The 72089-nt window shown below is 36.0% G+C and overlaps 1 protein-coding gene and 4 long non-coding RNA genes across 6 annotated transcripts in view; 2 read left to right on the top strand and 3 right to left on the bottom strand.

Moving 5' to 3' along the window:
* Positions 1-14693: 14693 nt before the first annotated feature.
* On the bottom strand, positions 14694-15796 carry LOC137404466 (uncharacterized). Its single transcript, XR_010979688.1, has 2 exons — positions 15761-15796; positions 14694-15463 (listed from the first exon to the last, which is right to left on the bottom strand). It is a non-coding gene; the product is annotated as an uncharacterized lncRNA (long non-coding RNA).
* An 8-nt stretch (positions 15797-15804) lies between these two features.
* LOC137404465 (uncharacterized) lies at positions 15805-28576 on the bottom strand. The gene is made up of 3 exons (XR_010979687.1): positions 28421-28576; positions 21501-21591; positions 15805-15903 (listed from the first exon to the last, which is right to left on the bottom strand). It is a non-coding gene; the product is annotated as an uncharacterized lncRNA (long non-coding RNA).
* A 1780-nt stretch (positions 28577-30356) lies between these two features.
* On the top strand, positions 30357-31136 carry LOC137404387 (uncharacterized). The gene is made up of 3 exons (XR_010979675.1): positions 30357-30489; positions 30742-30915; positions 31069-31136. It is a non-coding gene; the product is annotated as an uncharacterized lncRNA (long non-coding RNA).
* A 6079-nt stretch (positions 31137-37215) lies between these two features.
* Positions 37216-41210, top strand: LOC137404128 (uncharacterized). Of its 2 annotated transcripts, XR_010979653.1 has the most exons (4): positions 37216-37270; positions 38254-38414; positions 39314-39448; positions 40860-41210. It is a non-coding gene; the product is annotated as an uncharacterized lncRNA (long non-coding RNA). The 2 variants fall into 2 exon arrangements; XR_010979652.1 differs by lacking the exon at positions 37216-37270 and having other exon boundaries at positions 37283-38414.
* Positions 41211-65405: 24195 nt separating this feature from the next.
* LOC137405328 (baculoviral IAP repeat-containing protein 7-like) overlaps positions 65406-72089 on the bottom strand; it is a 15740-nt gene continuing 9056 nt past the window's right edge. Inside the window, exons 6-13 of the mRNA XM_068091557.1 lie at positions 71712-72053; positions 70963-71156; positions 70553-70666; positions 69801-70128; positions 69055-69153; positions 67087-67213; positions 66130-66448; positions 65406-65826 (exon numbers count right to left, since the gene is read on the bottom strand). Coding sequence (XP_067947658.1) covers positions 67119-67213; positions 69055-69153; positions 69801-70128; positions 70553-70666; positions 70963-71156; positions 71712-72053 — 1172 coding nt within the window. The 3' untranslated portion in view covers positions 65406-65826; positions 66130-66448; positions 67087-67118. The remainder of the gene's footprint in view (positions 65827-66129; positions 66449-67086; positions 67214-69054; positions 69154-69800; positions 70129-70552; positions 70667-70962; positions 71157-71711; positions 72054-72089) is intronic.

Here is a 72089-nt window from a genome sequence, read left to right as displayed (position 1 = left end):
AATATGTATTTGGACGATGTATCTAATAGTATGCAACAAGCTATAGCTTTTTTTAACTCTGAATGACACTCGTATTGCTTAACTTGCATTTTTGTACCATTTACAATCTCTGTTTGTGAGAAATGTACCTTTTGTTCCAAATCCTGTTCGGCCTGTCATAGCTGTTTTTTGCAGTCACCATTCAATTTTCGGGATTAACGGGGACCAGGGTCTTTTGTGGACAGTGAAAACCCACAAAATAAAAAGTAATGTTTTTAAGTATATACATTAATAAGCCAAACTTTAAGGCCAAAACACTTGCATTGTTTCATAAGCATAATGTATTTGTTTCCTATGTGAAAAGTAAACTTAAGTTCCTTTCATTGACTTTTAGGTCATATTCTAACTTAAATCCAAGTATTTTAACTCAAATTATGAATTTTTTGTAGTATGGGCATAGGTCAGATTTTTATCTGGTTGGAATAGCTGTACAGCAAATTTTGCTATAATGTACATGTATACCTATTATAACGCAAATTCTTCTCAATGTAAATAATTTATGTAAAGCTTTTGTTTGACCAACATAAGTAATGCCATATAGGGTAAAGTGTCAAGTTGGTGAAAGTTCCCAAAATTATTAACAAAATTTTCATAGTTGTCCTTAAAAATATCGCTTACATTCTTGCCAAACTTGAGCAATGATGAGATGCATAGGGTTCGCTGTTATAGATACCAATACATTGTTAAACTAGTTTGTCATTAGAGATTGTCATTTTTGTCAAAAATATGTAAAATGATTCGCCTCGCAAGAAATCAGAAATATTTGAAGGGGATCTATCAGTGAAAGCTTTGGAGTGTTAATACAGACGGTTTCCTACTTACGAACATTCGAGTTACACACAACGGTACATACGAACAGGTCTGCGCGTATATTCATCGATAATACCGACGGTATTACCGACTTATTAGCGGCAGAAAGAGGCGCTACATAGAAGCATCACCCAGCATCCACCTTCCTCTGCCCAGTTCGTTGCAGGGCATTAGTGTGTGAACGTATCTCCAGTGCGTAAAGAACTTTTTTATTTTTCCTGTATGTATTGTAAAGGAGTTTGCCGACCTTTACTTGGCACGATCTAGACTAATAAATAAAAAGAAGAGAGTGTGTGTAGTTTCATTCAGCTTTTTTACTAGCAAAGGAAATTTCACTATTCGAGGAGCGTACATCTATCTGCTCTGCTCAAATAAATGAGAGCGCTCCGTTATATTCAGTAATATCAACTGTTCCGTCCTAACGGCAAACGGTGAGAACACCGGCTAACAAGGTGAATAAATAGGATCGCTAGCGAGTTGGTATGACAACAATAAAAGTGACGATAAATGATAGTGTTATAACATGATATCAGATATAACAATAGCATAACGAGTGAAACAACGGTATAATAAAAGGACGACACATAAAAAAGGACAACAAAAATAAGTTCTAGCATAACGATTAAAACAAGGATATAATAAAAAAGGACAACACATACGATCAATAAGAAATGCTGTGTCATGGCCCGGCGTCCACCACAGTATTCTCTCCATTTTATTAAAAAGTTTTTTCAGTACAAACCAATTTACAGGTTACTTATACAAGCCTTAAACATACTAATATAAACCTTCAATATACTTATATACATGTAGGCCTTAAGCATAAGGTATAATACAAAATATAGCACTGAAGCAACTTACGACCAAATTCACTGTACAAACAATTGTTCGGAACGTAACTCGTTCGTAGGTTGGAGACCGTCTGTATACCAAGCTGAATGTCCGATATCTAGTCTCATCAAAATCTATCTTGCTCCCAAGCTCTTCCCGACGATGGATAAATGATAAGTCATACAGACACTGATTTTACTTTGTTAGCTAGCCGCAACAAGTATCAGCCTGTCTTTTGTGGCTTTTATTCACCTCACCTTCTGTTTGATCTCCAAATTCATGTTTACTACCTTCAAAACTGAATGTTTTTTAATTGTCAAATCAGTTGATATGAGCATCAGAATTAAATTTTTTGCTGACCTAGAATTTATTTTGGTCATCTCAAATAGTCTACGAAGATGAACTGTTATAAACGAGTGCATTTGCACAGACATGCTAATGGCAAAGAGTAGCTTTATCATATAAGCAGAGACTAAATGGTGTAAACAAAAGCTGAAAATCTGTTTTAATAGAAACTTCTAAACTATTTAAAGAATTTCAATAATGTCTATATAATTAATGATTAATGTATAATCCTAAATATTTAGGATTTGTTTGGAGTGCACGAGAGGACAACTCTGCTTTGCAGAGTAACCTGGCAGTAACCCTATGCTTAATTTGTACATGTATGCATTGCAGTGAAAGGCATATTCATACACACCAACCTTACAGTGTTAAAGGCCAACTGAATGAAAAGGGACTTTTATACAATTCATAGTCAATCTGTGCATGGAAAAAATTGACCGTGTAGACAGTTAGGAATTTTACTCAGCTCAAGATTTTGAATCAACTTGGCTTGTACCAACAAATACCCTGGCAGTGTAGAGTGCTGTAAAAGATTATCAGTTGCAATAATTATGCATTCAAATATTGCAAATTATTACAAGGTTAATTAGCATAGTTTTTGTAGTGTCAGTCTAGCAAAGTAAATGTTGCAAGTTCAAATCCAGCGGGATGCAATATTTTTCCATTATCCAACGGTGGCTTTATATGGACAGACACGGTTCTCATCACAGTACAGGCTGAATGTGTAAAATTTTGTAGATTTTGGTGCATTTTGCTTAAAAATAAGAGGAATTGTAACGCTGTAATTATTAGTTTGTAAAATAAAGCTTTTCTTAACCCAACTATTCATTACATTTTATATTTAAAAGATACCATTCTTACCTAATAGTTTGACAAAAAAGCTTTAGCTTAAAAGAAAGCATTAATGATAATTTTTGTTGTTTTTTACTTTTATTGAGTTAACTTGTGTTAACAACATCGAAACAAGAATTTTTTAAGGCTTACTAGGTTAAATTTTTTTTAGGCATAACATCAACATAGTGAGAACTGCAATCTCTTTAGGGCAAACATAATTATGCAGAGTTTCAGTAGGAAAGCATCTTCTGTGTGACCTACATTTAGTACAGCCACCAATATAGCTAGCTGCAAAAGCCTACTCTTCAAGTTTCTGGCCAATCTCCTAAGCGTTCTAAAACAACATGATGGAGCACACTTTTTAGTCAGTATTGTTTTAAAGCTGGTTTGATATCTTGGGAAAGTCTGTAAAATGAGTAGTGTTCAACATTCTCCTAATTTTTAACTATACTAACAGGTTAATAACTGGTTTCTTTGCAGGTAGAGCAGCATATTTACCAGTGGAGGCAAAGTGGTCTAGATTACCTAACCTTCAAACAACAAGTTGATGTTCAATTTCCAAAAAGGCATCAAGTGACTGGAATGACATCCAACCTTAAAGTTCTTTCTGTAGCTGGGCGTGTCTACAATCAACAAAGTTCTCTTGCGAATCGCTTCTAAGATCTCTAGCTAAAATCATATTTTAAACGTTGTGCAGAGCCATTAGTTACAGCTACCACAACTTCACACATTATACTCGAGGTGCCAGGAGATGGTCGCACAATTTGCAAGACAATTATAGAGCTCAGTGTTTTGAAGCTCTACAGCTTTATTTGACAGAAATAAAATAGTCCACTTTTGTTGATAAATGTTTTATGGTATTCTTGTGAATGCTTTGATTTTTAATCTTTTGGTAATGTAACAGCTGTTTGGCCTGCTTTTGATAGGTTGCTCCATTTGCACTAAAGACTTTTAGATTTATACAAACTCATTGTGTTTTAAGAATATTTTATTTGTCACCGTTGCACTCACTTGAGCAATTTGTTTGACGTACTTATATTGAGCTTTCCTTTTCTGTAAACTCAACTCCTTGACGGGGTTGCTTAAAGAGTCAATTTTTTTCCTTTTGAGTAAGTTTGGGCTTTTTTAAAGAAATATGCTGACCAATGTTGATAAATGCGAGTTAGATATACATGCATGCAATCTGCACAGTGTGTTCAATGTTACTGCATGGTTTCATCGAAAGCTCTCATCTGAAACCTTTTATAATCCAAAGGGCCCCACATATGCTATATTTCCCAGCTTTGCCTCAGTAGCAATGAATTGACTAAATCAAATTTTATAAGTAATAAATGTGGCCACAGGTATGCAAATCTCCCATGTTTGACATTTATGTTTTAAAAATTGGGTGTCTCTGACTCTACCAGGCATATTTGGCAGCATGAATATATGCACTGTTTTAATTAATATACGTTTTAAAAGTTTTCTATTTGACAACTAGGATGGTTTCAATACCAATTACTTGATGTCAATACCATCCTAGCGTTTATTGCAACTTATTACAACTTTTTTTAAATGGACAAAGTGCTTGTTTTTGCCATGCATGCCCACTAACAAGGTATTAAGGGAAAGCATAAGTTTTCAATTTTATGAATAATACGTATGATAAACTTTAGATCAAAGCACACACAGATGTGCCTGCAAATCGGTTTTCTTAGGTTCTGTTGGCAAAATCCCTGAAATGGGGTTTCAGGGATTAGTTTGCCTTTTTAACCAATTGATAGAAAATTAAATGATGCAATAAAGGTTCATTACAAGTAAAAAGAACCAAACTAAATATCATAGTTAGCTAAATTTATATAAAAAGAAGAAGTAGAGCTTGGAACTAGGACTATCTAATTCAAGATATAAAAACATAATAGGAGGCCCTGAATTTAATGAGAAGATAACTTCTCTTGCAAAAGAGAAGACAACTCAGAATTTTGTATAAAAATTTTCAAATTTTACGCTAATGGGAGGTCCTCCATTTCAAACTACAGAGCCTCCTAACCTGCAAAATTTTCCAAAATGTTGAACTCTCCGGCAAAATTTATGCAAAATGCAAAATAGATACGTATGCGATCAGCATGACGAGTAGAGTTGTTTAAGCATGTTTCTAGCGAAGCCTCCTATCAGAAGCCTCCTATTATCCGAAAGCCCTATATCGTGGATATATTTTTCAAAGTGGCCTCCTATTCAATCTAATTTGACTATATATATATATATATATATATATATATATATATATATATATATATATATATATATATATATATATATATATATATATATATATATATATATATATATATATATATATGTATATATGTATGTATATATATATGTATATATATATATAAACATACATAAATAGATATATAAATAGATACATATATAGATATATAAATATCTCCCTTTCTGGAGAAGAAATTGAAAAATGCTGGAATGTAAGAACAACTGTAATCCCAGTAGTCATTGGGGCACTGGGCGCAATAACACCGGCGCATAAAATGTGGCTTGCCCAAATACCAACAGCAATCAACTATCCGGGTGTGGAAACAATTTTTTTTATATATATATCGTGGAGGACTAGACAAATGTATTAACTATGCTCTTATCCTTAGATATCAATGTTCTGTATTACAACCTTATGTGTGCTTTTCTATTATACCCTATTATGTAACACTGCATATCTAGGCCTGCCTTACAGGCCTGCCGCAACGTAATTAGGTGTTATGTAATCATTATGTAAGTGGGCGACGCTGTGCAACATGTATTCATGATTATATATAATAAATAGGCTAAATTCACTCACACCGACTGATCACGTTTATGCCTGCCTGGGTGGCTCAGTCAGGACCATTCTACCAAAACTGATCTAGCTTCAAGTAAGGACTGCTTGGGAGATACCTAAGGAAGGCTAAGGGTTGGCTACGCTACAACAGGACCTGATCAGAAATGCCATAGCATTAGAGATCAGGCCCTACAGTAAGCTAGCCCGGAACCTAGACTAGCCTAGATAGGGTCTCAGAGAGCAGGCTGTGTTAGCGTTCCAAGTGAGCCTGAGATTGGGGCAACCAGCCGTGGCCTGATCAGACCACTAGGTGTGTCAGGCAGGCCGACGAGGGGAAGGCCCAGAGTTCAGGCTGCACCGGCTTGTTAGGATAGTAAGGCTGGCTCAGCTACCGGGCCAAGCCATTACAATATATATATATATATATATATATATATATGTATATATATATATATATAGCAGCACATATATATATATATATATATATATATATATATATATATATATATATATATATATATATATATATATATATATATATATACTCATGCTACAGACAGTACTGTTTCGGCTATTGAAGCCTCATCAGTGCAGCTCAGAGCTTAGGCAAGGGACACAAATCCCATTACCAATGAGAGTTGACTTCCTGCCACGAAACAACTAAGTTGCCTCGCAGACTTTAAGAAAGTCAATGTGCTGGCACCAGAGTGCTCAAATCACAAAAGTGATGAGCTTTGCACAAAGGCTAATAGTGCCGCACCTCTCACAGAGTGCTCAACCAAACCGAAGTAAGGGAGCATATACTCATGCTATATATATATTTATATATATATATATATATATATATATATATAAATCTGTGTCTAAGTGTAGTCCTGTTATAGCAATGATAATAATTACCATCTAGCTTCAGGGCTCATAGCCTCACTAGCTGAATGCCTGGCATTGCAGGGGTAATAAAACAACTTATAAACAGTTGCAGATAATGTACTGTAATTGTAATGTAGTAGGTAATGTAGTGTTTATAAGCAGTTCTATTACCCTTGCAACGCAGGGCATTCACCTAGTAATAAATGAAGCGTTGTGCATGTCTTGACAATGTTCTAATGAACTGGAATGTTTTGCAGAGATAAATTAATCATATTAGCAATGAGCATATTAGTCTTATTAGCAATGAACAAGATGAATGTTTGAAATATGTGACATATTATCTGAAAACCTACCTCAAAGAAGAATAATGGCTAATTTTGTGAATACTTTTTACAGAAGCAGCGGACCATTTTAACCTTAGCTCAAGTGTTGTTTTTGTAGGCCCAAATTTATTTTGGCTTAGTTTAACTTTAACTTAAGTGACCTCATAACACCTTTCAGAGGTACATGTATATGGTTTCATTTGATACCATGCCTTCAAAGTTTGCTCCATAATCAAATTAAGGGCAAGTCAGTTAATGTCAACTCATGCATACCTCAGATGTTTAGATTTGTCACTCTGTAGCTTTTAAATGAAGTAGACGTATTGAAAGTGATTGTTAAGTATCCCTACCATAACTTTGCTAGTAGATGAACTAGGAAGCCTCATACTAAGTCATACACTGTGAAAAGAAGAAAAGCGATGAGACATGATCAAAGTCAACTAGCATTTGCAATGATTGGTGAAACATGTTTATTCATATAGAAGAGCAATAAAGGTGAAAAATTCAAACAGCAAGCAGTAAGCGCTGTAAAATAGTCAGCTTGTCTGAGGTTGGGTGAACAAAATCCTCCATAACATGACAAAAGCAATCACAAAGATTCTGTTATAAATTCTGCTGATGTTCCAAGCTTTAGCTGCGGGTAACAACATCTGTAAGGGCAAAAGCTTACAAAGATGTTTGATGTCAAAGATAGTCAATGACTCCGCCCAATGCACTCGTGCAACTGCATCAAGCTTCGAAAATATAAATTCTAACTGTTTACATGTTTCAAAAAACAAATAAGTCTGGTAAATCTAAAATTTTACTGTGCAATCATCGGTGGAGTTGTAGGAAGTTGCAGCTATGTGATTGCAGCCAATTTCATGTGCAACTAAAATTGATTGTAGTTGCTGCAGTGTAAACACACCGTAAGACATTTCCACTGTAAGCCTATTGAGTGATGTCATAGCGAAGAAGCAAACTGGTAAACATGACTAAAATAGTAAACTTTTGATTGATTACTGTTCATGCAGTCATAGAGCTTACTCCATGAATAATACCTACTTTGGGACAGCCATAGCATTGCTCAATGAGCGAATGATGGAGATGCGATGCACATGAGACTGGTGGGTTTAAATATACCATAGTCATCTATTTTGGCAGCACAACTAAATGTCTGGCCAGGTGTTTAGTTGTTAAATGTTGACTTGCAACAAAATTCACATTACCGTTATTTGATATGAAAATATTCACTATGTCTTACTCTGTTGTGTTGTAGGTGCAAAAGATGTGGAAATGTGATTACAAGCTCTTAAAAGCTCAAAAACGAACATAAAATCGCAGCCCCACGAGACCGCCGTAGTTTGGATTCCCTTTCCAAAACGGCTCAAACGTGATGTAGTTGTGAGAGATGGATTCTGTTTACACTTTCATGCAATCTTATTCGTCAAAATGTTTTCACAAATATACTTCACGCATTCAATCAAACTATGTCTATTGTTCTTACGCGTCAGTTTTATCATCATTGTAATGCTGTCACTTTTAGCACTGATATCTTATAACTTATCGCAAAAGTTCATTAAATATTTTAACCTTACCCCGAAGGAGTACATATCATTGTCTGATAATCATGACGAGCCTGTTGGTCACCTTTGATGATCGAAAAGCGCTGCAAAATTTATTTGCGAAGTGTTGGGTCACATTATCAGATTATGACTTGCCAATTAGACCAGGCCGAAGCAAAACTGTAAAGTAGTGAGCATCTATATTTGATATGCGGTCTTTGGTAAAACCCAAAGTGTTTGTCATAAACTAATACTACGATAAGTTTTATATTGAGCTTTGTATTGGCCTTTCAATTCGCGTGAGAACATTCGTGGCAAGACAATAACCAAACTTCATGGTTACGTCATCGAAATAAAGTGATTCTAAGCTATGGCGGCTTTTCGTTTTTGAGCTTTTAAGAGCTTGTAATCCCTTTTCACATATTTTGCACCTACAACATAACAGAGTAAGACAAGGTGAATCTTTTAATACCAAATAACTGTAATGTGAATTTTATTGCAAGCCAACCTTTGACACAGCTGCAACTATAATGGAAGACAGCTTCAAAACAGTGCCATTATATGTTGTAGCCACAATAAGTATCAAAATGATTAATAAAAATTTGTGTGTATTTCTATTTTCAGAATGGCTGTAACATATATGCAACATTCCAAAACATTATGGTTAGGATGATGGCCCATGCGTCGCACGGTGAGATGGCATAGATAGTCAACGCATAGATAGTCAACGGACTGAGCTCGTGTTAGCAGACAGACATCCTCAGCCTGTGTAACAGTCCTTGACAGTGAGACCGTCTACTGTAGTGCTATTTGAAGGATGTGATTAATTCGCTCATCTCTTAGAGCTCAACTAGAGAAGAGTTCAACATGCTAGAGAATTAACAGACAATAGCTGCGTTTCCATGACGCTCATAATTTGCAAACTGAGCCAATCCACAAGTTATCTGCGTCATAGAAACGGCATAAATCCGCAAGCTAATCGAGTTTTGCGATCTACAAAACATTATCGAATTCATTGTTCTTGCCAATTATGGAAACGGCACTAGTGTTATTAATGTGCATTAGAATATCGATGACAATCACATTAAAAACATTTTCACGATTCAGTCGTTTTTATTTCCATTTCAGCAGTCTCAATGTGCCAACCTTCCGAATCATTGCTGCTAAGCTTAGCGGGGACAAGATTGCTTGGCTATTTATTGAGTCATCAATTAGGCTAGTACTTGACCTATGAGGTCAAGCCTGGTGTTAAATCCACATCAGCAAGTGTTTATTGAAACGCTCGATTGCAGAGTACAGTGTGTACATAGCACAATGCTTAATTATTCATATTCTCTGATTGTAACGCGCAGTCACTCGTACTAATTCCTCATCGAAGTTGAGAGCACTTTTGCAGGATTTTATTACATTCAATTTACTCTTTTCTACATTTCAAGTGAACTTAGGTACAATACACCAACATTTTACTCAATCGAGGCCTGCATTTGTTTCACCTATGTTGTCATTTAAGTTCCTTCTATTTTATTGTTTGCATGCAAAACTTTAGCACAGAATAGAAAACCATTTTAATATTTAACAATGCTCTTTAAAACACAAACAAAATTATTATTAATGAAGTATCCTTATTCAGCTTTAGTCTTGCTTCATGCAATGAAAACAACTTCTCTACAAGATATCACTGTTTTCTGCAACAATGCTTTATTCAGTTGCAGAATTAAAAAAAAACTTTAGATAGGTTATTTTAAAATCTAAGCAAAAATCTTTAGCTGTTTTATGGTTATAAAATACCTGCAAATTTTCCAAATGTATAAAAGGAAACCTTATTGCAAATATCGTTCACAATAAACGAGCTGCTCTGTTTAAAGATCGGTCTATTGTTAGGGCAATGTTAAAAGGACTATAACTATGTTTCCATGGTGCGCAGTACTGCGATGCAGCCCCCTCCGAAGTCGAAAGGATTGACACGTTACCATGCTTCGCAACGGTTTTCAGCAAATTAGCCAGAGAAGAGACATTGTATAAATCGAATCGCCTGATGGAGAAATTGAATCGATCATGGATACCGAACATCAGAAAAGGTCTTTTTATGCTTCTGTCATCATTATACTTTTATTTACAATACACAATCACAATGTTTTACAAAACTTAACACAATTTTTACAAAGTAATATATTTTTAATAAGAATTTTTTAAGCAATATATTATTTAAACGTTATTTAGGACGTGCCTCCTGTTTCTCGAAAGGTGTTGGCATCGATAACAAAGTCTGGGAAAGTAATCACCTCATCCTTGTGGGCGCAGACCATAATTAAATATAGGTGAAAGAAAATCAGATTAGAAAAAAACAAGATTAGCAGGATAGCTTTTGTACTATTTCATGGCCCTCGAAGAATCCGTTTTCATGGCATGGGAGATATGTGCAGCCACTGCGCAGTTGCTGTTTCCTTGTTGCAAATTTGCACAGACTCCGCACTGATCAGTGCGCAGTGATTTCAGTGCGAAGACGCCGTTTCCATGATTCGGAAAGGGCGCAACTCCGAAGCACTGCCCATCATGGGAAAATAGTGTATGTCAAAAACCCTCGTAAGAAGGTTGAACTGGCTAATTTTGAGCACCTAATATTACTGCTGCAATATTTGGGTAGCCCTTTTGCTAGATTAATTAAACGCTCATGCTCTAATATTGTTCGATTCATTTTGGTTCAGTAAATGTTTGTTCCAGCTGTCTCAAGCCATTTTTAGTCCTAATAGTCAAAATAGTCCTATAAAACCACGGGTATGGGTACGCTGTAAGCCTCATAAGGACACAACAGAGAGCATTTAAATCCAAATTGCTGATTACAGCTGATGTCTGATCAGAACTTTATAGGATAAAAATAAACTAACTTGAATTGCATAAAATTTGCAAAGTTCTCACAATTGTATTCACATAGTTAAACAGCTGCAAAATGGCTGAAGACTGTTTTGCCATAGATATGTTGGAGATTATGTTCATGACCAGGGGAGTGTCCTACTACATGACTGACCCTGACACTATATTGAACTCATAAGTGATGTTACCACTTATACCCCATACAGAGTGAAGTAGCAGGGATAGCTCAATATGTATGTGTGCCTGTGTGTGTTGGTCTGCGTACTGCTACTCATGTTTAATTCTCAGCTTGACCTTTGGTGTATTTTAAATGCCAATGCGCTGGCTGAAGCTCACTACCCTTTCTTGAAGGTGACATTTACGAGCCTATTTAAGACCTATTAGCTATAGGAGACTGGGCAATGCAAAGCCGTGATGTCCTATATAAATAGCCGCATGCTTTGTGACAGAAGGGCAATGCCATAGATATAGTAAACCCTAGATTGGCGAATAGCTATCAATACAATGGAGCAAAAGTGAGGCCTATAATTGGCTGTTGTTTTCACGACGTTACGTCGTAGTGATGTGCATCACAGCATCAAAGCCTTCAATTGAGCAATAAGTTTAGTAGTGGAACCACGCTTGGTATGCTAGTTTTTAAGTCATAAACATAACAATAAGACCAAATTCTTAGTGAAATGTCATCAGAAGAGACCACAACACCCCAGGTATATCCTGAATTGCCCATAACATAATAGAACTTCAACTCAAAACAAGAAGTTCTCAACAATATCATAAGCTATCTATGCCGATTAAGGACACCAAGCTGAAAGCTGCTAGTGGAAAATAATAGGAAAATCATCATCATTTCGTCATTGGTTTTGAGTCAGCAGCCAAATCTGTACATGACATTACTCAATATCTTTTCAGCAACTACCCTTACATCAACTACTTCCTAACCTTCAAGATCAACCAGGATCACATTGAGATTCTGTTTTCCACAATACGATCTAAGGGTGGCTATAACAATAACCCGGATGTGCAGTGCTTTAGATCTGCACTTCGAGCACCATTCATAAAAGCAGATATCACACCAAGTTCCAATGTTAACTGTATTGATCTGGATGTGAGCAGGGCTAAAAAAACTGGCCAGCTCCTGCTACATTCTCTGGCTAGAAAGAAAAAGAAAGAAGAGACAAAAGCTGAGGAAGGTGAAGATGAGGAGTTCGGTGATGAGGATTTTTTTCTAACTCAAATGTGATGAGCGTATCAAGTTCTTGACCGATGTCGAAGTAGTGGGAAGTAGAAATAGTGATGACATAACCCTAATCTCAGTTAAAAACAGAGGAGGATTGGTGACCAGATTGATAGGCCGAATATGAATTGCTGCAGAAAAGTGCCTACGTTCACACATGGAGAGCTGTGGTATCACACAGAAAGCTTTTAAACAAGTAACATCACAGACAGTAACATATATGTCTTATTACATAACCTCCATCAAGGTTTTACATGTACAGTGCATGCCAACAGTCTACTCAAAACTATAGTAAATCGCTATACTAAAATCAGAAAACACTATGCCGCTTCAAAGCAGGAATCTAGTTCAACCAACCTTAGACAAAAACTATCTCGTCTAGTTATTTTCAGTCATGTCTAATGGGTGTTTAATACAGTGGTCCAGCGTAACTCCTTCCAAACCTCATTTGATTCATTAGTTTGTTATTAGTTTAATTTCTATTTGGTCACTCTTTGTATTATCAATAATATAAAAGCTTCTAAATCATTGGTATTATTCATTACCATGTGTGTAAGATTCTTGCCTTTCTCATCCAAAGTCATTACAGTCATACTTCGACTTACGAGCTTAATGCGTTCAGAGACTGAGCTCGTAGGTCAATTTACTCGCATGTTGGTGCAATTTATTTATATATAGAACAATTAAATATATATTGATAGGTTTTCATACTCTGAAAATGCAAATAAAACACTCAAAACAATATATTGTAACAGAAAGAACATGTTGGTTGTTGTCCTAACTTACCACATGCTTTCAAAAAGCAACAAATAAAAATAATGCAAGGAAATGTGATTAATTAAAATGTAAAATTAAATACATACAATAGCGGCTAACGCTAGCATTTGCCAGAGAGGGAGAGATAAGTTATCCTCCATTACAACAGTTGACTTTGATAAATTTAGATTTTATCCAAGTCTTAAAAGACAAAATTAAAAGCAAATTTAAAAGCAAACTTTCATCTTTAACTTAACGTAATTAAAATTTCTTCGGCGTTCATAGTTTTAAGTTTCTCGCTGGTTAGCTAATTTTTTTTTGTTTCGTTCTCACGACCAGCCGACCGTTTTAAGAGAAACCTATCTAAGGACGGTTGCCTTTGTCGCCCTTTCAACGTGTTGCGATCAGGACGAACACAGTTGTTGTCACCAAGGGTTAATGCACGACCGCTAGCCAACTTGTCCGAATGTCTATTTTTTATAGTCTTGATAGATAGCACCGGCCATTTTACGTAGCATCGTTTCAGTTACGCAGTCACCGGCCAATTGTTTGTCTTTTATCCAAAACCTGAGCAGTCTCTCCATCAGTGGTCGTGAAGATCGCTGCATCGTTTAGAAACTATGGTTAGTCCTTTTGCAGACTAAATGCCTTGAATATAATCCTTGTGTTTGATAATTGTGGATGTATTTCTGTCATATTGTTGAGCAAGCTCAATCACGCATACATCTTTTGCATATTTTTCAATAATTTTCCATTTAATATCAATTGTTATCATTCGCTTTTTCTTTGCATTATCTATCCTTTTACTGGCAAACTTTCGGTCTACGCACGGTACTTTTAATTCACATAATTCTGCACTGAAAATCGCGCACAAAAAACATGGTACAAAAGTATAATCTGAGCAGTTGAAAAATACAGAGTGATGCTGTTCTCATAAAACACCTCCGACATACTTCGCAACTGTCTCATGTGCTCGTATTTCAAACATGGCTCGTATTTTAGTGCTAAAACTTGCTCAAAAGCTGGCTTGTACCTCAAGTTTCTCGTACGTTAGGGCACTCGTAAGTTGAAGTATTACCGCAAATAAGTTTTACATATTTTCAATAAAATATGCAGTCTCAGATGCACAAACTATGGAAAAATTGAGCAGTTTTTAGTGCCAAGTCAATAGGAGTTAATAGATCAGCTGATTCGCTTTACACATCACCATGACGTTGCGTCATGCTAATTATAGGCCTCACTTGTTTTGATTATTCGCATATCTAGGGTTTACTATATCTATGGGCAATGCTTTGTTCACTTGCAGCTGGTCAGGCAAGTGAGTCATCATTGTTTACACTGAAAGAATCAAGAGACATTTTTGTTGCTACATGTAACTCGATATAACTACTAAAGCACGCAAGATATTTGTTTCAAATTTTAGATACAACGCTTATACACTATGTATTTCCTACCCTGCAAATTTATAAACATAAAGTTGAATATTTCATATAAAAAGTGCGAGTAAAAGTGTATATTGATGCACATGTATTCCAAAAGATATTGCAAAATTATCAATGTTGCCATATGCTATGGGCTAACATGTCAGATAGCTAGGTGTACAAACTGATTTCAAATGCATACACACTGGTACATCGTACGCTGATTGCAGTCTGCCATGAATATAAATGTTGGGTCTTGGGTGTTATGCAAACAGCATCAGCAAACTCGTAGAAAACAAGCGACAAATGGTACACTTTTCTAGACATACTGTGAAAGGCTACACATGACTAAAGACGACCAGTCGGCTGAGCCATGATCTGAGATTCCCTTGTTAGCTGCTACCTTTGTAGCCTCCTGATGAATTATAATCCTGAAATATCTGGAGGTGATATTTTAACTAACGTTGCGCTGTGCAGTGGAACGAGCATGGAAATCCCTGATGCAAATTGCTTTGTAAAACCGATGAAAGAGTTTTAGTGACCACCAGCTTGTGTATGTCTGCAGTGATTCCTTGTAAGTCGACACCCTGCCGTATGCTCAGTTCTGAGCCTAGACATATCTTTGTGATGACAGGATGAGGTGGAAACATACCACCTCTATCTTTTACACTGATTAGTATCGCATCATCCCCTGATGCGTAAACCTGGACAGGAGGCTATAAAGCTGGTGCAGTCATTGCAGTTGAGTTTTAAGCTCTGTACCTCATAACCTGCTAAATAAATACCATATGCTAATATTAGTATAAAAAGCATATGTATCAACCATAAAATAAATTTAACTACATATCGCTGATCTGCTGCAGTATTATTTCAAGCCACTCTGCTTTCTGTATATCTGCTTTATACACTAACAATAAGTGAAAGTAGCTAATACCAAAATACATTTATATACCCAAATTATGCACCACAATATGAGCAGCCATGCAGTTTAGCATATGCAGCAAGGCTGCAATGTGTGCCAGATATTTTGTTTTGTAGAAAACCTGGATATATTGGTCATATTTACCTACCGATGCACTCCACTATGTTCGAGCCAGACCTTGACAGTTTGATTTCCAGCTGTTCGCTTGATTCCAAATCATCATGGAAGTCATCGTCACCTTCTACATGACTCTTTCTTGGTTTAGATGAGAGAAGTAGGGGCAGGAGCCATCTGTGTCATTAAAATCAAGTTTTAATTGCATAACACAATTGCAAAGAATGCTATTTTTAATAAATTTCGGTAGGTCTCGGGATCTTTTCATGAGTGACATCGGAATACTGTGCCAAAATTTATCCAAAGTTTCCAAACCAGCCATTGTACCTACCACTTAGATTTAATAGCAATTAATTTTAAAAATATTATTAAATTCACATAAAAGCTTTGCATCCATAAAGCTGGTTGCCGTATGACATTAAATAATACTCAGCATTTAGGTGACTGAATGGCATGTAGTAGAGTCGCAAGTGGTGATAAGTGAGCATGCTAGTCACAGTAAATGTAATAAACATGGGCTAGTTAAGTTGAATCAAAAAACACTAGAAACAGTATTGCTGTTTTTCTAGCAAAAAAGCCATTTTAAAGCTGATCCAAAAAATAGGTGCGAGCTTAGCAACAAGGGTAGTTACCATTTTTAGAACACATTCTCCTATTCTGTAATATATTTGATTGTTAATGTGTTTGCTTGCAGATTTCGATGCCATCTACCAAGTCCAGCATACTAATAAGTTAAGACGAAGAATCATAGTGCTATACTTTTAAAATTATAAAATAAAATACATTTGTCTACCTTTGGGTTGTTATGTATAGAGTTCCATTATAACATGTTTTATAGAGAAAACAAATAAAGCAATTGAGGATTTCAGGCCTATGCCAACAATAATAAGTCTGACAAAGATACTAATGCTCAGCAAACCAAGCCAATCAATGATTAACCAGATTTTTGAGAATACAATAGAAACACTCATGAAGAGATCTGCCATCTTACAATATTCAGTTATGAGATACACAGTTTTACAAGCAACTTGTGTGGAGTATAGTATGGAAGTTAGTGATGTACTTGCGGTTATTATACAATGTATATAGTTAAAATCAATACACTCAGATTTTCAACAGTTTTGCTGGAAACAATTTGCTGTTAGAAAGTTGCTGGCAGCAAAATCACAAACTACTATCTACAACCAGCACAAACATGCTGCTTCAGTAATGAACTTGTCAATTGAATAGTTGACTGATGACATAGAAATTGTAATGACCCTCTGTTTAAAGGATTATTAACTATAAGTGCTGGATTGGTGGTTCAAGTAGTGGGTTTATGATTTGCGAATTTATAAAGGACTGTATTTTAGGTGTAGATTTAATGTCAAGAATTAGACTGGTTTGTTTTAGTTAAAAAACTTTAAAACAGAATATATTTATTAAAAATTCAAACTTTCAATTGCAAAAACATAAAATATATGAAGGCTAATCAAGTCAATGGCCGATGCTCATTGCGCAAGTCTAAAAATATAAAGAGTGATACAAGAGCAGAGTGATATGTAGAGCGTGAGTAAAATATGGAGTTCGAATTGTTTCTGATCTACACAGGCTTATATATGTTTGCCTAATCAGTCAGGCAATCGTCACATCCGTAGATCACAGACGATTGGGCGCTGCAAAGCTTCCTAGGCAGTAAGCGAGTAAGTACAAGGAAGCAGATAACATTTATGCTAAGCAGTAAAATAGCAGGTACTAGGAAGTTGGAATAATAAATCTGCGTGTCAGGCTAGCAAGTAGCCTGGGCATGGCTCTCGTGGGGATTGGGAGAGAGAGCCTGGGACACATCGCAACACGCGGGGAAGACAACTCTAAAAGCCGACTTCTGAAGTCGCTAATATCACAATCATTATTTCCGAAGGAGTATCATGTGACGGTCTTATTTATGATCTACGCGAGTATTATCTATTATTTTCAATCTGAATTGGCAGCAAACAAACGCTGGTTAGTAAGTATGAAATGTTGGTTGCATAATAAATCAATAACGACAGTTTTATTATTTCATATGTTCAATTCATTATGTTTTGATTTAATTATAATAAAAATTTGAATCAATTGAATAAAAAAAATTCACAATAACAATACAAACATAGCAAACGAATAGCAATAGAACAACAAAAATGAATTGCACGCTGCTAGTAAAGAAAAGTTTATCTGGTAAAAAGTAATCTCAGTTTTATTTTACTCACGAGTATTATTACTCGCGACAGTTATTATGAACAACTCGGACCTACCACTGCAAAACGGTGCCATCTGAAAGCAAATACTCTTCCCGAAGCCAGTAGGAAGAACTACAAATTGGTCAAAACCTGCGATAATATGTTGTAAAGCTTGAGACTGTTCTGGTCTCAGTGTGACTATGCCTAGCTTTGATAGTAATTTTTGAATGGCTCCATTTTTATCAGTATAGGAAATGAAACTGCTAACGTGAAAACGCAAGAGAATAGTAGCCTATGGTTCCTATCGTTTTATTATCAAACGAGGTATTTCGTAACCACCCAGCCTATCAAAAAAATAGCGCTTTTTACTAGATCAAGTCACGTTACCGTGACAATAGGCTTTTAAACGCGCCACATCTAATAGTAGAGCAGGAACATAAACTCATCTTTCAGTCTTTTCCTTCAGAGGGTGGGCTACTCAAACAAAGATGTTTCATAGTCAGAAATTTATGCTGATTTCAATTATAATGTTTCTACACCTATGTGTTTGCACATCTTCGAGCTAGAGGGCACTTTTGAAATGGGAGGGGGCAACTCCAAGTTTGCTTGGAAAACCTTACATATCAGACAAAGAAAACTATTTTATAATATCGAAAATTAATAAATGATTTTATTTGAGATTTGGTGAGTCAACTCTCAGTATTTTTAATCCCTGCCAAGGATGCAGCAAGACTGCTTGTTTCACTGTCTTAAACAGTCTGTGAATGAAACCCTAGTCAGAGTGACTAAACTTCAATATGCGACAGCCAAACATTATTCAAGCAGATAGTTGATATTGGAAGAGAGGAGCATTCTATGTGAAATTGCTCAAAAAGTGCTAAGCATTGAGAACTTTGATGAGAGTTCAAACTTGTTATGTCATTATTCCTGTTATAAAAACTATTGTAACAAACTTGTTATGGATAGAGCTGAGAAAAGACATGAGAAGAAACAGAAAGAATGTGATACATCAGAAGAGGTGAAACTAGATATTTATAACTTTACAAAATCATGATGATTATTCCATGATGATGGTACGTTGGTGGGAGAAAAAGAAAAAATTTTCATTTTTGTCGGCACTTTTTGGGAGCAGCAAAACTAACACTTTGCAGTTTACATGAAGTGTTATAGCCTACAATTTGAACATAAATGTATAGATAAATTACACGTATGATACTTCCTTGGTTTTTTGCATATGACCACACAAACTACGCTCGATATGACATGCTGTATTATGCAGAGATGACTAATCTGAAAGTATAGCATAGCAAGGTGTATGAGGCTCTTATGAAGAAGGGGTATTTTACTTATCAATCATGACATCACTGTCCATTCAGCTCTATCGATTGTGATCAATCTATTGAGCAAACAGTTAGAATAGACTCAAGTCTCACGGTGGAATCATAGGGTTTACCAGGAAGTCATTGGCCTCTCAGCGCTGGACTCTATCTCACTCGGAACAAAGAGCTGTACATACAGACATGAGGAAGATGCTAGTGCTTGTTGATTCGGATACAGCAAGTTATGCGATGCATGCGTGAAAAGGTATGGAAGGCTTATGAGGAAATGAGGGAAGTCATGAAATACTCATAACAGCAAGAATCCGTTTGCGTTTCAAACCACCAAGCTAGTACATATTACCAGTGGTGCAAAAGCCTCCATTGAAGTGAAGCAGAATCTTGAAATAGCAAATGTGATAGGAGAAAAAGAGCTTTCAGAATTGTTACAGAAGATGTTAAGCACCCAAAAAATGATTTCAATGCATCCATCAAATTAAACAAGCTCAAAACCTTCACCACATTACCATCAGCTAAGAAGAAATCAAAAGAAAAAGTCCTAGAGTGATTGTACAGACTGTTTGAGAATTTGTTAGTGATCAGCCAACAGCGTAACATGGATTTGAGAAAAGTGTTATTATTTTCTTTTGGCGACACCAGCTGGTCCCTGGCTAACTCTGATGGCTCTATATTGAAGACTGCTAAATCGGCTCTGATGGCTGCTGATGGGTGCCAGGACACAGATGTTTTTCTAAACTGTCTATCTCTAGCGGATGAGCTACCATCACAGAAGCTCATTTACTGCTGTAGTAAGGAGCAGTTGAGATATGTAAACATAGGTTGTCTGTCTACCGTCCTCACACCCGAACCGATGCAAAGCACTGGTCGGGCTCCATGCTCTAAGTGGATGCGACAGTGTAAGCGCATTCTATTCAAAAGAAAAGATAACTTTCTTCAAGCTTCAAAAGAGCAATCCTGAATTCTGTAACACAATGCAATCATTAGGAACAGATTTTGAAGTTGATGGTGCAATAAGAGAATCTATTGAGACATTCATATGCAGATTATATGGTGAAGAGACAAATTCCATCAATGAAGCACTGTATAAGATCTTCTGCTGACCGTCTCGCACATCACAATCAAACTTACCACCCACACTAGCTGAGTTAAACCTCGATATATCTAGGGCTGCCTATCAGGCCGCAATATTGAGAAGAGTCATACAAATCATCATCAATGCCCCATCCCCCAGCAACATGGATGGTTTATGGAAGGTAGAGAGCTTAAAGCTAGATGGACGACACAACAACCAGCACCTCCTGATGTGCTCATAACATGTTTTGTCGATGCAAAACTGGGTGCCAGTCTCGTCGCTGTCAGTGCAACAATACAGATCTCAAATGTAAAAACATGTGCAGACGCAACTGCTGTAGCAACAGAAATAAAGAGAATGGAGATGGAAGTAGTGGTGCAGAGAACTTGGATGACTGTGAATTAGAAGGTTAGTATTTGAGTGGTACTGTAGGCCTAACAAGAGGTGTGCTTCATGTTTGATTAGAATACGTATGTATCATACCGTCTGAAAGACTGACTCATTGCAATTTTACTTGCATAATAAAGTATACGGCTCAACATAATAAGCATTAATGATGAATATATGTATACTAAAATATTATATATACATGTACATGCTTTGAGTCTTTAAAAATACTTTTCACTTTTTTTGCAGATCTTAAATGATATCGGAGTTGCGGAATAACAAGGACAAACTTTAAAGCTGCCACAATATCAACCAACCAAACTGAGGACACATAATATTATATAATACAAATATAATATTATTCTAATATTTACAGAATAAATATTTTAGTATTATCAGAATTGATTCCAACTTAGGTTACTGCTAAGTATTTAGTATTTATATTCCATTTTCATTATCACATTGTTGGTAGAAGCACATATAACATTACAGACATTTATTTAATTAAAATAATATATTAATTATATTGCTCAAAAATGAACAATCTGAGAAGTGTAGAAACCAGATATTTGAAATCAGCTCGAAATTCTGATCTAGATGCCACTCTTATTACATAGCCCACCTTCAAAAGGAATAAATCACTATTTTTGACAGCTTTTTGATGCCCTCCTGCTCTACTATAATACATCGTGAGATACGAATCTAACGACACGCTTCCATTAGTATCAGTCTGAGCGTCATATGTAACATATGTCGCTCGTTTTGCAGAAGTTATCTTACCTTTTTTTCGCTATGTGTCCCAGGCTCTCTCTCCATATCCACCACGAGAGCCATGCCCAGGCTAGCTAGCAAGAGTCCAGAAAGCTGTTTCCTAATCACATCAGAAATGGTTAAATAAAAGGGGATGAGTGGTTATGTAAGATGTGTATAATACTCTTAAGACAGGATGCGTAAATACTAATATAGAAGTTGAATAACAACGTGATGAGTTCCTTTGTTTCACAATGACAGGTATTCATGGGGTGTGTAACTAAAGATTACAAATGCTGGTCGCTTCACAAAATGGCACCACAATGCACGATTATATTAGCTCAAAATTCAAAGGCAGACACTACCACTGAAGCTGCAATAAATTAGAACTGGAAACAATTGCCAAAAATGAACGAAAGTCAGATATATGCTTCTACTGAGAATACCCTCTAGAGAAGAAAAAAAAAACATCAGTTTCTATTAAGCCCCTACAACAAACTAATAAGCATTAAACCTGACACCACTGCCCTACTAGAGCAGATACACGATGTGACCAACCAACAATATTCGTTATAATAGCTTTTGCATAACATAAGTTTCCTCCTAAAAGCAGAAAGCTAAATCTAACAGACTAAAGCTGCGGTCACAGCAGCCGATTTTGGGTCAATTCTCTGACCACTTTTTCTACTGACCGAGAATCGTATCGTGTGAACAGCGCAAACAAGCCTGATACCGATATAGTCCAAAGAGAAAATTTTTTTTCAAAGCCGATATTCTATTTGAGTAGCCAATGACATCTTTTTTACTGTGAGTCATAGTGTCATTAAAGCCTGGTTTCCATATGACAGCACAATGATCGTGCGCAGCCCAGTGATCGTGCACAATGCATTTCATGGGCCGCGATGCGGTGTTTCCATATCGCGCGTAGGCACCACGCTTGCATTGGACAGAGTGGATAATTTCCTTACTTTTTCGTAGGAGAGACGGATTTCTTCGGAAAACAGCCCTCCGTTTGAATTATGGGATGGGTTGACAAGGTCTAGCGGTGTATTGTGGGATACATAATCGTGAGCACCCATCGCAAGGACCCATTCTGTTGGATCCTTGCGATTAGCGTACGCACGTCGCGCTATCGTCGTGTGTTGAAGTTTCCATATCACAGCTGGCCTACGCACGCAGGACGTCGCGGCCTTGTGCTGTCATATGGAAACCAGGCTTTAATATGAACACCATATTTGTCTTCACACCTGTGTATGCTATTGTCATAGCTTCACTCATGAGTAACAGCAACCCGGAAAACTGCTGTTATTATAATAGTTGAAGCACATTATGTTAGCAAAAGATCGTCCTCCTTATGGTTATCCATTATTAGCGATGAGCAGTGCAAAATAATCGGGCAGCTTGCTAAAAAAGTTCACTAAAAACATTGTAGGAAACAGTCAGCAAAATTCAAGGAGTGACTCACTAAAATATATCAGCTAAAGTTATCTGACCCTGCAAATAAAAGACGGACAAAATCACCCACTCTCAGATCAAACTTGGCCTCTGCACAATGGCTGATCTGAACGCAGCTTAATACTAAAGCCTGGTTCACATATCGATTGCGAAACTCTGGCGGTAACTTGCGCAGCAAAACCCTTGCGGCACTAGGCTCGGTGGCATATGTTCATATATAAGCTACATCGCTAAACATAATCGAGGAATCACATAAAATGTTCGCTCGCCATGCCGTTTCTATAATGGTGACCTTCACCTGTACGAGCATTACATGAAGGTTTTGCCTGCGGCCTTTTGCGACATTTGAACAGCCCTAAACTATTGCGAGGCCGTCTGCAACTATCGGCGGTCCTTGGCTGTACCCGGCGCATAGGTTCCCATTTCACCGCTAATAGCATGCGGTGCTGTCGCCAGTACTTTGTGACGTGTATGGGAACAGGCGAGTGACCAGAGCACACATACATACACACAAACAAACTGCTTATGAATCATTCAATAAACTAGTGGACAACCAAAGCGACACAAATGATTGTCCATACTGGTTAGGTTATTAAACTATTGAGGCACTCTGCTTGCGCAAACTCTAGTGCGTTCTATACAAGAGGTCAGAGGCTTTTCTGCTCCTTCCAACCTCGGACAAACAGCACAAATAAGCCTAATTGCCAAAGAAATAAGTATAACATCATAATTCATGTAGTAATTGGACAAGCACTGATCATTTTTAGTACCAAAGATGGCTGTGATTCTTTGTAAAGTGCTTAACCTCATCCTATTCTGATATTCGATATTCTAGAGCACTTGCACAATTTAATTGAAAAAATAAAATAAAAATCATGACTAGGCTGAATTATTAATAACAGTGACTATATACATGTAGAAACGTGTGTATACAAAGGTTACTGCTGCAGCAGAAGCTACTTTGAAAAACTATTGAAAAAGTTTTTATGGACGATACCAGTACAAATGTATAGCAATGAAGCGCACCACGGTTCTTTGTAGATTTAGCGATTGCTTTATAAGAAACCGAAAATATGAGTGTAGCAGGACATTTGAAATTGAAACGTCACATTAAAAGATAGGTAATGGATTTTAAAATGACTTTATAAAAATGAAACAAATGGTAATATTAGTTAATAGTAAAAATTACATATACATTTAGTTAGTAACCTACAATCGCAATACGGATACTGAAAAAAAGATGGCCGAAAATCACAATCTTGTGGTTAGTTATGCGTATTTGCAAACTTGCGATTACAATCTTCGCAAGTTTAAATCCTCTGCGAAGCGAATTTTTTATTACTAAAACTATCCGTATACAACTGGACCGACCGACAAACGCTCACATTTATATATAGATTGAATGTCATCCGCTGCTAACAGTATTGCATGGTAACATATTGCCACAATTTATTTTACCATTGCTTTAACTTATTGAATAATTATATTAATTACACTAACTATCATGGTTGTTTTACTTTAATTTTGGTCAGCTGCCAATGACATCTTCGATAACAGAACGACTTTGGAGATACCTCTGCAAAAAGCTATGTAATATTGTATAGCCCTTCAGACCTCTATAGAACCTCTCAGCTATGTATGCATGTATGGACCACGTGATGTAATGGAAGGTGCACCAGTAATAGATTCGCTTACTTGAAACACAGCCTTTTAGTAATGTTGCAAAGGTGACACGCTAAAGCCGTGGTCACGCGATGACCGAACTGACTTAGGTTTGGAGGTTAGTTTACTTTGGGTCGGCTAAGCCACATGTCACATGGCATCCGAAGTCAGTTCGCCTCCTAGATACCATACGCATGGAGACAGGACACTGTTTCATTGGTAGTTTTTATGTATTTAAACTAAATATTTCTATTGTAAACAAAAAACTTTGAGGAACAATTATTAATTATTATTACACAGCAGACTTATCAGAAGATCGTTCAGCTGCTCAGAATAAATCACTCGATAGAAAAATTTTGCCAAACCTTCCATCAACAAAATTATACTTTTTGTTAATATATGAATGTTTTTCTATGCTGAGTACATAACAAACAAAAACAGTCTTCATCATAGTACTGTGGTTTTACATAAACAAAACAGGCAACGATTATTCATCAGGATGAGTATGACACATTACTTATATTCTACAGGAAATAAAACCACAACCATTCTTTAACATTTATGCAAAACTCAAGCACAACATCTTACATTCATGCAACACAATCACAAGTCCGGGAGAGCCTTGTCATAAATTGTTTGATGTTGTTTATTTAACCAAATAAAAAGATCGTCCCATTTCTATTTACCTTTGCTCACACGCACGTAAATAGAAATGTGACGAGTGCTCGGTAGAATTTTAACCAGCCAATAAACGCAAGGGTTCGACCACAAAATTTCGAGCAGGATCGAAATGGTTCGTTTCAGCCAGAAATGTCTTCGGCTGAACAGTTTACAACTGACAGCGACATTGTTTTGTGTCGTTTAGTTCGTTTCGGCTCTCACGTGACCACTGACCACCCTTAAAGAGTATTGATGAGTAAGAAATTTGTAAGCTGCGAGTCTAAGATACACCGGTAACTGCTCAGTTGAGCGATAATCCCATTGAAATACAATTCTTGGATAATACTGTGATAGTGTGGCATCATGCGGATCGATCACCCATAGACTCCCCTTCAATCTATTGCATGTGTGTTTCTATTAATAAGACAAAACTGTCACCATAGAGCTATAAGCTGGGCTGACTAATACTTTTTAACGAATGCCATAGCTGTTTAGTAGTTAAAAGTTACCGGAGAAGTGGAATTGTCTGCTCCAAGGAGAGATAGCTTTATTGTTGCAACAGTATGTGTAGACGTGAACAGAGCCGTATAGCACACATGTGAGCTCTACGACTCTGAGAGTGAATTTTAAAAAGCTGAAGTTTTTGTTGTTGATGAAAAGCAGCTTAGCCTCCAAAGCTTTAGTTTTAGTCTTAATGGTTGACTTGCGACAAAATTCACATTACAGTTATTTGGTATCAAAAGATTCACCATGTCTTACATTGTTGTGTTGTAGGTGCCAAATATGTGGAAATGTGATTACAAGCTCTTGAAAGCTCAAAAACGAAAAGCCGCCGTAAATTGGAATCTGTTTATTTCTCTGACGTAGTTCTGACAGTTTGGTTATTGTCTTGTTACGTGATGTTCTCATGTGAATTGAAAGGCCAATAAAAAGCTCCATATAAAACTTATCGTAGCACTAGTTTATGACAAACACTTCGGGTTTTACCGAAGACCCCATATCAAATATAGATGCGCGCTACTTTCAATTTTGTTTTGGCTTGATCTAATCGTCAAGTCGTAATCTGATCATGTGACCCAATACTTCGCAAATAATTTTTGCAGCAATTTTCGAATATCACATGTGACCAACAGGCTCGTCATGATTATCAGACAATGATATGTACGCCTTCGAACTAAGGATAGAAAGTTTAACGACCTTTTACGGTAAGTTATAATATATCAGAGCTAAAAGTGACTGCATTACAATGACGATAAAATAGACGCGTAAGAACAATAGACCTGGTTTTATTGAACGTGTGAAATATATTTGTGAAAATATTTCGACGAATGAGGTTGCATGAAAGTGTAAACAGAAACCATCCTGTAACAACTACGTCCCATTTGAGCCGCTTTGGAAAGAGAATTCAAACTACGGCGGTCTCATGTGGCTGCGATTAACTGTTGGTTTTTATAGCTTTTAAAAGCTTTTAATCACATTCCCATATAATTTGCACCTACAACACAACAGAATAAGACACGGTGAATCTTTTGATATCAAATAACTGTAATGTGAATTTTGTTGCAAGTCAACCTTTAACAATAGGTCATATATAACAATCTTATTTTTTGTTCATGAAATGACGAGAACACCTATTGTAGGTTTTCGTAAACAGTGTTAAATAATACAGTGTGATATTCACTGTTCTTTTGAAACCTTTGGCCCAGTTTTTGTTGTTGCTTGTCACAGTAGATATTACAAATAATTAACAAAACAATGAAGTGTTCAGTTATTGTTATTAGCTTGCTTATATGACATTGTCAATTTACTAAACAAATCTTCCTTTTGCAATTACAAAATAGTTTGCGCCCATCTGGGGCATTGGTCAGTAATGACACAAGAAACAACCATCGTAACCGAGCCTGTCAACTTGCAGAAAATTCTCACATAGATGATTTATACAGCTTAAAGGCAATTACGCGGCTATATCAAACAGTCAGTTCACATACCCGTTGAAATGATTGTTGTATTGTCAGATTTGCTCTTTACAAAATAAGAAAAAGGGGGATGCACCTTCAAAAAAATTTCCAAACCTTTATGCAATCTTGTTGTTGAATTTAACTCGAAGAGAGATTATCTCATTTATATCAAATTGTAAAAATTACAATTAGATAAATTAAAGAAATTAAAAATTACAGTTACTACATGGTCATGTCATAATAATTAGTCTACATGTATTTGCTAGAATAGACCATGGATCCGCATAAAGTTACACTTGGCAATGCTTAAATAATTTTGGCAAAGATAAATTTTCTTAGAATTGTGTAACATATTAGCAGACAAATCACTGAAAATTATGTTTTTTGCAAGGAATGTTAGAAGTGAAAAGGTTGCTTTGCTTGTTGTCTGATGGATTATTTTTGGACTCAACAAAGTTTCATGCTGTAAATAAAAAATGATTATTGAGTCTTGACTGACAACTTGCAACTTCGTTTTTCTTTTCAGTCAGTACAATAAATAGTTTTGTAACATAAACATGATGTACTGCTCACCAAAAAATCACCTCAAAATCTCTTTCTCATAAAAGAGTCTTCAACTTATTCACTACGTAATTCATTTTAGGTTGAACATAATTAATTTGTGTCAACAAAAGCCATTCAAACAGCTGCTCACAAAATGGGTCAGGCCAAACAAGGCAAGTCTTCGTCAGATGCGATGAAATTCGTATGCTCTCTACGAGCGCGTTTCAGAGCTTTTGTGCTTATAGATGTTGGGAATCATCCGCAGTTAACGTTTCACATGAAATGAATTCAAATGCTATATATATATAATACTTATAAGAATCCTTTACTGTCAGTTTCACATGAGCACACACTACAATGGTCTCCATACTAAGCATTTGAACCAAGAAAATTTGAATCCATTCACTTGTAGCTACAAAAAGAGAACCAAACCACATAATATAAAAAAGCTCCAGTGAGGGGCTTCCGTCTGATTTAAATTGTCTGTAAGCCCCACAGAGGGGCTTATAGTAGTGCATGAGTTAAATCGGTCACCACAAGGCAAATATGGTATTCATTATTCGATATCAAGTTGATTTCAACCCTTCGGGCACCATTTTCGCAGGTCTGCGAGTGTGCAGTGGCTTTGTGTAAGGCAGTTTTGTAACTGATCAACAATTTGAGGTTTCTTACCAAATAGCGTCAAATCACGTCCATTAGTAGTGAATAAATCACTCGGCGATATTTATTCAGAACTCTTTTAGCAGTTTTAACACAACATCATGAGTATAGGCAGCGGTAATCACATCGGTAGTTTCAGAAAAAATCACCAACTTGTCGGAATCTCCAACAGGTATTCGGCGTTAAAGGTTGACTTGCAACAAAATTCACATTACAGTTATTTGGTATCAAAAGATTCGCCATGTCTTACTCTATTGTGTTGTAAGTGCCAAATATGTGGGAATGTGATTACAAGCTCTTAAAAGCTCAAAAACGAACAGAAAATCGCAGCCACACGAGACCGCCCTAGTTTGGATTCGTTTTCCAAAACGGCTAAAATGTGACGTATGTGTGCTAAAACGGCTAAAATGTGTGCGAGATAGTTTATGTTTACACTTTCATGCATCCTTATTCGTCGAACTATTTTCACAAATATACTTCACGCTTGCGATAAAAACCATGTCTATTGTTCTTACGCGTCTATTTTATCGGCATCGTAATGCTGCAACTTTGAGCACTGATATCTCAAAACATAGCATAAAAATATGTTTAATTTTTTATGCTTAGCTTGAACGATTGCATATCATTCTCTGATAAAAATGATGAGCTTTTTGGTCCGCTATGATGGTTGAAAAATGCTGTAGAAATTTTTCGCGCCATATAGCGGGAATTGTAAGTCACATGATCAGATAATGTTAGTTTCAGTTCAAGTTTGATCGATCGCAAATGGCAAACACGCTATCTCATATTAAACTTGTTTATTTCAATTCGTCATAATGTCTAACGCGCCACATAGTGTTTGTGCAGCTGCCAAACTGAGAAGCACCTTTTTTTTGGCCAAGAGCTGAGAAAAGACTAGACCTTCACCGGACGTGGAGCAACTGGGTGAAGCTGGATGTGACAAACTTTATTTATTCGTCTGCTTACTCTTACCTTTGTTTTCGCCAGTTCAAAGACGACATGTTTTCTAACCTGTTTGCATACTCCACATATCACCAAAGCACGTGAGTAATTTATTTTATGAACTACTTGTATTAGTAGTTGTAACTCGGGTTATTATCTAGTATTCTCCTAATAGTACTGTATTAATCTATATTTAATATAACAATATTAATGTCATTTAATTGTAATATTATATTATTAGTATTTTATCTTTTTAATTACGTGTATTATTCTTATTATAATAACAAAACTAATTCATACTACATATCTATCTGTAAAACGTAATATATTAATATATAATTGATAAAATAATGTTGTTTCACGATTAATTTCGCCAAATTTCTTAACCCCACTCACTTATAGATATGTTATATAAAATAGTTATTGTCATTTTCTGGTATCATCGTTAATAGCATATTAATATTATTAGTTGATTATTATTAGATAAAGAGTTTGTGCCAACCACTGAAGACTGGGGAGAGTTTGAGCGCTATGTTGGCCAGCGTCAAACGCTCTCCAATTACATGTCAGATAGAGCTGAACTAAACCAAACTTGACAAAATATAAAAAATATCCATAGAGTTATTACTCACATTTTATGTTTACAATATCATGGATTCTGATAGGGTTTTGTAAAATCTGTGTCATGATTGCATGGCTATATATTTATTCTTTTTCTGATCAAGCAAATATGATATAATAACAGGAAATGATGTTGTACAAATCTTATTGCAAGTCAACTATTGTGTTGTGATTTCAGAACCGAATCCTCCTTCAAAGAGGAGAAAATAATAGTAAGTGTGACAGCACTCCAGCGACTATTTCACTGTCACACCTGCGCCCTCCCCTGCTCATTCACGATGGTGCGAGAAGGCGGATGGGTAGAGTTCAAGGTTACATGTGCCTCCTGTCACCGATCGTACACTTGGGAAACAACTGCCAGGGTGAACAGAGCTCACGTCATCAACCCCCTGCTGGCAGCTGCATCACTCTTTTCTGGCGGATGCCTTACGCAGAACCTCCGTTTTCTGTCGCTCCTGAACATCGCAATACCAAGCCACAGCGTTTGCCTCTACCAACAAAGAGAATACTTACATGGTGTGAGTGTTAATATTTACTCATAAACTTGGAAAATGTGAGTAAAAGCTTGGCACACTAATTGAATAACAACATTTAGAAACAATTTTTTTTTGAAATGAAAATATGTCATCCTTCAAGCAAAATATATTATAATTCAAAATTCTGATTCATCATAATATAGCACAAAAAGGGGGAAGAAGATTCTACATTCTTAGACTAATGATAATGATACAAATTAATCTTGTATAATGAAGTTTTACAATATTTTACAGTGTATTGCTGAGCAGTACACCCTGCATAACGAGGGATTGATGGCAGCAATCGATTGGGAGCTTGATTTGGCAGGTGACGGTAGATGCGATAGTCCGGGGCATTGCGCACTATACAGAGCCTACACTATGATGGATCAGAGCTGCGGTTTAATAGTCAGCAGCCATCTTGTCAAGGTAAAACTTTGACAGTTTTTACTTCACAGCCTGACAAAAACCCAAATTTTTTAGTAGTTATCAATACATAAACATGAAGTTGCTCATCTAGCTAAATAGTTCATTCAAATAATGTGAAAGTAATTTTTGGTCGTAACTTTCTTTACATTGCAGTCAACAGAGACCACCAGCTCTAACACCATGGAGCTGGAAGGCTTCAAGCGATGCCAGTCCGATCTAATTTCCCACGGCCTGAGAGTGAGGTCCATTACAACGGATGTTGTTACAAAGGTTATGTGCATACTGCAAGCTTGCGTTTTGGCTTATACCGCAAATTTGTCGCCGTGAGCGACGGCCTCTACCTGCATGCTTGGTGTCTAAGATTCGGGCTCTTTTCCCACCAACGAATGATGAAGAAGAGTTTGCAGACTTGCAAACAAGATTTGCGGCATAAACCAAAACAAGATTGCGGTATGCACACAACCTTTTCCGAGCATTTGGCGATGGCTCTCCAAATGGGAATAGATTATCTACCAAAACAACTATTGAAAAACAATAATTGCTGATCATCAAAATAATCTCATCTTTATATAATAAAATCATAAAACTAATACACTCTCTACTGTAGTAAGTGTACAAGCCAAATATAACAATTCTCCTTGTGTTCCACTAGTTCAAAATATGTGTGTTCAACCGATGCATTAAATGTGTAACACAAGAATTGTAGATAATGCTTGACACATTAGCATAACCTTGGTGTTGTTGGCATTAAATGAATATCCAACTCACTATGATATCGCAGGTAATTATTCCACCCCAACTCAAGGGGTGCAGACGCCACAAATTCGTTTACACCAGGATGCATACGCAGGCATTCATGCTCCCCTCGGTGAAAGAGACAATGCGCAAACTCAGCATAATGGCAGCACAAACATTCAGGAAGAGATGGCATGTCTTGACAACGCTCGCAGGCACACCACTCTGTAGCCGGTGGTATTAGCTCCTAAAGAAATCTGGATCTGGATCTGGATGATGTTTAGTCCCTAGAGCCTCATGAGAAGCAAGAGAGGGACCCTCCGATCACTAGGTCTTTTTTTTTTGTTTTTTTGTTAGTCCGCTACAATCTCCCCAGTGCGGATTTCCCGAGATGTCCTGAGAATGAATCCCTGCAAAAACTGACCAGAGTCACAGGAAAGGGCGTTTAGATTGTTAGAACGTGTGGTCATGTAGTGAGTAGATGCGTTCATTTCGGTCAGTGTGTCATGGATGGATGGAAACGTATCTTTGTTTGATACGATATTAATGTACAAAGACAATCTCTGTTGCTGTCTTCTGTGTTTTAAAGACTTTAAGCCACACATGAATTTTTCTTCTGAGACGGACACATCTCTGCCTTTAATATTTTTAATGAACCTCACAGCTTTATTTTGTATGCGTTCCAGCATGTCGGAATGCGTGGCTGTATGAGGGTCCCAGACCTCGGCTGCGTATTCAAGAACAGGTCGACACAGCTGCTTATAAGCAATCAATTTCACTGCGACTGGGGCATCACTAATAGTATTTTTTAACAATCCAAGGATGCGTGATGCTTTCATACAAATATATTCAATATGTCTATTCCACTTGTTGTCTTTTGAAAGGTACACACCAAGGTATTTTACAGTGTCACATGTGATTAAAGGGGTGTTCCCGAGATGGTAATTTATGAGGTATTTGTCTGTAAGAGAGGTTTTCCCGAATGAAACAATAGTGCTCTTTTTGGCGTTAAATAACATACCATTGGACTGTCCCCATTGAAATAGGTTATCGAGGTCAGTTTGTAATAGTGTCATGTCGTTCGAGTCTGTAATAGGGTGATATACTAGAGTATCATCGGCAAAGAGGCGTATAGAACTATTGACAACACAGTCAACTATATCATTTATAAACAAGATGAACAGAGTAGGGCCTAGCACGCTCCCCTGCGGGACTCCTGATGTGACCTGTACTGGATCCGACATCATACCTCCTACCAGAACTCGCTGAGACCTACCTTTGAGGAAGGATGCTATCCAACGTATAAGTATGGGATTTATACCGAAGCCTATAAGCTTAGTTAGGAGTTTGCTATGATTTACTACATCGAACGCTTTAGAGAAATCTAAAATGGCTGCGTGTACAATGGATCCGGAGTCATTAAATTTGAGTATGTCATGGTTTACTGTTATCAGTTGGGTACAACACGAGAGACTTTTTCTGAAGCCGTGCTGGTTTGAGGAAATTTTGTTTGTAAGCTGCGCATTTAGCTGGTGAACGATTATATGTTCCAATAATTTACAGCATATACAAGTTAGAGAAATGGGGCGATAATTGGATGGTGAAGTTCGACTACCTTGTTTATAAATAGGAGTCACGTGGGCAATTTTCCATTCTTCGGGCAAGGTACCTGTTTGAAGTGAATAGTCAAATATGCTCGTCAAAATAGCGGCTGTTCCTTCGGGGTCTAAAGTGAGTTGATTTTTTCCAATCTTGTCTGGGCCTGCGGCCTTACCAGTTTTCAGGTTATCTATTAATTTTAATACTCCGTTGGTTGAGATCGAAATATTTTGGGGATCGGCAATAAATGGCAGTGTAGGTAGAGGGGAAGGTTTCGAGAAGACGCTCTGAAAAAAAGAATTTAGTATATTAGCAGTTTCATAATCATTTTCAGTCAATACTCCATTGTCTTGTTCCATCGACACAATTTTGTTTGCATTTCCTTTTAATTCTTTTATATATCTATAGAAGGGTTTGGTGTCACCCTCTACCAGTGGATTGTATAGTCTATTGGTCATGTAGTCTTTTTTGAGGTTTTTAAATAACTTTTTGTTACTTCGACGTAGTTGTTTGTATTTATTAAGTAATTCACTGTCTCCTTTTTTCTTATACAAGGAGTATAACTTACGTTGCTTGTTACATGCACGCTTTGCAGATTTATTAAACCAGAGTGGTTCGTTTGGCCTTTTAGGCTGTCTTTGTCTGGTAGGAACATGATCATTTATTGCATTATGTAAGCCAAGTTTAAAAATGTTCCAAACGTTGTCTATGGTACCTCCAATGCCTATACACTCCGTTACCCGTTTGTGAATTGCAGCTAGCGACTTCTCAAAATTGGGCAAGTCAACTTGCTTGAACAGTCTAATAGGAGGTAGGTCTACATTGTTTTGAAGTTCCGCTGTCTGCGAAGTGGATATGTTTATTTCGATCATATAGTGGTCACTAAGACCAGGCTGTATGACGCTTGTATTCGTTATTCGGTAAGACAGGTCTGTACATACCAAGTCTAACGTGTTTCCAGCCACATGAGTGGGATCAGTTATTAGCTGGTCAAGTTGTAAGTCAAATAAATTGTCAAGGAAGTCTTTGTAGTGGGACCGGTTTGCCCCAACTATAACCTTTTGTTTCCAGTCTATGCCTGGCAAATTGAAATCACCAACGACTAGTAATTTGTTTGCTGGGTATGTTTGTTTGAGCTTATGTATGTGAGAGAAAAGATCATCAATACTGTTTTTGGTAGGAGGTCGGTAGTAACATAATAAAGTACAAAATTGTTTTTCATGTATTTGGAAAGCAACTGATACTATTTCTGCATCAACAGTTGTGGCAACGATTTTGTGAGATATATCAGTTTTCACAGCTATGAGAACTCCGCCCCCGTGATCATCTCTATCCCTTCTGTAAATTAACTTATCATTTGGAAGGAAAAGTTGATTATTTAAAAATGATTTATCTATGTGTGTTTCAGTGATACATATTATATCATATTCTGAAGAAAGAGCTTGGATTTCGGTGAGCTTTCCTTTTATAGATCGGGAATTCACAGAAAGGAGTCTGATTTGATCTGATAACTTTAAATCTTGGGGCCTGTCTTTATTATTTTGCTGTTGAAAATCTTGTAATTGTTTTCCGGGTCCTGATCTCTCTGCTCCCTTAACTCCTTTCTTAGAAGAAAATCCCTCTCTTGCTCTTCTTTATTCAAATCAAGGCGAGCAAAAACTCCAGTTATTTTTTGTGCATTGATTCTTTTCAATAAGTCCCATTTCTGAGTTTCAGAAGACAAGCACACTCTAATAGGTCTGAATTTGCTCTCTTTTTTAACACCTAAACGGGTGGTGTTTGACTTTGACACCTCCACGTTGAGACTCGCCGATCTAAAGAGGTCGGACAGTCTCTCGATAGATGCCTCGAGAGTAGTGTCCCTATCCTCTTCCACTCCAAAAATAATGACATTTTTAGCACGGGATTCGCTGGTGATTTCGGTTTTGAGAGATTGCATTTGAACTTCTTGTACTCTTAACTGATTGTTTAGCACACTTGTAGACTGGTCGACTTTTTGGACTATCTGGGCATACGTTTGTTCGTGTTTTTGAGACTGCGTTTGAAACTGCTCTCTAACTTGGGTTTCAATGTTTTCCATTCTAGAGTCAAGCGACTCGGCAATTCTAAGAATAGACTCTTCTAGCCGGTCCTCAATAGTGTTAACTTTGGCAGTAAATAAATCTTGGACCGAGTCACAATCATTACAGTACCAATGAAACCCCTTCTTCCCGGCCGTGATCAGGTCACCTTTATCAAGAGCCACGCATTTCGCATGCAGCCACGCTAAGCATTTCTCACATTCAATAGCAGGTTCAGAGGCGTCAGTAATGATTTTGCTGCATATTTTACAGTGATGCAGTTTGTTGGAGCTCCTTCTAGAGTCCCGTCTATGAGTCAGAGATGAATCAGCACTGGATGCGCTGTTCGATCTTGGTTTATCTTTTGCATCTTTTACTTTAACAGGCATTTTCAGTTTTTACAGAGATGATTAGTACACAAGTGATTAAATTTTACAAGACAAAAGAAAATTATTAATAAAATGGGAAATAAATAAAGAAAATAATCAATTTGTCCTGAACAATGGTAAGCAATGGCAGATCACCAAGACTCAGCTGGCATCTAAGACAACCCAGCAAAGGCTCAATCTACGCAGACGGAGTCTAGCTCCTGGTGCCTAGAGATGCTTGGGCCCCTACTCAAGCCCTGATGCAAGCCTTCTTTGATGATGTAGAGCTGTGTGCTGTAAGGAATTCAGTAATTTTTTGTGAGAGAAGTATTTTTGGCAAAAAAGCGCGTCCGTCCACCATGACACCGGAAGTCCACTTTGAACAAATGAAGTCCAAATGAACAGATATGTCTATGCAACCATAGCTAATACATCAGGTCGATGTTATCCAACAGTATATCAGTGCAGCACTAGATTTAAATATTAAAATTGTTAATGTTGTCATTCGAGAAAAATCTGTAATTATTTTTTCGCAATATTGAAGCGATAATTATCATCATTAAAATCATATATAATAATATTCGTTCTATCACTCTCAAGCTAAAACTATTACTACTAGCTAGCTTGGCACATAAGAGCTGGCTAGTGGCGGTGCTTACTTGCTAGGAGGTTTTATTCTGTTGAGGATTTTCTTCAGATAGAGCGTCAGGCTCGAAACGCCAGGGTCTTAACTCTTCAGAATTTGACATTTTTTATGATCGCAACTCAGACATGAATAGTCGAACGGAATGGCCAAGCCGAAACTGTAAAGTAGCGAGCATCTATATTTGATACGGGGTCTTAGGTAAAACCCGAAGTGATTATCATAAACTATTGCTACGATAAGTTTGATATTGAGCTTTTTATTGGCCTTTCAATTCACGCGAGAACATCACGTGACAAGACAATAACCGTACAGCGCGGATACGTCATCGAAATCAAGAGATTCCAATCTACGGCGGCTTTTTGTTTTTGAGCTTTTAAGAGCTTTTAATCACATTTCCACATATTTGGCACCTACCGCCCAACAGAGTAAAACATGGCGAATCTTTTGATACCAAATAACTGTAATGTGAATTTTGTTGCAAGTCAACCTTTAAGTATGACTCGCTTGCTCTTCCATAACCGTGGTTTTACGACGTTTTGTCAGTTTACGTCTATTAAATCTTTACAAAGAGATTAAACGCTTTTTTGTATTACTGTATAATGAACCAAACTATCAACCGAGATTGTTTGTGGGCATATACATAGAATTCAGTTATAACTTTTCTGAATTTATGAAGTTCGATGCGTGGGAAAGCTAAAAATCCGCATCGTACTCCTTCGAAAGATTTCGAAGGTATGCATTTACATCGTATTATGCCTGAAAATATCGGACAAGGCAAAACTAGGAGGAGGAAATATCCGCCATACTAATTTATTTTTCCGGTTGTTGTAGTTCAATTAATGATTTAACGATGCTTAACTCATCTGCAATACTTACAACTTACAATACAATAAAATTCACAATATAGTAATAAATGATATTGACGCTCTTTGTGATCGTTATTGCAGGTGAGTAAAGTTTTTTGCATTGGTACAAATTCAAGTTTTTCTCCGTAAATAAAACCGAGTGTTAAAGACTGTGTTTATAAATAATTGCACTCCATGGTGGTAAACTGCAGTGGATTATCGTTCTTGGATGCGTTTGACGTTGGAAAACAGCTTGAAAAGCATTTGCGAGTCATAGAATGGATATAATTTGTCTTTAAAATGTCACGCTTCTGTAAACAGGAATTCATTAAAAAGAGTAGGCCTATGGCACTAAAAGGGTTACATATTGCTTTCGTTCTTTAACTGTACCTCTGTGCTTTAAGAGAAGTACAACTTTTAAAATGATTTTTTTCACGTATCACAGCGATGTTATCGAATGTCTTAATAACTGATAAAAACACTTTTGCTGGTTGAGCGAGCTTTTGCTAATAGAATTGAAATGGCTTTGAAGCCATATATGCGTAGAAAAATGTGTAAAGCATGTTACTGAGTAGTAGCATTATCTTTTGATTTCATTACCTACTTCAGAGGCATTGTTGATAATAAATATCATTGCGAGTGACTGTGTGTTGTGTACAAACGGAGTAATGGTGAATCATTAATAGTTTTTGACTGCCATAAAATAGAGAAGACAACTCTGATGTGACAAACTCTGATACAAGTTTGAACGCCATTTCCTAAACTTAATTTGAAGAAATCTTTCTTTGCCATTATTTTTGTCTCCAAAATTTCATAAAGATGAAGATCTATACGCATATATCAAATGAGTAAAGACATGTTTGTTAGTCACTGAGCTACTAAACTTGTTATTCAGTTGGAAAATGTTGAGCAATATTAGTAGTGACCAACCAGCAGTTTTTAGTGGCCAGATTTAGGGTTTGCAACTACAAGGTTATCGGTTCAATCTCAGTCCAAGTCCATAACCATTAGATTCTTACCATATAGATAGTTTATCGATTTGCTGTTTGCAAGATCTCTAATGTAGTTTGTTTGCGATTTTTTAGAATGAATCTCACAAGATCTGGCCATTATCCTTGCAACTAATCGTCTAATCGCTATCTAGTCAATCACCACTACTATGGTCAATTTGCCAACCATACACCGGTTCGGCTCAACAGTAAATTCTCCATAACCAATTGAATCGGTATCAATAACTGTGGGACAGGTGAGATCTAGACATATTTCTTGCATTTTTCCATCACTATTGCAAATTTTCCATGTCTGTGTTTTTATTATACATGTTGTAGGCTTACTAATATGTTATCAATATGCTTTAATTCAGCTACATGGAAAGTTTGTTTATTTGTGCCCTAAGCCCTTAACGTCGTGACAACCATATCAAATTCGATAAACATACCATATAATATTCAGTACATAAGACCAGTCCTTCTACTGCAATGTCGCCTTGCGCACTGACCAGTGTGTATTTATGCTACACCTACAAGCTTCCAGCTCGCTGCGCTGGAAGATGTTACCATAGAGCATTTGTGTTTGAATCCCAACAGTGACTTCGTTTCTTTCATGAATTTAAATAGTATTGCTGCGGTGTCTGCACAAAAATATGACGGTAATGTAATTCATGGCACGATTTCTAGTAAAATTCAACTTCAAAAAACCGTTGCGAATCAAAATTACATGATATCACATATAGGAATTTATTTATAAAATAGTGCAATACCAGTAATCCTACTCAATGTGAGCTGATTGGAACACCAGGTCCCCATTATTCACCATTCGAAATGTCATCACTAGGATTCTCTTCTGGAATTATGTGATATGTTTTGAATTTGATGTTGGTTTTTGTAGTATCTGCCTACAAAGCCACACTTCAGTAATCCATTTGACACATCCACTATTGGGCATTCACACCTTTTTCTTGTACATGAATCACGATTTCTGACAGAAATCTGTCTTGCGGCGTTGCCACACTGTTGAATACCTATTATCCGAGGTAGCGGTTTTGTTCTTGTATTGAGGTGAACCGGTACGTTGGTTAAGTGCTTGTTTTTTGTTCTCTGTGATCTTCACTATAACATGCTACTCTCAGGCTTTTGTTAATTGTAGTATTCCCGACGGCGCCAAAAAAGGCGTCCTTACTGATGATGTTTTGAATGCCATTTCTTCAGCTACGCATTGCCCGCCTCTGATCCCGATTGAACTATTAGCGAATAAAAGATTTGGGCCATGGAAGAGGTCACGGTATGTACATGTCAAAACCAGGATTTTCGAACCAAACTTCAGATCTCGACTTGTACTCTTGAATTTACGATAGATCTATAGTTACTCTCCCTTTAACTGTGATTTTTGTTATTGAAAGTTGGAAAAATTAGTTTCAAATTTAGAAATGCTGTAGTACAAAACGTAGATTTTTTTGGCAGATTGGAAGCACATTTCAACACTAACAACCTAGCACATCAGAATTTTAAGCAGAGAAAATATGGAAATCTAAGAGTTGTGTGCACGTGTAGATAATTAAGAAAGCAACTCTTGAAAGTTTGCATTGTGTTAGATTATGTATAACTTGTGATAAGCATGTTAGGTTGAGAATCGTGCTGCCTTTTACCAAAATGTCAACTTAGAGCTAGTAGTGCGATGTAATTTCTTTTTCTCTTTTTATGACATGATTTTCAGCTATTTGATTGTGATATAAGATAGGTATGATTGAAGAATTTGACAATATGTAAGAGGCAACAATAGCCGATTGACTATGTATTTTTAAAAGAGTGTACGCGCTAATTCAAACAAGCTTATAAAGGAAATTGAAAAGGCAGGCTGCTCGCATACTTCTAGATCAACTAAAACTTACAAAATCTTATCGTTTAATTTTTCATTAAATATCTGCACGGCGTTTCTTAAAACTTTGGAACAATCTGCAATAGCATTAACAGTGCTTCTCATTTACCTGCGTATATAGCTGTTTGCACATATAGCGTCTCATCAGAAAGGTTTACTCCAAGTGAATAACTCGACTAATGCGGAGTTGTTAGCTTACAGTTTGTTATTATTTTTTAATGGATATGTCCAAGTTCGTGTTTTTGGCTACATGAGATTTACTAATTAATTTACCGCATTGCTATTCTACAACAACTCTTTTTTAAATTTCAAATTATTAAAATGATAATTCAGCATAAGAACAATGCGACTAGGACATTAGTTGCTTCTGAAGAAACTTACTATTAGCGCAACCCTAAATATGATATGCTTGTGCATTTTTCATAATATGCCAATATGAAGTTGCAGCCTTATAGGAAGCTCGGTTATGAAGCCATTAAATAAAAAGCTGATTAGGATGATTTTGAAAATATGGTGGTTGTGCACTCTTGTATCCACCTGTGCCTATTATGAGGAATCGCGATTCCAAAAACTTGAATGACTGGACAATATTACCTTATTATAGAGTGCCCACAAATAGTGAAAAGAAAAGTATTGCTGGTACTATTTCATGTATCTAGCAAGTGACACTGTGATGTGGCAGATCAACCTCGATGTTCATAATTACTTTGTTAACAGGTTGTTGCCATATTTAGTTTATACTCATATTTGCTTTGTTTGTATTCTGTAATTTTTAGCAGTTCTCATCTGCTAATATAAATGCTTCTTCACATTTCAGGGCTTAAAGGATTGTACTGTAATCTGAATTGTTGGATGAAAGAACAGCCTTCGCCACCACAATCCAAGGACTGACGAGCTGGAAAAACTTTAGTCTAATGTGGTAAAGCATTTGGTGGACTGTAGCATTATTCACAAATATGATCATAGCTTTGCTTGTTTGTCTCTGTGTATCATTGATATATAATTTATTCTGGTGTAAAGGTTGTGGTATTTTTCTGCCATGTTTTGATGATGACAATATATATAGAGTTTAGTCATTTTATAGCTATATTTTTATTGTGTTTCATATTATTTTTTGTTATTATATCATGCAACTGTTTGTACCAAAATATACAGCTTCGGAACCATGCCCTAACTATTGAGATGCTCACAAAGATTATTTTAAGAATAATCTAGTAAAAGTCTTCGTATATATCTAAGGTGCAATATTTGTTGAATGTCCGTCAGCCTTGAGAAGAGATGTTGTGTGAAGGTTAAGCATGGCACATTATAGAAAAATTAGGTTGCTTCGGAGACGTAATGTTGGTGGAATGTTGTATAGCTTAAGGAAAGAATATTGTCGACGGTTATGCTCGGTACATTATAGTAACATTGTACGCAATTCATTAGAGGAACATTCTGTGAAACATCAAAATGTTAGAAATTGTCTACACAGTTACACCCCACTAATGTTCTGCACGAAAACGTTCCTGTGATGTTAGCTAATATCTTTGAGGCAACATCATAAAAGGCATGCTTGTGGAATGTTCTGTAACATTCTCCCCATGTCGCAGGAATTTTGCACCAGATCATCTGCTGAATGTTCCATAATGGTGAAATGCCATACTGTTCCGAATATATTAGAAGACAATATTATGTGAATGCTTATACCCAGACATTTCAAAGTAGCAATCCTGTAACATTGCTAGGACATTCGATAACAATGTTTTGTAACAACGTTATAATAACGTTAGCAAACCTTTTCCTCGTTCTAACGTTCTAGCTAGAATGGTACAAAAACGCATGATTCATTTTTTGGAAGTTGTCCCCCTTTCATAACAAAAAATTATTTAAAATGAAACAAATTAAAAATGTTATAGATTTTTCATCACAGATATAAAAACAAACAAAATAATGAAAAAGAAATAATGATAAATTTGAATGATTTATGTAAATGAAATGAAAAGTCACTACAAATTTCAATTTTCGCACTTCATTAGACATATCGCAAAAATGACTAGGGTCTATTAGCTCTGACTCCAAAAGCATTAGCTAGACGGGTCAAAGTAAAACGCGACGGTGTGAACTCATCGCAACTGACCAAGTCGCCACATGTACATGATGTGTCAGATGGATGGTGCTAGTCTATCACCGATTGATTAACGCTACGTGTCGTCTGACAAGCCGACGCGTATGTAAATCATTTCGTTAGTAGAGCGAAGCCAATGCCCATTAACTTGTATGCCCTTATAATTATATTTCGTTTTAGCTCAACGAGATTACCGCGGCAAGGAAAGCAATGCTCAGTAGCTAGAAATATTGTATAATAAAGATGGAAATCCCTACGCATCAATGTCCCACCAATGTTCTATGCGTAACCTTCCTGGGATGTTAGCTAATAGCCTTGAGACAATATTATGTAAGAAATGTTCATGGAATATTACACAATATTGTGGGAATGTTATGCAGGATCATTTGCTAACATTCCAGCAACGTAATTCCCACAACGTTGTAGGGACATTATGGGAAATACGTTCCAGCAAAGTAATTCCCACAACATTGATGGAACGTTTTGAGAGTTACGTTCCAGCAATGTTTTTCCCACAACGTTGCTGGAACGTTGAAAATGTGTCTACAAATAATCTTGTGACAACGTTACGATGTAACGTTTCTGGGACTTTTCGGAACCTCCCTGGAACGTTCTGGGAACGTAAAATTGTTAGTTGGGTTATGACATGAATTATTTGGGTTTTCCACTGCTCAAAAATCTGGCTTAAATATAAAGTTACAGCTTTGATGACAGCCATGTGGAAGAATTCCACAAGCAAACAATGAGTTAAAATTTTGTGTTTATCAAACTAATGACGGAGGGAAACTGATGTAGGAGATAGAACAAATAACATGCAGAGCACCAGTAGTAAAGGCAAGAGATTGTCAATGCACAAAGTTTAATACTTTAACTTGACTGTTGTCTGGAACAATGTTTTCGTAACCTCCATATGTCAAGGCATGACTGCACTGCACTGGGGTAAACATAACACTGTCATAAATGCGCATTGGCTTTTGTTACTGATTATTGAAGACTTACATATGATAGTGTGATTAGTTTGTTTAGGTAATAAATACAAGGAGTTCACAATTACAGTTCTACTCTGTAGGTACCTTGCACAGAGATAAACGGTGTGTAAGCAAAAAATGGTCAATATATCTATTACAATATTTCTCATATTTATAACAACAGCTGAGACACGATTACCCCTTACCATGATTTAATAGTAGAAAAGCCATCTAAGAATTACGTCTTATCTCATGAATTATTGGGTTTTCCACTGCTCTCAACAAGCTAATGTTGAGTTAAACTTTTGTGCCTATCAAACAAATGATGGAGGGAAACTGATGTAGTAACAAAAAAAATGGTTTAAAAAATCACCAATAATATATTACACATCTTAGTGTGAGTTTTGGAAATTATAATTTTAATAATAATTGATAATCAGTTGATAATAATTTATAATATAAATGATGAACATATATTGTAGAGTTTGTGAGTGTAAGCTGTCCGTATCGAGAGCTCTATCATGCAGTAGAGGTGTGTTGTTCAGACTGTGTCAGCATGCAGACGGAAGGAAAGGAAGGGTTGCTTAAATGTCAAGTTCTGACACAGTTGATACAAAGGTATATGTTCTTTTCACTCTTTATAATTAAAGTAGATATTATACATTCTAGATTGGAGCTCATGCATGAGACTTCCTGTACTTGAGTTTTGGTGAGAGCAGACCCAGTAAGTGAAGATTGGAAGGTTAATGAACATGTTTTATAGCTTCAGTAGTCCTATATAAACTTTCACAATGGCTTGAAGTAGATGGATATGAATAATTGTCAGTCAGTTTAAATGAGACATTTTAGATCTACTCAATAATATACTAGTGTTTATTAAAGACTTTCAAATATCGTTGTTTTTATACAAATATATCTAACTTATTGTGATCAATGCGTTTATTCTATTAAAGCTTTCTATTATCACTGTTTGTATATAAACGTACTTTTCAGTTTTTATCCAGGTAAACAACTTGTGGTCGTATAACTTGTATTTGAAGAAAACTTTACATTTTTACAATAATTTTGCTTCTTGTTCTCTTCAACGAACTTCCAATATATACATTGTATGTTAAACTACCAACTTCCAATATATACATTGTATGTTAAACTACCATTTTGTATAAAAACTTCACACATTAACACCTTAAAGTAACTCAGAGTAGTCAGCTTGTTATAAGTGGTTCATAAGAATTTACTTGACAGTGTTCCATCAGTCTACAAGTACATTTATAGCTGGCATTTCAATTGACATTTTAGTACTTTAAACATGACATTTTTTTGGCTCTTGTTGAGAAAATGATGCAATGACAAAATGACAAAATGACAAAATGATTACTTAGTCCATCGACCAACATATATGATTTAACCATAGATATATAAACCTAGATTGGCCAATAGGGAGAAAGCCTGTCAGATTTAAATAGCATGACGTTACGTCATTGTATTGTACCTAATGCTTGACTGCACTGTTACTTACAATGGAGCTTATGAGGAGAAGGTGACAAAACCACATTTATTTTCACATAAAAACTTTCTTGGATACATAATCCAGTAAACTAAAGCGGTTCTGTGATAATATCTGATAACCACCATACATTAAAACTATAAAAGCTATGAATTGTTGCACAAAAATCATGAGCCAACAGGGCTTTATTTGCCACCCTCTCCTATCCCCATTCTCTCTTTTTCCCTTCTCCAAAGAAGAAGTGAGAAGGGGAAAAGAGAGAAGGGGGAAAGGAGAGCGGGGCAAATAGCCCACCTACCTGAAGAGCCAGACCCTGGCTAGGTAAAAGACTAGTATCATGCTGAACTAAACATGACTGAATATGATGGACCTGTGAAGTTTCGATCTGATCAGGGAAGTGGAATCAGTGGCTTTCTTAGCTAGAACTGAAATGAGACCAAGAAATGCAGGGTCGCGCCAGACTCAGGGTCAGCAGTGTGGGCCAAGACCGAGTCGGACCGGGTCAGCATACGGACTGGGTCAGCATGCGGACCGGGTCAGCATGCGAACCGGGTCAGCATGCGGACCGGGTCAGCATGCGAACCGGGTCAGCATGCGGACTGGGTCAGCATGCGGACCGGGTCAGCATGCGCGATTTTTTTTATTCATTTAAGGTTAAGAGATAGTTCTATTACAGCCTAATGTTGTGATATCAATAACCTAAGCTAAAAGAACCCATTATTACACCAATCATTATATTTTGTGGCTTGGTTTATAGATGCAATTTACAATTTATGGCTAGACATTGGTGGATCAATGGTATTCAATGGGTAATAGATTAATGGCATGATATGGCTTGTGTTTTTATTACAGGGTTTATTTTCAACTGCTATTATAATCCACAAGAAGAGATTAGTTAAGAAATACTTTGCAAATATAGAAATGGATAATCCAGCATAGTGGAAAGCAAAAATCCATCACTTCCCTAAAACTTCTGGTATTAGTGAAAAAAATTAAAAATAAAATAAATTTGCTGGATTGAAGGTTCTTAGATACGCTTTTAAGCTCCTCAGGATGCCTTCGTTGTAAATGCCTCAATAATATTGAGGTGGACCCTTCTTTTTAACTTAACTTGCTTTCGCATATTGTACAAATAACTTGATATTTCCCTTTCTTGACCGGCTTCTTCATGAACTCCCAGACCACCGACGTGTTGATTATTTCTTGCCGATAAATTTTGTGAAAGCTATAGTCCAAAGACTATTGTCGCAGACGTAAAAATATAGTCTGAACTCACCTCGTTTTATTTTGCCTGGTCCTTTCGCGCTAGGACTATATGCGACTCGATTTCAATCGCACTTAAAAAATGACATACAATCGCTCTCATTTAGCCATAAACCTACCTGTGTCTTTGTATAAGAAGACCCGAAGGTCGGGTGGACCGACCAGGGCACCTCTGACCCGGTGGGTCAAGACCAGACGAGCTACCCGTGCCAGCTCTATTCTTAGCTTCATAATGTGCTCTAATCGAAATATATCTCTTTGCTATCTCACTATCTAGGCTACTAGCATTAAGACTACACTTAGACAGTAGCATGATGTTGAACCCCAGCAACCTTTCCATGGTGGCAATTAGTGCTAGCCTGGGCAAGTTTGTCACCAACCCAGCACTACTAAGCAAAACTCTCACCGCTTTCTCACTGTGGTTGCAAACCTTAATCACCACAGGTGAAGACAAAGTCAAGCCACCACGATTCTTAACTCTGATTAGGGAATTTGTTGCTTGGTTGACATCATAGTTGGTAACATCCACGATGCTAGTGATACCATCATTACACTTCAGCTTTAGCGACCGAGATACATAGCCAGTTGTAAAATAATCATTCTGTCTCATTTTTGACTTGAATGTTGACTTGCAACAAAATTCACATTACAGTTATTTGGTATCAAAATATTCACCCTGTCTTACTCTGCTGTGTTGTAGGTGCCAAATGTGTGGAAAAGTGATTACAAGCTCTTAAAAGCTCAAAAACGAAAAGCCGCCGTAGGCTGGAATCTCTTTATTTTTCTGGTGTAGTCATGAAATTTATTTATTGTCTTGTCACGGATGTTCTCGCGTGAATTGAAAGGCCAATAAAAAGCTCAATATAAACTTATCGTAGCACTAGTTTATGACAAACACTTCAAGTTTTACCGAAAACCCGTACCAAATATAGATGCTCGCTACTTAACAGTGTTGTTTCGGTTTGGTCTAATTGGCAAGACGTAATCTAATCATGTGACCCAATACTTCGCAAATAATTTCTGCAGCCCTTTTCGATTAACACAAGTGACCAACAGGCTCGTCATGATTATCAGACAATGATATGTACTCCTTCAAGCTAAGGCGAAAAAATTACACGACTTTTTACGGTAAGTTATAAGATATCACTGCTAAAAGTGACAGCATTACGATGACGATAAAACAGACGCGTAAAAACAATAGACATAGTTTTAGTGAATGTGTGAAGGATATTTGTGTAAATATTTCAACGAATAAGGTTGCATGAAAGTGTAAACAGAAACCATCTCTCACAACTGCGTCACATTTGAACTGTTTTGGAAAGAGAATCCAAACTACGGCAGTCTCATGTGGCTGCGATATTCTGTTCGTTTTTTTAGCTTTTAAGAGCTCGTAATCACCTTTCCACATATTTTGCACCTACAACACAACAGAGTAGGACATGGTGAATCTTTTAATATCAAATAACTGTAAAGTGAATTTTGTTACAAGTCAACCTTTAAAAGATACTTGCATACTTATCATATTTAGTCATGTTTAGTCCAGCATGATATTGGTCTATTTACCTAGCCAGGGTCTGGCCCAGGGTGGGTGGGCTATTTTCCCCCTTCTCCTTTCCCACTTCTCTCTTTTCCCTTTCCCACTTCTTCTTGGGAGAAGAGGAAAGGCGAGAAGAGAGAAGGGGGATAGGAGAGGGGGTGGCAAATAAAGCCCTGATGGCTCATGATTTGTGTGCAACATCTCATAACTTTTGTAGTTTTAATCTATGGTGGTTATCAGATATTATCACAGAATCGCTTTGGCTTACTGGATTATGTATCCAAGAAGGTTTTTATGTGAAAATAAATGTGATTTTGTCACCTTCTCCTCATAAGCTCCATTGTAAACAACAGTGCAGCCAAGCATTAGGTACAATACAATGACCCAACGTCATGCTATTTAAGTCTGACAAGGCAACCAGTGAGAATAGCTATTCTTGGCCAATATAGGTTTATATATCTATGGATTTAACAGACAACTAGTATCAACCAGCTGTAAATGACTCTTACCCTTATGATTCACAGTCACTGTAGCATGATGCAATATGACCTTTGAACTGTTGACACAATAGCTTAAACAAATCTTCCCTAAAAGGTAGCTGTAGCTATTGAATTATGATAAGAAAATTCTGATGCTGAGACCTATGTAAGAATATTCTAGAATGTTCTAATCTTTGAAAGACCTATTAGTATGACTAATTCTTTACTAATGATGATTATTAAGCTAGGTTGGTAGCTGGTGTGGTTATGACTTACTCAGGTGTTTATGTGTTTACGAAGCAGTGTAAGGATGCTCTCATGTTCAATATTTTAAGAGAGGTACCTTAGCATTAGCCTAGATTCAGGTAATTGATGGGACACTATAGCAAAGTTGGCTAGGGTCTATTGACAGGATAAGATCATTTACAAAAATCATAGCCTGAGATCTTTATACATTTTAAAATACTCTGAGGCTACGGTTACTGAGCGCGTGCATCATAACAAATATGTTTAATTTAAGTTAAAAATCTTTCATTGAATTCATTAAAAGTCCAACAGTAGAGTAACTGCCAGGTCAATATCATATTGTTTAAAGTAGTTCTTAGAGGATAACCCCAATCGAACTTTAGTTGTGCAACCCATTAATTTTTACAACAGATACTTTGTCGTGCAAACCTCTATCGCCTCCGAATAGGTTTAAAACTGTCTTAAGTCATCCAAATATTTTTAACTAAGAAAGTTCATGTGAGGTCATTCAAGCGGGCCAGTAAATTTTGCTATCACTCAAGAAGGAGATTCTTTGCAGTGTGTTGAGAAAGCATAATCATTGACATGGCCGCAAACAGTTTAGTTCACTTCCGATCATGCCTTGTTTATGATCCGATCATTTTCCGATCATTCACTTCTTTTTAGCCAGATTAGGCTTGCTCTAACTGATGCTCCGTGCTCATTGAATGGTGTGATTTCAGTAAGTTTCACCGGTAACCAAATACTCTTGATTGCACATGACTCTTATGATTGCTCTTAGAATGAGGCCAAAACAAGGCAGTGATTAGGTGATGGTTGAGTCAAGCCAAATAGATGTTAAGGTCTATATTCTAAATGAGATACAAAAAAAGAAAGACATATGCGAAATAAAACTTTGAACAGACTGAAATACATTTATTTACAATTGGTGGAATAAAAAACAATGCAATGTTATGAAAGATAGAAAAAATAATATACAGAGCACCAGTAGTAAAAATGAGATTGTCAATGGACCAAGTTTAACACCTTAATTTGACTATCGTGTAGAAAACTTCGTAACAAACATTTGTAGAAAAATCTAAATGCCAGTAAATTATATTAAAAGTTAATATTTTGACATGGCGGATGTGAAGACTTAAAGCAATGCATTTTGGTTATGTTAGAAGATTGTTGTGAAGAGTCTATGAGAATAGCGGTGTCGAACACTTAGGCCCATTTAGCGTCTCTCTACAAAGATGGACAGGAAGATTTAGACCGGTGTATCCTGGTCACTGGTTGAAGATTCATGTAAAGGCAGTCTATGAGTTTCCTACAACATTATTATAGAAAGTTTTGATTTTTTCAGTACGGTCTCAACATTATTATAAAGAAATGTCAACTTTTCTAATAAGGTCTAGTACTAGATAAATGAACTGCAGAACTAGTCATACTGCATACTGATATCGCATATGACCTCATGAGAATTACTAAATATATGAACTGTACAGCTTGTCATACTGCATACTGATATCACATGAGACCTCATGAGAATTACTAAATATATGAACTGTACAGGTAGTCATACTGCATACTGATATCACATCATATCTCATGAGAGTTACTAGATATATGGACTGTACAAGTAGTCATACTGCATACTGATATCACATCAGATCTCATGAGAATTACTAAGTATATGAACTGTACAGCTAGTCATACTGCATACTGATATCACATCAGATCTCATGAGAATTACTATATTTATGTACTGCACAGCTAGTCATACTGCATACTGATATCACATCAGACCTCATGAGAATCACTAAATATATGGACTGTACAGCTAGTCATACTGCATACTGATATCACATCAGACCTCATGAGAATTACTAAATATATGAACTGTACAGCTAGTCATACTGCACACTGATATCACATCAGATCTCATGAGAATTACTAATATATATATATATATATATATATATATATATATATATATATATATATATATATATATATATATATATATATATATATAAAAGTTATATTGATACACATTAGTAAAAAGAGTGCTCAATGTTTAGAGTAAAAACAGAGCTGATATAAAACTATGTGTACTAAAAAAACTACAAGTTTAATTAAAACATTTTATTACTTAAAGTTTCGTGCGGTAGGCTTGCACTCTTCAGATAAAATGTCTTCAGATAAAATGACATTTTATCTGAAGAGTGCAAGCCTACCGCACGAAACTTTAAGTAATAAAATGTTTTAATTAAACTTGTAGTTTTTTTAGTACACATAGTTTTATATATATATATATATATATATATATATATATATATATATATATATATATATATATATATATATATATATATATATATAGAATGCCAAATGCCAAATGGTACCATCAAAGATATAGAAGAAGGGTACAAGTACTTGGGGATTATGCAAAGCAACATCAACCACGAAGCCCAGGTACGTCACAAAGCCATTACCGAATACAAGAAACGCCTTCGGCAGGTCCTACGGAGCCAGCTCAATGCCAAGAACCAAATCATGGCAATAAATACCTACGCACTGCCAGTAATAAGATATCCAGCAGGCATAATAAAGTGGACTGAGGAAGCCATCAAAGAAACAGATATAGCAACTCATAAACTGCTGACCATGCATGGAGCACTCCACCCAAAATCTGATACTACTAGATTGTATCTTGATAGGAAAGATGGCGGTAGGGGACTCAAAAGTGTACAGCAGACAGTGAAAGAGGAGGAGCAAAGCATCAAATCATATGCAGCCTCCATGGCCATCTCAGATAAGTTGCTAGCTGAATTTCAATCGGCTGCTCTTACAATGGACCTACGCCCTGATGATGAGGAAATTGACTGGCACACGAAACCTCTTCATGGTGCTTACCACCAACAAATATCTAAGGTTGGCGATCTTCACCAGACATATATGTGGCTGAACAAAGGAAACCTAATGGCCAATACAGAGTCGCTAATCATGGCAGCCCAGGAGCAAGTGCTCCCAACAAGGCAACTCCAAACGAAAATCTATAACACTAGAGACGATCCTAGATGCAGACTGTGCAAAGATGCACCTGAGACCATCCAACACATCATCAGTGGATGCAGGCAGCTAGCAGGGAACGCATACACTGAGCGGCATAATCATGTCGCAGGTATTGTGTATAGAAGTCTATGTGATGAGTATGGCCTTAATAAACCACAACACTGGTGGGAAGCTCCTGGTAAGGTGAATGAAAATGACCGCGCTAAGATCCTCTGGGACTTCTACATCCAAACTGACAAGCATGTCCTAGCAAACCAGCCAGATATAGTGGTGGTAGACAAGGAGAACAAGAGGGCTACTATAATAGATATAGCAGTACCCAATGACTACAATATAGCCAGCAAAGAAAAAGAAAAGGTAGAGAAATATCTCCCTCTTGGAGAAGAAATTGAAAAATGCTGGAATGTAAGAACAACTGTAATCCCAGTAGTCATTGGGGCACTGGGCGCAATAACACCGGCGCATAAAATGTGGCTTGCCCAAATACCAACAACAATCAACTCAGGTGAGTTGCAGAAAAGTGCGCCATTGGGAACAGCTAAGATCTTGAGGCGAGTGCTCAAACTCCCAGGTCTCTGGTAGGAGACCCGAGTTAGAGCAGAATTTACCACCCATACGGGGTATCCGGGGTGAGGAAACAATTTTATATATATATATAATATATATATGTATATATATATATATGTATATATATACATATATATGTATATATATACATATATATGTATATATATATATCATATATATATATATATATATATATATATATATATATATATATATATATAGCATATGCTATATATGAGTATATGCTCCCTTACTTCGGTTTGGTTGAGCACTCTGTGAGAGGTGCGGCACTATTAGCCTTTGTGCAAAGCTCATCACTTTTGTGATTTGAGCACTCTGGTGCCAGCACATTGACTTTCTTAAAGTCTGCGAGGCAACTTAGTTGTTTCGTGGCAGGAAGTCAACTCTCATTGGTAATGGGATTTGTGTCCCTTGCCTAAGCTCTGAGCTGCGCTGATGAGGCTTCAATAGCCGAAACAGTACTGTCTGTAGCATGAGTATATGCTCCCTTACTTCGGTTTGGTTGAGCACTCTGTGAGAGGTGCGGCACTATTAGCCTTTGTGCAAAGCTCATCACTTTTGTGATTTGAGCACTCTGGTGCCAGCACATTGACTTTCTTAAAGTCTGCGAGGCAACTTAGTTGTTTCGTGGCAGAAAGTCAACTCTCATTGGTAATGGGATTTGTGTCCCTTGCCTAAGCTCTGAGCTGCACTGATGAGGCTTCAATAGCCGAAACAGTACTGTCTGTAGCATATATATATATATATATATATATATATATATATATATATATATATATATATATATATATATATATATATATATATATGTATATATATATATATATGTATATCTGATATCATATCGGACCTCATGAGAAATTTTAGATGTATCCCAATACTCCTAGTACTAGCCCATATCAAAGGAACTAACCTCGTCAGTTAGTTGCACATCTACATTCCTTCGTTTAGCTTGTCACTTCCAACAATAAATGATGATACCAATGATAAATCCGACTATTATCAATCCTTCTACAACCAAGGTAATGATGAGTCCTGTTACCACTGGTGTCTTGTTTTCATTTGTCACGGACTCAGCAGCTGAGGTGTTGTCTATGGCAGTAGATGCTTTAGTTATAAACAGAATAGTTCTCAATACTGTTAGAGGAGTAACTGTGGTTGTTGAGTGTGTTTGTGAAGAAGCGTGTGTTATATCATCTTCACAGGTTTTATTTAGCGCCACAAACTCCTCTAAAACAAACAATCAGTTTCATAGAGACTAACCATTGTTAGCTATTGTACTCAAACTATGCATGTAAACATAACATAAGACAGCCTACGATAACAACTATGACAGAATTACATTTATGGATGCATAGCTCTAGCAGCGCCTGATTCTATTGATACTCTGCTATGAATTTCAAATTGTGGCAGGAAGTACATCTATGGTATTCAGCTTTGTCACAGGGTTAAAAAGTCTTACCAGAGACAACATATATGCTTTTTTGCAAGTGAAGTAGTTTTACTTCATCAATACAAACTTGTTATAAGAATAGAGTGAGAGACTCACATACACACTGGTCAGCTAGAAAGAACCCAGAAACTCACAGACACACTGGTCAGCTAGAAAGAACCCAGAAACTCACAGACACACTGGTCAGCTAGAAAGAACCCAGAAGCTCTCAGACACACCGGTCAGCTAGAAAGAACCCAGAAACTCACCTATTTTAGCATTACCTAACCCTGAAGTACACAGGCATTTAGCCAATGATTAACATTGCCTAGTTTCGATTACACCCTTTGTGGATAGCCACTCCCCAGTTTTAAACAATCCTATTCTCTGTTCTCTTATACACTTTTATAGCTTGGTTTTTAAGATTATTAGGTAGAGTTATCTGATACAGCCTTTGTAAAACATAGTAAGATCCTCTGCTAGATCTTCTATAAGGCTTTTAGTGGTTAGTCATATGGTGTTGACTTACTTGGACATTTATTGCATAGTTGTTTATGATATTTAGTACCACAGACTTCTCCACAGGAAAAGACATCATCTCCAGAAAAGATGTTGCATACTTTTATGCATTGATCGGGGTTGTAGCTCTCTATGCACTGCTTCCAATTCATGTCACAGACTATATGGCTAAGCTCTTGTTGAATGGCTTGAGCACAGGCTATCAAGAAGCAGGTGATGACTGCAGTGAGCATCACGTTCATGTATCTGTTCCTCTCTTGAAGTACCTGAAGCAGAGAGCAGGTCAGTCAAGGCTGATAGAGTGTGGGCTACGGTATGAGTATCCTACTGCATTGAATGACAAATGTTCACCGTTATATTGAATATAGATAGTACTGACACCAATTACTTTAAAGACCTGCAGACACCTGTTAGTTAAGCCGTCTTTTTTGTTTCAACTCATCATGCATTACATAGTATTCCTTCTTTCAGAAAGCCTAATTTTAGTTCGCTTTTAGGAGAGTTTTAGAGAGTAAACTCCATATTAAAGAATTTGCAGCTGACGTTACATTTAAGCCTATATTATAATAAGCCTAGCGAGCCCAACACAAAGTTGCTAATAACATCCTTCTGGTCAAGCAAAATATTTTCCTACAATTTAGCCAACTGCTAAAAACTTCTCTCTAACTGAACAACACCAGCAAATGTTTAATACTAAAAAACTCATCACACGCAACAGATTGCTGCATGAGTAGCATTTCATTGCATTAGCAAACAACTCACTGCTGCAATGAACATACAAGTTCTAAAGTAATATACTTTACTAAAAACATAGGTAATCCTTACACATGTTTACTACTAGCGGGTTTTTATCTGAGGAAGGTATTTAGGCAAGTTAATTGAAGATATTGAAAGTAAGGAGGCCACCGTTGTGCCCTTCTTGCGCTATTATGCAGACTATGTGTGCATTTATATTGGTTAATAGCTACAATCTAATCTAAGGCCACTTAACACTATCACTTAACACTGCACACTATAGCTCAAATCAACAGTTAGCTGTGCGATGGACAGCGACATTGGGCTGCTATGACATCATTTTGCGATGAGCGGCTAACGTAATTGTTGCTAGCAACAATGCGATGGACTTCCAACACGCCGAATCTTTTCATCGATGATCGCAACTGTTAGCATTTTAATTGGGTATTTGTTGACAGCATGGGGTCCAATTTCAACAGTTGTAAAGATCGATGACAATTCATATTTGCGAGTATGGCAAAGAATTTACTACACTACGCTCGTGATAAATTGCGGAATTAGGTAATTAAAAGATAACAAAAAGACCTGCAATATATCGCATGCGATTTCATAATTTCTATTGGTTGTTGGTTAGCGGTCACCTACAGTTGATCCCTCATAGGTGTACACCTTATTGCTGGTGATGGCGCCAAACAGCTAATCGTTGTGATACATCGCACAGCTAGACGCTGATTTGAGCAATAGTGTGCCCGGGCCTTAACTAGTGACAGTAGGTACATAAAGATACACGAGGTGACAGTAGAACTTTATTATATATTTATTCATTCTAATATCTTTATTTATCTTTATTACCATATATATGCATGTGTATATTTATTAACTAATCTTCCAAATCTGAGAATAAAATGCAACTGAGATATAAAAACATTGATAAACACGATAACATCAGAAATAACTAATTTAGCCTGTGATCATGATAACTTAATGACTACTTAAGAACAGAGATAAGGTCCAACCTTTCGGTGCTCAATGGAAGGTTGGACCTTATCGACCTCATTGAACCATATTGACCTTCCGGAGCCGACCGGAAGGTTGGTTTGTTTATAATGTCTCAATTATTCATGGTCACACCCTAAAAAGTGGTCATGACTCTTTTAGTCGCTTTGGAAAATCCAAACGAATCAAGCACATCATGTAGCTTTTCCTGCGCATTCCGATTTCCAACTGAATGAAAACGTTTATCAGGAAAGCTGTTTGAACAATGTTTGCCTGACATTCATATGTCAACACATGACTGCACTGCACTTGGGTAACATAACACTGTCGTTCTCATGACTGAAATAATCAAGGTGTTTCCAGTTACTGAAGGCTTACATATAACAGTGTGATTAGTTTGTTTAGGGCATAAATACGAAGAGTCCACAATTGCAGTTCTACTCTGTAGGTACCTTACACAAAGATAAACAGTGCATAAGCAAGAAATGGTCAATATACGTATTATTTCTCATATTTATAACAACAGCTGAGACAGGATTATCCCTTACAATGATTCATTAGTAGGAGAACCATTTTATAATTATGACTTATGACATGAATTATTAGGGTTTTCTACTGCTCAAAAATCTGGCTCTAATATAAAGGTACAACTTTGATGACAGCCATGTCGAAGTATTCCACAAGCAAACGATAAGTTAAAGTTTTGTGTCTTTCAAACTAATGACGGAGGGAAACTGATGTAGTAACAAAAAGCAAAGATTTAAAACATCACCAATAATATACTACACATTTTTACACATATTCACATCACAGAAACTAAACTAAGATGTCTGTACCGAGACCTCTATCACACAGTAGACATGCGTTGTTCATATTGTGCCAGCATCCAGAAGGAAGGGTTGCTTAAATGTCAAGGTCTGACACAGTTGGTAACAAAGGTATATATGTTCTCTTCACTCTCTATAGTTACAGTAGATATTATACATTCTAGATTGTAGCTCATGCATGAGACTTCTTGTACTTACATTTTATACTAGGTAAGTAAAGGTTGGAAGGTTGATGAAGGAGTTTTATCACTCCAGTAGTCTAATGTTCTGTCACAAAGGCTCGAAGTAGATGAATACGAATAATTGTCAGTCAGTTTAAATGAGACATTTTAGATCGACTCAATAATAGCCTATACTAAAGTTTATTAAAAACTCTCAAATGTCATTTTTTTATACAAATATACCTAACTTACAATATTGTGACCAATGCTTTTATTATATTAAAGATTTCTGTTTGTATATAAAGGTATTTTTCAGCTTTTATCTACGTGAAAAAATAGTTTCACTTCTTGTTCTCTACATTAAACTTCCAATAGATATGTTTAAACCACAATTTTTCATTAAGAAAGCAAATGTTAACACTTTGAAGTAACTCAGAGTGGTCAGTTTGTTATAAGTTGTTCATAAACATTTACTTGCCGTGTTCCATCAGTCTACAAGTACATTTATAGCTTGCATTTCAATTCACATTTTAGTACTTTAAACATGACATTTTTGGCTCTTGTTGAAAAGTGTGATGATTGATTATACTTTCTGCTGACTAAATGATTATTTAGTCCATCATATATGATTGGACAAACAACTAGTATCAACCAGCTGTAAATGCTTCTTACCCCTATGATTCACAGTCACTGTAGCATGATGCAATAGGACCTTTGAACTGTTGACACAATAGCTTAAACAACTCTTGCGCTAAAGGTAGCTTTAGTTATTGAATTACGATAAGAAAATTTTGATGCTGAGACATATATGAGAATTTTCTAGAATTTTCTAATCTCTGAAAAACCTACATGTATTAGTATGACAAGTTTTTTTACTAATGAGGGTTACCAGGCTATGTTGATAGCTGATGAGGCTCTGAGTCAGGTGTTTGTGAAGCAGTGTAAGGTACTCTCAGGTTTGATATTTTAGGAGAGATACCTTAACATTTGCCTTGATTCAGGTACTTGAGGGGACACTATAGCGGAGTTGGTTAGGGTCCATTGACAGAGGATAAGATCATTCACAAAGCCATAGCCTGAGATCTTTATACTTTTTAGAATGCTTTGAGGTTACTGTTACCAAACACATGCGTTATAACAAATATGTTTGATTTAGGTTAAAAATCTTTCATTGAATTAATTGAAAGTCCAACAATGGAGTAACTGCCAGGTCAATATCATATTGTTTAAAGTCGCACATAGAGGATAACTAAAATGGATCTCTGGTTGTGCAACTTATTTTACCACTGATACTTTGTCATTTGTACTTTTATAACCTACGAGTAGAAAGTTTAAAAGTGTATTAAGCCATTCAAATATTCTTAACTAATAGCAAACATAGTAGCAAACAGTTTAGTTTGCTTCCCACATAAACCTATTAGCTATACTAATAGTATAGTTAATAGGTCTATGGCTTCCAATCCTGTCTTGTTTATGATCATGTCCGATCATAAACTTCTTTTCAGCCAGCTTGTACTCTAACTGATGCTCAGTTCTCAGTGGATGATTTGATTTCAGTAAGTTTGACTGGTAACCAAATACTCTTGATTGCACATGACTCTTGTGATTGCTATTAGATGAGGCCAAAACAAGGCAGTGATTGAATGATGGTTGAGTGAAGCCAAATAGATGTTTAAGGTCTATATTCTGAATGAGATACAAATACACGAAAGGCATATGCAACATAAAACTTCGAACAGGCTGAAATGCATTTATTTACAATTGATAAAACAAATGGAATGTCATAGGAGATAGAACAAATAACATGCAGAGCACCAGTAGTAAAGGCAAGAGATTGTCAATGCACCAAGTTTAACACTTTAATTTGACTTTTGTCTGAAAAACTTCATAAAAAACATTTGTAGAAAAATTTAAATGCTGATAAACATTATTACAAAATAAATCTTTGATATGCGTGGACGTGAAGATTTGAAGCAATGCGCTTTGGTTCTGATGGGCGATTGCTGAGGAGATTGTCTACGATGATAGCGTAGTCGAGAAGCTACATGTATACAGAGCACCTGAAGCACATGGGTCATTTTGTATAAAGATGGATGTGAAGATCTAGACCGGGCTGTCTGGGTCCGGATCACTGGTTGGAGATTGATATAAAGGCAGTCCTTGATTCTCCTGCCAAATTATAATAAGGAAATATTAACTTTTCTAGTACGGTCTTAAAAAAGTATGCGAGAGTATGTATATACTCACATATACAGTAGTATCACAAAGTCTCACAAAATCTCACCAATTCTCTTAACAAAGTCTCACAAAGTCTCACAGAATCTCGGAAATTTTCCTAACAAAATCTCACAAAGATAAATTGACTGTACAGCTAGTCATACTGCATACTGATAACATATCAGACCTCACGAGAATTACTAAATATATGAACTGTACAGCTACTCATACTGCATACTGATATCACATCAGACCTCATGAGAATTACTAAATATATGGACTGTACAACTTGTCATACTGTATACTGGTATCACATCAAACCTCATGAGAGTTACTAAATATATGGACTGTACAACTAGTCATGCTGCATACTGATATCACATCAGACCTCATGAGAATTACTATGTATTAAAATTACTAGAATTACTAGGATTTTAGATGTATTCCAATTGTCATAGTACTAGCCAGTATCAAAGAAACTAACCATGCGATTTAGTGGTACACCGTCATTCCTTTGTTTAGCGGCAGTCTTCTGTTTAACTTTTTGCTTGCGGTGTAAGATGATGACACCTGTGACAATTGCGACTAGCAACACTCCCCCTACAGCCAAGCCAATGGTGAGTCCTCTTATTACTGGTGTCTTGTTTTCATTTGTCGCAGACTTAGCAGCTGTGGTGTTGTCTATGACGGTTGATGCTCTGGTTATAAACAGAGTAGTTCTCAATACTGTTAGAGGAATAACTGTGGTTGTTGATTGAGTTTGTGCAGAGGCTTGTATTGTACCATCTGTACAGGTTTTATTCAGCGCTACAAACTCCTCTGAAACAAACATTCAGTTTCATAGAGACTAATGATTGTTAGCTATTGTACTCAAACTCTGCATGTAAACATAGCATAAGACAGCCAGCGATAACATCAATGTCGGAAATACATCTATGGATGAATAACTCTAGCAGCGTCTGATTCTATTGATACTCAGCTATGGACTTAAAACTGTGGGTGGAAATACATCTATGATATTCAGCATTGTCACAAGGTTAAAAAGTGTTACCAGAGGGTGCATCTATTCCTTTATGTAAGTTGTTTTATTTCATCAACCAAAACTTGTCATAAGGATAGAGCAAGAGACTCACAAACACACAGGTCTGCTAGAAATAACCCAGAGACTTGAGTGTCTACTCACCTACTATGGCCCTACCTAACCCTGAAGTACACAGGCATTTAGCCAATGATTAACATTGTCTAGTTTCAACCACACCCTTTGTGGATAACCACTCTCCAGTTTTAAACAAACCTACTCTCTGTTTTCTCATACAGTTTTATATAGCTTGGTTTTTAAGATTATTAGATAGAGTTATCTGATAAAGCTTTTGTAAGAAATGGTCAGATCTTCTGCTAGATGTTCTATAAGGCTTTTAGTGGTTAGTTGTATATCTAACAAGTTAGGTGTTAACTTACTTGGACAAAGATTGCATAGTTGTTTGTGATAGTTAGTGCCACAGACTTCTCCACAGGAAAAGGCATCCTCTCCAGAAAAGAAACTGTATACTTTCAAGCATTGATCAGGGTTGTAATTCTCTATGCACTGCTTCCTGTTCATATCACAGACTCTATGGTTAAGATCTTGTTGAATTCCCTGAGCACAGGCTATCAGGAAGCAGGTGATGACTGTAGTAATCATCATGTCTTTGTTTCTCTCTTGAAGTACCTGAGGCAAAGAGCAGGTCAGTTAAGACTGATTGGGTAGGGGCCATGTTATGAGTACCACACTACATTTAATTCTAGCATATGTGTCTCTGGCAAAAATGTAACTGACACCAGTAGACCTGACAACAGTAGAAATGGCAACAGTAGAAGTAATGACAGTAGAACTGGTGACAGTAGAACCGGTGACAGTATCATTGGTAACAGCAGATTTCTAAGCTTTACTCTTAAATAAGACTCACTCAAAACAGTGATAATGTCTACTTACATGTATTTGGTTATCCATTTGATGCACTCTCGCTTCCCTTCCCAGCCTTTGATCAGTCAGTTGTTGTGAAGAGTTACTCTTGTTGCCTTGAGCAGGAGGTTTAATGTGCTTTGTGACGGAAACAGCGGCAACTATTTAAGAACAAAGATCGAATCTTCCTATGCATACAGTTTCTGTGATAATCCTTCAATTAGCCACACCCACACTTGTATTCGCATTTGGAATTCCAAACGATTCAATAACGCCATTTGACATTTTCCTGTGCATTTCGATTGCCAACTGAATAAAATCATTTATCAGGAAAGCTATTTGAACAACGATTTCATAACCTTCATATGACAACACGTGACTGCACTGCACTTGGGTAACACAACACTATCAGCAACGCACTTCGTATTTGGGTAACCTCGAAACTGGAATACTCAAGATATTTCCAGTTATTGAAGGCTTACATATAATAATGTGATTAGTTTGTTTAGGTAATAAATACAAAGAGTCCACAATTTACAGTTCTACTCTGTAGATACCTTACACAGAAATAAACAGTGCATAAGCAAGAAATGGTCAATATATCTATTACAATATTTCTCATATTTATAACAACAGCTGTGAAAGGATTATTCCTTACAATGATTCATTAGTAGGAGAACCACTTCACAATTACAACTTATCTCATGAATTATTTGAGTTTTCCACCACTCAATAGACTGGTTTCTGTATAAAATTACAATTTTGATGACAGCCATGTGGAAGTATCCCACAAGCAAACAATAAGTTAAAACTTTATAACTAGTTTCTATCAAACTAAACAAACATAAACATAAACTAAAACATCAGCAATAAGATGTTTCACATCTTAGTGAATTTTAAAAATTGTGGAATTTTAAAAATTATGAGGAATTATAAACTTTCAAGTCTTAGTGTAACAATTGATAATAATTTGTAATATAAATGATGAACATACATTGTTGAGTTTGTGGGAGTAAGATGTATGTACTAAAAGCTCTATAACGCAGTAGACATGTGTTGTTCATATGGTACCAGCATCTAGAGAGAAGGGTTGCTCAAATTCCAAGGTCTGACACAGTTGGTAACAAGTGTACCCTACAGGATGAATTTATTCGCATATTTGCGAATTAATTTATTCGCGACTGAACACTGTCACTCTCTATGAAGAGTTAACTCTATTGCAGCTAGCAATAGAGTTAACCCTACGCATGCGCACACCGCATGTTTCGGTGTGCGCATACACCGAAACGCGATGTACACCACAGCTTGCAACTACGAGTCGATCATGCTAAGCTATAAATTTTTGCTGCGTTCAGAGGTTTTCACGAATATTCATCGATTTGGAGGCCTTTGATGAACCAACAATTTGTAGTAAGTAATGAGTTTTTTCAAAAACATTTACTAAATTAATTGAATTTTACTTTGGTTCTTCGGTAGAACGCAATATTTATTTTTTCCATCCCTACCGCTTCATTATTTGTTTTAGTGTGAGAGAGAGATTTTTCATCATACACGGAAGCACAATGACTGCAAGGGTGGTAGATGTCATTCTTAGAAGATCACCAATCATTTAAGGAAATTTTGAAATTGAGGTAGAAGTGACTGCAGCTGCTAATGAGGAGAATATATCTGTTTTAAAAAAGGAACAAAAATGCTTTTACGAGCACAAATTTTTGGCCAACCGGCAGAACTTTGCAATAGTAAGCCACGAAAAGAGTTCTGATGATAACTTTCTTACCAGTCATGTAGTAGCGAGAGAATCGCCTTTAACATCTACCCAAGACAGTGACAGAGCTGCTATTACCAAAATAACTAGTCAGAGAGCACCATTACACGCTAGTATTCACTTATCGAAAGTACCAGTTTAATTTTATTGCTAGACAACCGCCGTATGGACTAAACTGTTTATATTTACTCCATTCATCGTTTGTAAAATTTTATTTGTATTTGAAATATTTTATTTGTACAGTCAAGTTTGTAATAAATTATAATATATCTATACATGAAATAAAATATATAATATAATCATGTTTGCTGCAGCGATATCAAAGAGTTGTTGTCGATGAAGGGGGTCTAGGATGACTGGTTGCTTCTCTGCCAATATTCCTGCCTTGATGAATATTACTACTTGTCTCTAGTTTTCGTAATCGGAATAGGTTGTTTCATTCTCAATCTGCAGTAAACAAAAAAAGAAAAAATATTAATAAGTGCAAAAACGTGCTGTGGTGCAAAAGTGCAAAAACAATAGCTGAAGTATTTAACGAAAGCGATCAGTTTTTAAACAAAAGAATTAACTAATGCAGTTAATTATGGAAAAACGTATCTGCGCCGCAAATCAAATACATACCATAATGTCCAGATCAGAATCATGATCGTCCTCAATTTCGGTATTAGAAATTGATGGAGTTGATTTCAATGTAAAACGAGATTTTTGCAAAGACGAAGCCATGCCGAATAACTTGTGAGAACCTTGAATAATTTTGTAAAGTTTGATGCAATGGCAATAAAACTCGAAGCCCCAGCGACGGTTTTAAAGGAGTTTTGGAACTCGGCTACGTTTAGTACTTCTGCCTAGCGGCTATTTTTGCGATGACGCCATTCTGCATATCTTGTGACAACCTTGAATAATTTTGTAAAGAAATGTGATGCATTGGCAATGGTGTTAGCTTAAAGCCCAGGCAATGATTTTAAAAATATTTTGGAACTCAACCACGTTTAGGATTTATGCCTAGCGGCTAGTTTTTAATTTGATGCAGTAGTTATTCTCCCTTGTGATTAAAAATAGAACTAATTATTCACGGAATTTAATAATTCGCAAAATTGATTGTTCGCGAAATCGCGAATTTTTATAATCAACGAATATTTTCATCCTGTAGGGTATATGTTTTCTTCGCTCTTTGTAATTAAAGTAGATGCTGTACATTCTAGATTGTACAATATCTAAATGCTCATGCATGAGAATTCCTGTACTTTACATTTTGTACTAGATAAGTAAAGGTTGGAAGGTTGATGAAGAGGTTTTATCACTACAGTAGTCTAATGTTCTGTCACAAAGGCTAGAAGTAGATGGATATGAATAATATGAGTAATTGTCAGTCAGTTTAAATGAGACATTTTAGATCTACTCAATAATATACTAGTATTTATTAAAGACTTTCAAATGTCACTGTTTTTATATAAATATATCTAACTTATTGTGATCAATGTTTTTATTATATTAAAGCCTTCTATTATCACAGTTTGTATATAAAAAGTACTTTTCAGCTTTTATCCAGATAACCAATTTATATTGTTCTTTTCATTGAACTTCCAATAGATATGTTTAATCACTGTTTTCATGAAGACAGCACACATTAACATCTTAAAGTAACTCAATGTGGTCAGCTTGTTATAAGTTGTTCATAAGCATTTACTTGCCGTGTTCCATCAGTCTACATGTATATTTATAGTTTATATTTCAGTTCACACTTTAGAACTTTAAACATGACTTCTTTTGGCCCTTGTTGAGAAGTGTGATGATTGATTACACTTTCTGTTGACTAAATGCTTATTTAGTTCATCATATATGATTGGACTGACAACTAGTATCAACCAGCTGTAAATGCTTCTTACCCCTATGATTCACAGTCACTGTAGCATGATGCAATATGACCTTTGAACTGTTGACACAATAGCTTAAACAGAACTTCCATAAAAGGTAGTTTTAGTTATTGCGTTACAATGAGTAAACACCGTCCAACTGACGCTGAGACCTATATAAGAATATTCTAGAATGTTCTAATCTCTGAAGAACCTATTAGCATGACTATTTTGTTACCGATGGGGAATACCAGGTTAGGTTGGTAACTGGTGTGGTTCTGACTGAGTCAGGTGCTTATGAAACAGTGTAAGGTACTTTCAGGTTTAATATGTTAAGAGAGGTACCTTAGCATTTGCCTTGATTCAAGTACTTAGCGAGACACTATAGCGGCGTTGGTTAGGGTCCATTGATAAAGGATAGATAATTTACAAAACCGCAGCCTGAGATCTTTATACTTTTTAGAATACTTTGAGGTTACGGTTACCAAATCTGTGCATTATAACAAATATGCTTGATTTGGGTTGAAAATCTTTCATTGAATTCATTAAACGTCCAACAACAGAGTAACTGCCAGGCCAATTTCATAATGTTTAAAATGACGATTTGAAGATAAGTCCAATCGAACTCTGGCTGTGCAACCCATTTTACATTTTGATACTTTGTCATACACACCTTCATGGCCTTCGAGTAGAGAGTTTAAAAGTGTCTTAAACCATCCAAATATTCTTAACTAATGAAGCTCAAGTCAGGACATTCAAGCAGGCCAGTAAAATTTGCTATCCCTTGAGAAGGAGATTCTTTGCAGTGTGTTGAGAAAGCATAAGCATTGACATGGCAGCAAACAGTTTTGTTCACTTCCGATCATGCCTTGTTTATGATCATGTCTTGTTTATGATCATGTCCGATCATAAACTTCTTTCCAGCCCGATTATGCTCGCCCTAACTGATGCTCCGTGCTCATTGGATGGTGTGATTTCACTAAGTTTCGCTGGTAACAAAATACTTCTGATTACACATGACTCTTATGATTGCTATTAGATTGAGGCTATAGGAAGGTAATGATAAAAGGATGGTTGAGTCAAGCTAAATAGATTTCAATGTCTATATTCTGAATGAGATACAAATATACAAAGGACATATGCAACATAAAACTTTAAACAGACAGAAAAATAATTTATTTACAATTGATAGAACAAAAGACAATGGGATGTCATAAGAGATAGAAAAATAATATACAGAGCACCAGTAGTGAAGGCAGGAGATTGTCAATGCATCAAGTTTAACACTTTAATTTGACTTTTGTCTGGAAAAAACTTCATAAAAAACATTTGTAGAAAAATTCAAATGCTGATAAACATTATTACAAAATAAAATTTTTGATATGCGTGGGCGTGAAGATTAAAAGCAATGCGCTTTGGTTCTGTTGGAGATTTGCTGTGAAGAGTCTATGATAATAGCGGTGTTGAGTAGGGCCCATTAATAATGAGTCGTCTTCTCTACAAATATGGACGGGAAGATTTAGACCGGTGTGTTTTGGTACTGGCCACTGGTTGGAGACTCATGTAAAGGCAGTCTATGAGTTTCCTACAACATTATTATAAAAATTTTTTATATTTTCTAGTACGGTCTCAAAAAGTATGGGAGAGTATGTATACACTCACATACAAAGTAGTCCGCAAAGTCTCCCAAAACTTCAGTCTCATAGCAACATCTCGCAAAGGTAAATTGACACATCCCATTTAATTATTACATCCAACCTTATGATAATTACTATATATAGGAACTGTACAGCTAGTCATATTGCGTACTGATATCACATCAGACCTCATGAGAACTTTTAGATGTATCCCAATTGTCCCAGTACTAGACAGTATCAAATGAACTAACCTCATCATTTAGTGGCACATCTACATTCCTTTGTTTAGCTTGTCACTTCCAACAATAAATGATGATACCAACGATAGATCCGACTATTATCAATCCTGCTACAGCTGAGGTAATGATGAGTCCTGTTATTACTATAGTGTCTTGTCTTCATTTTTCACAGACTTAGCAGCTGAGGTGTTGGTTATGACAGTTGATGCTCTGGTTATAAACAGAGTAGTTCTCAATACTGTTAGAGGAATAACTGTGGTTGTTGAGTGACTTTGTGCAGAGGCTTGTGTTGTGTCTTCTTCACAGTTTTTATTTAACGCCACAAACTCCTCTAAAACAAACAATCAGTTTCATAGAGACTAATGATTGTTAGCTATTATACTCAAACTATGCATGTAAACATAACATAAGACAGCCTACGATAACAACTATGACAGAATTACATCTATGGATGCATAGTTCTAGCAGCGCTGATACTATTGATACTCAGCTATAGATTTAAAAGATTTGTCTGTGATCAAAGTTTGTCTTGGGAGAAATTGAACTCAAGGTCCAGATGCTAACCATTACAGATAGAACCATAGAACCATTATAGTATTTCACTCAGAGTTCCAGATGCTAACCATTACAGATAGAACCATAGAACCATTATAGTATTTCACTCAGAGTTCCAGATGCTAACCATTACAGATAGAACCATAGAACCATTATAGTATTTCACTCAGAGGAAACACACAAAACAATACGCTTTACCTTATTATTACTATTGCCACAAAAATTAAATAATTAAATATACTTCAATCAAAATTATAACTATAAATTGTAATTAAATACATTATTACTTATACGTAAATATTAAACACTTATTATTTACAAAACCTCTCCCTTAACAATGTGAAAGATAATCAACCAGTAATAATCACAACATTAATCACAATAATAATAACAATAATATAATTAATTCCTTACGAGTTATCACTTTAATGAATGCTGTCCAACTGTTAGCCTTGAGGTAGATGGACCCTTATAGTTCCCTTGATGTCAGCCCTGCAGAGGGCGCATTGACTGAGGGCGGCCGAGCATGAAATACAGGATACTGTAAATATACCAAGATTTCATCATTCGGTTTAGAGTTCCTACAGAAAATAGACTGCGCTACGAGTTAATTGCTCGCTAAAACATTTTATCATGCTCACCTAACTTCATATACATTGTTGCTGATTTGGTTTAATATGTACATACACGTATTAAACTTTACCTTTTAATATGTACATACATGCATTAAACTTTACCTTTTAATATGTACATACATGCATTAAACTTTACCTTTTAATATGTACATACATGCATTAAACTTTACCTTTTAATATGTACATACATGCATTAAACTTTACCTTTTAATATGTACATACATGCATTAAACTTTACCTTTTAATATGTACATACATGCATTAAACTTTACCTTTTATAGCCACCAGATTTTAGCATATGGCCTCAAGTTTAAACATTGCAACAGATAAAAACTGAATTACAGTCCAATTCATCTTATGAAAGTCTATATAGAGAGTTTAGGAGTACAAAACAGATATAATGGTGTTTAAGGCTGCTCACTCATAAAGGTACAACTATTTTATTTTAATAATTGCTATACTGCTTGAGTACCTGAGTCTGTACTGCTCAGATACTACAGGCTTCAGTACTATAACTTATTGCCTCCATTTTTTAATAAAATATATGAAACAACATAAATACTTAATTAACACATGTAATATACATAATATATTATAAATTTATATAATATAAATATATATTATATAAATTTATATAATATAAATATGTATATTATACATTTACAATATATATATTTTTATTATATAAAGTTACAATATATATTTGTATTATATAATTTTTGTATACTATACATTTATACCAACTTTAAATTTATATTATACTATATATATACATGTATAAATACAATACATTTATAATAAACGTATTATATTTATACATGTATATATACATGTACATGTATAAAGATAATATAATATAAATTTATTATAAATATATAACATACAAAAGTTGTATAATATAAATACATATTGTAAATCTATATAAAAATATATGTATTATAAATATACAATATATATTTTTATAATATACATCTTACATATATGTATACAGTACATATATACATATATATATGTATACATATATATATACATATGTATACATATATATATATATATGTATACATATATATATATGTATACATATATATATATGTATACATATGTATATATATGTATACATATGTATATATATATATATATATATATATATATATATATATATATGTATACATATATATATGTATACATATATATATATATATATAAATACATATATATATATATATATATATGAACACATATATATATATATGTATACATACATATATATATGTATACATATATATATATATGAATACATATATATATATGTATACATATATATATATATGTATACATATATATATATATATATATGTATACATATATATATGTATACATATATATATATGTATACATAAATATACACATATATATAAGACACGGCCTGACAAGCTCCAAGCGCTACAGATGAAACAACATTGTAGCTGCCGCAAAAATAGTTTAGTCAAAATTCTTCTAATATATATACTTAGATAGAAAAGATATATAAATTCATAATTAATATTAACTTTGAAATGTGAGGCCAGCAAATTGTGACGGGTCATTTCGTAAATAGCTGTTTTCTCTTAGCTAACTAAATGTTATACTCTTTCTGTACCGACAGCATAAAATTTACATAATCTTTACATAAAATGTCTGTCTTGAACTTTTCTTATTACAGTTAAAATGCAAGCACCCTGTGTCTGAAGGATGAGAGCCAACTTACAGAGATGAGCACAGGGAAGCGATATAATGCCAGCAACTTCTACCATGCAGATTTTACACATGAGCTGATTCTTCGTCTTTAGTGCCATCGATTGGATCTCTACAAGTAACCTTGACATTCGTAAAAAAGGAAACAGATTTAATTAAATCGCAGTCTAATCAATACTTTTTATAACTTTCCTTAGAATGCAGAAGAGTAAGGAGAAGATAGCTTCAGCAAGAGAGTGCTGTAAAATCAATCTGCTTAGTGCCAATTTAAAAAACCTTTTATATGTTTATTAAGATGATAAAGCATGTAATTTTATTCTTAAAATATTAAAACAGCTATTGGTGCCTTTTTGAGGTACTTAGGTAAGTTATTAAAAGGTTACTATCAGTTATTTAGTTTATACTCAGTTGAACATTACGCTATTTGCACTGTTTTATATTTATCTAGAAGTTCATTGGTTACCAACTCAGCTAGTTGAGCAGCGCAACCATTATGAAAATATTATTGGTTTTTGCCTCTACAAATCAGCATCACATTAATAATTTATATCCCCATAAAACCATCCATAAACCAATTCATTCTAGTGAATAAAGATAGCTTGCAAGAGAAGGTTACTCTACTTTCAATTGATATCTTAGAAGGTGGTTCATTTGGTCATTCAGATAGCTTGCAAGAGAAGATTACTCTACCTTCAATTGATATCTTAGAAGGTGGTTCGTTTGGTAATTCAGATAGCTTGCAAGAGAAGATTACTCTACCTTCAATTGATATCTTAGAAGGCGGTTCGTTTGGTAATTCTTCTGCTTTACTCTCTTCATCTTTCACTTCTTTACTGTTGTGTTGACCGTTAGCTTCTTCAAGTTTTGTTTCCACCTCTTCTGACGCCTTATCTGTGTCCTTGACTTCAGTGTTAGCCTCAGCACCTTCAACAGCACTTGCGTTTTCAGCATCTTCAGTTGTAAGGCTTGCTGGCTGCAGAACTTGAGGCAGATGTAACTCGACTGTTTCAACAGTTCCTGAAGCCTCCGCGAGAGCGGTAATTTCACGAACAATATCTGCTGCTGAAGTGAAGTCATTCATCTTTTTCTAAAATGAATTACATTTGATTTATAAAAGCAATTCCACTTCTGAGATTGATAAACACGCTTTAGAGAACATTTATTTAGTTTTTTATTATTTAGTCACCACTTTTATATCAATATCGCTAAAAAAGAAGAGCTTGTTGGTAGTTTTAACAAATCTTTTGATTGTTATTTGAAAATACTTTATCCTGACAGGACAAGCATGTCTTGGTTGTGAGTTGACAAATCTGATCTGGTTATGCTCATTTCTGTTATACGGTAGTATACTATCCTTAGCACAAACAACATTTCTATTTAACTTGACTAACAAAGCAGCAAACTATAGAGAATATGGTTCTAGTAGAAGTTTGCATTTAGCTACTAAAATTTAGATACAATGTGTACACAAAGACATCTCACTTAGCAGCGCTGAACACTTGATGTTTTACCTTGATTCTGTTTCTCACAACAGTTGTTATGGATTCTCGGTCAACTCCTAAAGCTAGCGCTGTTTGTACACAGTTGGCATGCATTCGAGGTCTCAGCATTCTAGTGCTAACTGTCTGTAATACGCAGAAACATGGTTAATATTGTGTAAAAGTGTATGACTTACTAGAAAAAGCTACGTATTAGCATCATCATTGGGAGAGTTTTGCAAATGGTGTAAAAGCCACCTGGTTTATTCTGTTAGCAGATATCTTTAAATTGCTGGCTTAGTTTGATCGCTGAGTTTTCACAAGCTTATACTATGCGAAGGTCTTTAGTCGCAGAATCATATGCAGAAAGCAATAATCCTCTGAATGCTTTATAACTTGTTACTAAATACCACTTATACAGCAAATAGAAACATATACTATACCATGGTAGAATCAGGGAGGAGAGTAGGAAATACTCCATGCTCTTCTATTGCTCTATCTATAAACTCCTGCCCCTTTTGAAGATAGAGGAATCTGCATTTGGGTGAAGTCCTTGCATGTCTGACCCAAAAGTTCTCTCCAGCACTCCAATTTGTCGAGGTAGAATCGCACCAAAAGCAGACGACTCCTTCACCTCCTAGAAATCACACTCTCATCTAAGACATTCTTGGTTTAAAGGACAGCAAATCAACCGTTTGGTGAAACCACCAATAGGTTTTATCTAGGCAGCCAATCAAGCGCTATGTTTGTTTCTGTATATGAAAAGTCTTTAATATGGAGCGACTCAACATGAATATAATCAGGAGATGACAACAAACAAGTAAGTTGTATTCCAAAGTAAGACTTCTTCTCTATATAGTATGATTAAGATCAATACATATATAGGAATATAACTGACATAATGAACATATGGTAAAAGACTAATATACATAATGATAATCACTGTTTCCATTCTATTAATGGGTTCGGAGTTGTCCGCTGCCGATGAATTCAAATACTATCGTTTCAATGATCCGGAGTTAAATTGAATAAAGAGACTCGTTTTTGGGTCACGGTCGCTTTGCAACTTATGCGTAACAAACTAGTTGCACTAAAGTTTAAATATCTTGTCAAACTCATACAAGCAACCCATCCTCGGCATGTAAGATCTTCTGTTAAACTAGTCACTCGGTGTTATCACCCCTAACAATACCTTGGTAATAATAGCCAGCTTCGACTAGCTTTTTGACATCTAGTTCAGGATGAGGAAAAGTCAAGAAAGTCTCAAGTCGTCTTTCAAACACAGCCATTTCAGGAGACTCAGGCTTTTCGTCATGGATGCCTAGCTGATTGTAAGAATAGTCTATTTCCATGCCAAAGTGTGCGGCTCCGTAAATGTCCGGTTTGTTTTTGCGAGTATTTGTAGTATTACTCCTTTCTTTTGGACATAATGGAGCAATGCGCCGGTGAAGAGAAATTAGTTGTTCTGAGTTAGTCTGACTGGAGCTGAAGTGGCAGAAGGCGCATTTGAAAATCTCATGTGAGTTGGCATCAGCTAGAATTAGAATAGAACTTGTTATACACCAGCCAC

This window comes from Watersipora subatra, chromosome 9 (genome assembly GCF_963576615.1).
Source record: "Watersipora subatra chromosome 9, tzWatSuba1.1, whole genome shotgun sequence".
In the NCBI taxonomy this organism is placed as follows: domain Eukaryota; kingdom Metazoa; phylum Bryozoa; class Gymnolaemata; order Cheilostomatida; family Watersiporidae; genus Watersipora; species Watersipora subatra.
Note: the sequence above shows the minus strand (reverse complement) of the source record. Positions and strands in the feature narration are given on the sequence as shown.